We start from the raw sequence: 63,286 nt of genomic DNA, 5'->3' as shown, positions 1-63,286 counted from the left end.
CCGAAGTAGTGGTGTCGCTTGATTGAGGTTGTTTCTCTTGCTCCTTCTTCTTCCTTTCTACATTTGGCTTGCTTCACCCGAGCCATTTCGGAAGTACCGAGTGGTTTCTGACAGATTAATCGGTTGAAAACGGCGATTTTGAGCTGGGTGAAGGTTGGAATGTAGCAGAGATGGATTCGAGTGGAAGAAAGGTTAAAGATTTAAAAGTGGTGATTCCTGACCGTTGCGCGAAACAGGGGACCGGTATTTTTCGAGTTAGGGTTCGAAACTGACAATGGGGTTTCAGAACAGTACCGTTATAGTCTTCAAATTATCGATCAAGTTATCGATCAACACTTGATCGATCACGTGTTCGATAATTATGAAGAAAACACACTGACATAGAGCAGATTTATCGATTACGTTATCGATCATGCATTTATCGGACATATTATCGATAAAGTCAGTAAAAAGATGCGTACCTGATCTAGTTTATCGATCATCTGTTCGATAATTAAGCTTATCGGTCAGCTTATATCGATTAATGCTTACCAATTTTGAAGGATGGGTCTCGAATCCTTGAGGCTCTTGATCGATGTTCTGATCGATAGGGAGTTTATCGATCACGTTATCGATAATTGTTGTGTTGGAGCGGTTCCCTTTCTTTACAAAGTGAATTTATCGATCAGGTGATCGATAAATTATCTTCTCTTGCCTTCAGGATTATCGATCATTGATCGATAATCTTATACTCTGTTTACCTCTGTTTTTCTTCATCGAAACAGCTTCCTGCAAAACAAATTTCTACATGCTCCGATGCTTAAGTTAGTTATTTTATCATCAAAACAATAAATTTAAACAATTAATCTTGAGAGATAGCATGAGATTTCTTACAGTTCATTGGGATTTACCATTCCCAATTCTCTTCTGAAGAAGTTGAACTTCTGTTGATCTAGAGGTTTCGTGAAGATGTCGGCTATCTGATATTCAGTGGGGATGAACTCAACCTTTACATCTTTCTTTTGAACATGGTCCCGAATGAAGTGATGTCGGACATCGATGTGTTTGGTTCGAGCATGATGGACTGGATTCTTGGACAGACTTATCGTGCTCGTATTATCACATAAGATTGGAATCTCGCGTAAGTTGATTCCTAGATCTTGTATTTGTTGCTTTTAGCCATAAGATCTGAGCACAACAGCAGGCAGTGGCTACATATTCTGATTCTGTTGAGGAGATTGCCACAGTGTTTTGCTTTTTACTTGACCATGAGACAAGACATCCTCCGAAGAATTGACATTGTCCACTGGTGCTTTTTCTGTCTGTTTTATATCCACCGTGATCTGCGTCTGAGTATCCCATTAGATATTCGGTTCCTCTTTTTGGATACCAGATTCCTAAATTTTGAGTTCCTACAAGATATCTGAGTATCCTCTTGACGGCTTCTTCATGTGACTCTTTTGGAGCTGACTGATATCTTGCACACATTCCCACACTGAATTGAATATCTGGTCTACTTGCAGTGAGGTATAGTAAGAACCGATCATCCCTCTATATCTTGTTAGATTTATGTCTTTCCCGTCTTCGTCCACATCAAGCGAACAGGTTGAGCTCATAGGAGTCTTTACACTTTTGGCATTCTCCATTCCAAATTTCTTCAGTAACTCCTTTACATATTTCGTCTGGGATATAAATATACCGTTTTTCTTTTGTTTGATTTGTAATCCCAGAAAGAAGTTTAGTTCTCCCATCATGGACATCTCGAATTCTCCCTGCATAAGCTTAGCAAATTCTTGACAGAGATCTTCGTTAGTAGCACCGAAAATAATATCATCTACATATATTTGAACAATCAAAAGATCTTTCTTACTTCTTTTAATGAAAAGTGTGGCATCCACTTTACCTCTTTCAAAACCTTTTTCTATCAGGAAGTTGCTAAGTCGTTCATACCAAGCTCTAGGAGCTTGTTTCAAACCGTACAAAGCCTTTTTAAGTTTGTAAACATGATTAGGAAATTTGAATTTTCAAAACCGGGAGGTTGTTCGATAAACACTTCTTCTGATATGTAACCGTTCAGAAATGCACTTTTAACATCCATTTGAAATAGTTTGAAATCTTTGATGCAAGCAAATGCCAAAAGAACTCGTATGGCTTCTAATCTAGCTACAGGAGCATACGTTTCTTCATAATCGATTCCCTCTTCTTGATTATAGCCTTTTGCTACCAATCTGGCTTTGTTCCTGACGATCTGTGCGGATTCATCGAGCTTGTTTTTGAATACCCATTTGGTGCCAATGACCGGATGGTCTTCTGGTCTGGGTACCAATTCCCAAACTTGATTTCTCTCAAATTGGTTAAGCTCTTCCTGCATTGCAACTATCCAGAATTCATCTGATAGTGCTTCGTCAATACTAGAGGGTTCAATGTGAGATATGAATGCAGAAAAAAGAACTTCATTGACTATTTGTCTCCGGGTTTTGACCCCTTCATTGACTTTACCAATGACTTGTTCCAGAGGATGATCTCGGTTATGTCTCCATGCCTTTGGCTGCTCTAGATTTTCTTGTAAAGAGGGATCGTTTAAATCATCCCTGTTTTCTGAAACGGTTTCTGAAAATATTTTGTTCGAATTTTTGTTCAAATCCATTTTTTGAAAATTTTGAACGATTTCAGCATCATCATCTACAGGTTTCGAAATTGCTTCAGTTTCAGCAAACACTACATGAATTGATTCTTCTATTGTAAAAGTTCGTTTATTGAAAATTCTGTATGCTTTACTACGATTAGAGTAGCCAAGAAAACAACCCTCATCAGCTTTAGGATCGAATTTACCCAAGTTTTCTTTGTTGTTGTTGTGGATATAGCATCTGCTCCCAAAGATCCTTAGATGTGTCAGATTGGGTTTTCTCCCCTTGTACAATTCATATGGCGTCTTTCCGAGCAGTGTTCTGATGTAGGCTCTATTAGATATATAGCAAGCTGTGCTCATTGCTTCTGCCCAGAATACTTGTGAGACCCCTTTCTCATTTAGCATTGCTCTAGCCATCTCCTCCGTGAGTACTCTATTCTTTCGTTCAACTACTCCGTTCTGTTGGAGTCCTTGGTGCAGAAAAGTTGTGGTCAATTCCATGTTCCTCACAATAGTCTGCAAATTCGTTGTTTTCAAATTCTCCTCCGTGATCAGACCTGATTGACACAATAGATATACCTTTCTCATTTTGAACCTTTTTGGCAAAAACAATGAAAGCATTAAATGTTTCATCTTTAGAGGAAAGAAACAAAGTCCAGGTAAACCTCGAATAGTCATCAACTATTACAAGAGTATAAAGATTTCCTCCAAGCTTTTTACTCTTGATGGACCGACCAAGTCCATGTGAATCATTTGGAGTGGTCTTTCAGTTGAAACTGTCTTCTTTGATTTAAACGAAGACTTTGTTTGTTTTCCTTTTTGACATGCATCACAGATATCATTACGTTCATACTGGATTTTTGGTAAACCAACAACTAGATCCCTTTTTATTAATTTTGAAAGTTGATTCATGTTGACATGTGCAAGTCGTTTGTGCCAAATCCAACTTTCCTCCTTTTTACTAATAAAACAGTTTTCAGATGTTTTAGAATCAATTTGAAGTGTATAACAGTTACCGTCCCTCGGAGCTCTCAGCTTTGTATTCAATTCTTCTTTCTTCAAGGGTAGGTCATCTTTGCTTATGATTAAGCATTCTTCAGAATCAAAGATCACCCAGTTGTTTTTGTCCGCACTCTGACTGACACTGAGGAGATTATGACATAGACCTTCCACGTAGTACAACGTTTCGACCTTCATGCCTATGCTACTTTTACGACTCTCCGATTTTCTCCAATTCCATCAATTTTTCCTCGATTGGTTTCCTCCGAAGCTTACTTTTCCTCCGTCTTTTGGTTTGAGTGATGTAAACTTCTCAGTGTCACCCGTCATGTGTCGGACATCCGCTTTCTATATACCATTTATTTGTTCTGGATCCTTGAGACATACCTCGTCTGTTTCTCTGATTCTCGTTTTCTTGGGCCACTAGACAAGATGTTCTGGAGCGGTTTTCTCTTATCCTCCTTCCTTCTTTCTTCACCTAATGGCACTGTCTCCCCCCTCCCTCCCCAGATTGATGTGACGAAGGCTTTCCTTCTTTCTGAATCTATCTATCCTATCTTTCTTTCTCTTTCTTCTTTTTCTTTGTCCTTCGTTCTGGAGAGTTGGGGACATTCCGCCTTGATATGTCCTGGCTTCTTACATTCGAAGCAAATGATTGGATCCTTGGTTCGTTCAGATATGAAGAAATTCTGCGTTTCGGCTGGTGGAACTTCTTTCCGGTTCTGTTTTGTAGAATTTCTTGAACCTTCTGACTATAAGGCCCATTTCATCATCCTCAAGATCATCTTCATTATCATCTTCGCTCTCTTGAGTTTAAGAGCGATGCTTTTCCGGTTCTTCTCATTCATCTCCTTTTTGTATTTTTGCTTGCTCTCATATTTAGCGAGGCTCCCGAACAGCGCTGCAACAGAACCAATGGATTCTCCTTTGGTTTCTTCAATAGCTGTTACTTTCGGTTCCCATTCTTTTGTGAGACCGCTCAGTATTTTCCTCACTTGATCTTCTTGACTATATTTCTTCCCAAGTGCAGTGAGGTGGTTTATGAGATGTGAGAATCTGACTTTCATGTCTCGGATACTCTCTCCTTCCTTCATTCTGAACAATTCGAATTCGGTGGTGAGAGTGTTGATTCTGCTCTGTTTTACACCGGTGGTTCCTTCATGAGCTATCTCCAGAGCCTCCCACATTTCCTTCGCGGTTTCCAGACTTGAGACTCTGAAGTATTCCCTCTGACTAAGTGCACACGTGAGTATGTTGATAGCTTTGTCATTTAGGTCACCAGCTTCTTATCTTCCTCATCAAACTTCCTGGAACTCTTGCGTACTTGCTGCCCATCTATTGTGTTCATTGGGACATAGTTGCCGTGTTCTATTACGTCCCACAAACCATACTCTGTGGCCTTGATGAAGATTTTCATCCTCATTTTCCAGAAGGTATAATTTTCTCCACTAAGCCTGGCGGTTTAGATGTTGAACATCCTTCGGGTAGCACGCTATCTCCAAATCCTGCCATTAGATCTCTCTTCAGACTGTTAAATCCTTAGTGAAGACCTGCTCTGATACCAAATGTTAGAAACAATCTCACCCAAGAGGGGGGTGAATTGGGTGAGTTACAAAAATTTTAAATTAAATGCGTGACAGTATTGAATAAAAACAGAGAGTCAGAGTCAGGAGAAATTTCACCACAGAGGGAAGACACAAGATTTATACTGGTTCGGTCTTAACCACTTGACCTACTTCCAGTCCCCAGAACACCTCTGAGTATTTCACTATCTTCCAAGATCGACAGGGCTCTTGGTGCCTCGGTACAGTAATTGAATCGCTCAATCACTCCCCCTTACTCCCGTAAGGATACAAGCCCTCTCAAGAGTCCACACTCTTGAGTATCACTCAAGTATTTAATAAGAGTAGTAATTGGCTCTCTTACAGAGTGAATTTAATGATGAACACTGATGCTCGGTAGTAACGTGAAAAAACAGAGTATTGAATGCTAGACTTAATAATCGCAGGTGGTAGTTCCGGTATTCAATCTTCATTATGCTTGCTTCTTCGCGCCTTTTATAGTTGATATCGTTAAGTAGCCGTTAGACGGAAGAGCTTCTAGCCGTTGTGACTCCGTTTGCGTGTTTCGCTGGTTTCAACGGTTCCGCCATTAATGCGTCTGAGCTTCTGACACTGTAGGTTGCAGTCTACGTAATCCCGTTGAAGAGCCGTTGTATTCTTTTTCATTAATCTGCATATTTTAAGCTTTAAACAAATAAGAGTCTTGCGGTGAATACTTTATTCATGAACTAAGAAGAGAAAACAAATTTATTACTCAAAGATTTGGGACGAAATGATTTATCTGTAAGAAGAGCAGAAAGACATTCTGGATATGTTTGATCGAAGACATGATCGATTACTTGTTGATAGATCATGTTATCGATAAACAGAATGAAGACTTTTCGAATTAGTTCAACAATATTATCGATCAAGTGTTGGATCATTGACTTTAAGAATTATCATAGTGAACGGAAATCGTTCCATGATCGAACAAGTGATCGAACACTTGTTTGATTGAACAGATTATCAATAATTCAAATGTTATTGAAATGAAACTTCAGTCATTGATGATCGAACAACTTATCGATAAATGTATGATGGATAATGTTATCGATAAACCATGAGTATGAATATATTCAGTGAAAGACACAGACTATCTGAAGTGATCGAACAGGTGATCGATCAATGAATATTCGAGCAAGTGATCGAATAAAGTGAGAAAAGAAATTTAATCCTGTAAGGTAAAGAAACTGATTATCGATCACGTTTTGTGAAAACATGAGTTTCAGGGAATTGAATGATCGATCATATTATCGAAAAGCCACTGATCGATTAGGTGATCGAAAATAGTTCAACATAAGTTAATGCGAATATAGTAATCCTTAGACTCTTTATCGATCATGTTATGTGAAAAGATATTTATGCAAACAAGTTAAATTATCGATAATGTTATCGATAATTTGGTTGCAGGAAAACTAAATAAGAGTAGATAAAGACATTGATTATCGATCACATTATCGATAATTTTATGATCAATAAGGTTATCGATCCATCAGTAAAGATGATTACCTGCATTCAAAAAGTTAGAGCATAATGTTCGAACATGTGATCGAAAAGCAAATGATCGAGAATATGATCGATAAATTGGTAACAGAATTAATGTGCAGAATAAGTAGATTGTGTTACCTTTTATCGAAGTCGTTATTGATAACTGATTTATCGATCATGTGATCGATAAATACACTTCAGATTTGGTTCTCTTTATCAGTAACTCGATTGTTTAACTGATATTATCGATCAGTTGATCGATAATTAACCATAATCTTGTGTGAATTCCACGTTAGCGATAATCGATCATTTTATCGATTAACTACTTATCGAATAGTTCTTTGATTAAAATACCTACTATAAACCTGATTTACACTTGAACAATTATCTGTAATCTTAGCGATAAACGATTGATCGATCAAAATACTTAACCCAAATTATCTGACTTTGTTATCATCAAAACTATAATCCTAACACCTAGTTCATGAAGAAGCACCAGATCATCCTCTACTAACATGGTATCTAAAGAAGAGCTTGACCAACGATTATAAGAAGAAAAGAGAAAGTTCAAGCTCAACTTAGCAAGAACACAAGATAGAGATGCAAAAGATACGTGAGAAGTTTGATGCCAAGTTTGCATAGGCTATGATAATGATGGGAATGACCAGATTCCATATACCCCAAGTGTCTAAACCTTTACAAGTAAGAATTGCACATCTTTTCAAACCTTCTAAAGGTTCATTTCATCCATTTGAACTTATGTAATATGCCTTAAGTAATTTCTTTCTATGTTTCAGGATTCACCTATGATGAAAAGTGGGAAGTGCAGTAATAATCAAGCACAACAACTGACAATGTCTGACCCTAACCCTACCCTTAACCTTGCCCAAGGGACTTTGAAGATTCAGCTTTTCATGTCATTAATGGTCAAGCATTCTTGGGCACAACGATCCACAGCAAGAGAGTTCTCAAGGATTAGGTGAGGGTGACAGTGGATAGGATCCGTAGTAGTCAAGGTGGTACACCAATGGCCAACCCTACTGATAAGGTTTGACTATTAACTCAGGCTAAAGGAAATTTCACTTTGTGGCTAAAGAGACTTGTTGGAAAGCTAGCACCAACGAAGAAGGCGACATAAAGTGCAGATCCTGTCCTCTAGCCTCTTCCAAATCATATTGGGATTATATATGGAAGTTGGTGCTTCTTCATTCCATGGTGGAAGACATAGAGAAGCCCCTACTTTTAACATACCGTTGGGGATTGTCGGTTCAGATGTAACATACGACTTAACCATTGATAAGAAGGACCTCGTTTAGTTCCTCAACTTTGAGGAGTTAGATATAGTCTTCATGCAGCTGGCTATTTTGTAAGTTACAATATCATTTTTTCATTTCATGTTATACTTATATATGTTTCAATTTTTTTTAACAGGTGCTTTACTCAAGTCTATCGGCAGGGAGGACTTAAGGGCATATATGGCTTTATGTGTCCTCAAAAGGTGTAGAAAGTAGTCAATACTGTGAAAGCGAGATCGATCTACATGATGACTATAATGACTCAGATAAAAAAGAAAATATATTTTACACCTTACATGAAAGGGTAAGTGTATTATTGTATTTAAGATACACAAGTTACATATATAGGATTATAATTAACATGGTTTGTATTTTGTAGTTATCATTAGATCCTAATTGTTTGTGTCCCTTTTCATAACAAAGTCTACTGGTTTGATTCCCTCCATGGAGGTCTACAAGAAGAAACCAAAGATGCCATTGACACATTAGTTTATGTTTATATATTTATTACATGTAAAGTTTATAAAAGTGTGCTCTAATATCATTTTTTTTTAATGCTAATAGAGCTTTTTATAGTTTCAATATTGTGGCCAAGCAGCAAAATAGGCAACCATCAACATGGATTCTCCTACAAGTATATTATTTTCAGCTAAATATATGCTTATAAACCTTTTTAGATAATCAAAGTCAGATATTCAATTTTATATTTCATTTTGTTAGTACTGTTGTCAACTTGGGAGTATTAAATATGGATATTATGTCATCCGCTAAATGAATGATATCATTGAGAAAAGGGTGACTGAGAAATTAAATAAGGTAAATATAGGTTACATTACATGCAATTCTTCAATTCTTTTCACATTTTTGATCAAGTTGACTAATGACTATGTTATTTTTAATTTACAAGTATTCCAAGATAGTATGCCATATGACATGGAGGAAATCAACTTGATGAGGGATACTTTATCAACAACATTGCTAGAGAATTTTGAAAATGTGAAATAGTTAAGTCATTCATCACATTTTAGTTCATTGTTTGATTATTAACTAGTTGAGTATTTGTTGATGTATTAGATGAATGAATAAGAATTGGATGTTCATGTTAGGATAAACATCTTGAAATGGTTCTGCATATTCTTTTGCTCTGCTGGTTGGTTTGGGTATATAAATTGTAGAGAGGTTGTAAAGGAAATTCATGCAGTTATAAACATTTTTAATAGTGATTATTTTAATAACCTCTGTTATCTTAGTGGCAGCTTTACCCAAGAAGGGGTGAATTTGATGATGCATAAAAATTTAACTAAATAAAATAATTGAACATATAAAACAGAGGAGATGAGTTTGGAAGGTTTCACTGAAGAATGAAGACACAGTGTTTATAGTGGTTCAGTCTTAACCACTTGACTTACATCCAGTCCTTAGAGCGTCTCTGAGATTTCCACTATATCCCCAGGATTAAATGAGCTCTTGGTGCCTTAGTATAGTAATCGAATCTGTCAATTACCCCCTTACTACTCGTAAGGTTGCAATCCCCTTAAGAGTCCACACTCTTACTTAGAATTAAGTAAAGAAAGATATATCAAACTCTCTCGTAGAGTATATGAATGATAAACACTGAAGTTTGGTAAAACAGAGTATTGAATACAACAGTAGATTTTCAGCAGATGGTAGCTTATGTATTCAATACTTTATTTAATGCTCTTCGTGCCTTTTATAGTTGGAGTATTTCAATTATCTATCAGACTGAAGAGCTTCTAGCCATTGGAAAATCTCTTGTGTGTGTTCGGCAGTTACAACAGTAGTTCGCCATTAATGCTTCTAACACAGTAGGTTAAATGCTATAAAATAACCATTGCACTTCGTAATCTGCAGAAGTCTCTTGGCCACAAGTAAGTTTTCTTCTTCAAGGAAATAGGAATGAGTAACAGACAAAGTGATGATTCTTGACATTGATACAATAGTTGGAAAAAACATGGAATCAATCATCAGATACTAAAAAGTAAACTGAACTTACTTTATCAATGTCTTGATCAATAATCCTTTGATCAATCATATCAATTAATGACAAGAGAAATAGACTTAACAGATGTATACATATATTGAGTAATTTATGGATCAAACAATGATAGGATAAGTGATCAATAAATAATGAAATACAGACATAGTGTTCTTAGCAAGTGAAATACTTCTGTATTTTGTGCAAGGCTAATTTCTTCCAAATTTGCATGCCTTTGTATCTTTAACAAGAGAATTGTATGTTAAAAAGGCTGAGAAAAGCTTAAAGATATAATGAACATATGGTTCATGAAGAATCATCATGAGAACTATTTGAGTGATGGAATAATGCATTGATCGAATAGAAGATCGAAAATCATTTGATTAATCATATTATCGATTAAGCTAACCTAGAGTGAATACCATTTTCAAACTATGATGATCAAACACTTCTTTGAAAAAGGGTTGATCGAATAAGTGATTGAAAAGTGGTTCAAAGAATACGTTGACAGTGATGCACAAAGATGAGTTGATGATCGATTAAATAATCGATTAATAATTGATTGATTAAGTAATCGATAAATGACTGTGAAAAGTTCGTTTTTACAAAAATACTAGAGTAAGGCTTTGATCGAACACGTGATATGAAAAGATGATGCAGAGACCATGATGATTGATCATATTATCAATAAAAGGATGATTGATCAATTAATCGATTATGGACTGTGAAAAATCTTGTTTTGCAAAATAATGCAGAATACTTTAATGGAACACATTATCAATTAACCAGAAATGTTTTGACACATAAAGTTTGAATAAGTTATTGACAAAATAATGATCGATAAAGTTGATGGATATTACAAGAGCTATTCAACACAGTAAATAAATTAAGGAAACTTTACTAGTTATTTGAGTTTTCATCGATTACCTCTTGATCGATCAAGTGATCGATAAACGTTATGTTATATTCGTAGTAGTTTATAACTTTTCTTGACAGTTTATCAATTAATAAATTATCGATTAAATGATTGATAATTTGCTGCAACATCTTATACTCAACCAATGTTATCAATGATCAATCACATGATCGATCAACCCATAAGTTTGAATTATCTAACACATTATCAATCAAAATTAATAGTCATTGATTCAAAAAAAACTAACGGTGTTACACCTTGCTTCTAGAATGACTTAGAGTTCACTTAGAACTATTTTAGACCACATTAGATGGTCTTGAGCTCAAAAATCTCATTTAGGACATTACTATTCAGAAATTTACTGTTTATGCCATAAGTTTGAAATTTCTGTTCCAACTTCAAAAATTTGTCACTAATTCTTAAAAAAAAAAATCAAAATGGAGTGGTTCAACATTCCGTGGAAAACTCTTTTAAGAAAATATAATCTTGTGAACTAATTCCTTTTGAGAAAGTGCCAGAGTTTTAAGGAAGTTACCACTATTACTTTGGTAAAAGTCTGTTTTCCAGATTTGAAATCTTAACTTTGAAAATTCACCAAAAATCATACAGTTATCCATTTTTATTGAAGCTCAAGACATGATCTTTAAGCATGCCAAATTTTGTGAAACAACTCATCCGAGAACTTAATCAAAATGCAGCTCTAAGTTGACAATCTACTTAGAGTTACAACATCACAACATTCGTAAATATACATAACCAAAAGTCAAATGATTTTTATGGTTTAACACCATGATCACCCTTGAATATGTAGCTTCCTTTGGATGATTCAAGCCTTAAAATGTTGGATTATTTTGGGAGGGTCAGATTTTAATGAAATTCCAGTAGCAAGAATAATCAACTATAACATCAACATGCATTATCATTAAAGCATTTCAACACTAGCTACCATAGAAGAACTAATCTTCTTATAAATAGGCAACCTCAACATGCAAGGCCATGACAACAAATGCAAGGAGCAATCATATCACTATCATCATAGTTTAACCACATGCTAGCAAGCATTCATGCCATTCCAATGAGTGTTGATAACAATGGTGCATTCTTAACTTACGAAGGAGGTGGTTTAAGTCATAAAAGTATGTGTAGTGATTTAAAGAGAACATTAAGTGAACAAACCATTAAGTGAATACCTAACTATAACGGAGGTAGTTTTTAAGTAATATCTTTGGTGACAAAAGAATATTAAGTTGACATATCATTTTAATGTGCACTTGTCACTGAATATTACAAAAAATGATTGATGTCGAAGCAATACTAATTTTTGTTTATTTGCCATACCATTGTTATAATTTCCCATGGTAATGTTATATCTTCAGACTCCTTACTATGATGGTAGCAACATTACATGATGTAGAAGAAGATAGAGAAGGAAAGAGTTGAAACACTCATTATAGATATGAGAAGGTGGCTTTGGGTTCTGCAGACATAGAAGAAGATATGAGAAGCATAAGGTCATTTTCATCTTTTAACTAACATTTCATAATTCTCATTTAGAACTGGGTCTCTAATAAGAATTATATAAATTTAAGGATTTTATATATTTGAGAGTTTTTATCTTTGATTTTCCCAATAACATTGTTGCTTATCAATTTCAAGGTCCAGAATAGAGCAGTTCTCTATAAATTAAAAAGGGTGTTTGCCAATAGAATTGTTTACTCATCAAACAAAAGCTTCTTTTGTTATATATATATATATATATATATATATATATTTATATATACATATATAACTTATGAATTTTAAAAGGATAGTTGTAAATTTGTTAGAGTATGAATTCTAATAGTAGTAGTTAAGAATTCATAATTTTATCGACAGCTACTTGGCAAATTCACAGCTACCCTTCTAAAAATTTATTGATAATTTATATTAGAAAAATTAATCCTGCCAACTAAACAACTTACCGACAATTTCCTAATGAACTTTACATTTATAATTGTCACACTCTACTTTAGGATCATAAACTAGTCATGATTAGAGATAAGCACTTCAGAATATTGTGCAAGTAGTTTTCAATCCATAAGAGTTGGTTTAGTTAGTAAGATCATAAGTTAGAATCCTGCTGTTGATATGAGAATCTTATTGATAGATGATCTCCAAATATCTTTGTAAATGCGTTTTTAGCCTAGAGGCATGTTTTGATCCTAATGAGCCTCTTGGACTCAATTCACCTAAACTTTAACTGTATAAAAAAAAATCCAAAGACAGAATTTTTCAATCTCAAGGTTTCACTTGATGTTTCATATAATCATATCTCAATGGGAGAATTACTGTTTGGTTTTAAAGAAGAAATTTAATTATCCGAAAATAAGTTTTAAGTATTATGTTTCATATAATACTGAAGAGAATACTTCGGCCTATACACTTATCTGGTTGCACACCACCAGCAATTAATTGGATAAAAAATTAATTTTGATGGAGCTAAGATAACTACTAACCGCAAGGTTGGTTGTGGAGGAGTTTTGAGAGATCACTGTGAATATTGAATTGCTGGTTTCAATAAAATTATAGGAACTTGCTGAAGCACAGAAACGGGCTATTTACAACGGTCTAAAATTTGGCCAGGGATCTAGGTTTTAGGAGGTCATTCTTAAATCTAACACAAAAGAATTGATGCATTTGTTGACAGCAGTTATGCCTCAACAATACTGGCAACTTTTTAAATATAAAAGTTGATTGAGAGTTAGATTTGATTCTAAATATAAAACCTTAATTAATTTTTCTTTCCAAATTTATATATATTTTTTCAAAATATCTTTATTAATTGTAAAGGGTTTTCATCAACAGGTAATTTCAATATACATAATTAAGTATGATAATTTATAAAAATCAATATACATTTGTTGTTACAAGTAACCAATCTAATTAATTTTTTCAGTCTCTCTAAATTAGTTTTCTAATTTCTATATTAAGAACCCGAGGTAGTATTTATCAAAACTCAACACATGATGCAATTTGACTAGGAGATGCATTTGCATCATACTCCTTTTGGTTCTTATTATAAGTTGTTTCTAACTAATTCATGCAAACTAATAAAAATAGTTAACAGCATTAAATTTGTCATAAAATTTAAATGATCTTCAATATTGCCCTTATTAATTATGCTAAACTCTAACATCATATTAATTTTTATTCTCACACTACCCTTATTAAATATGGGCATATATGGCAAAAAATATCTAATACTCTTTAAAACCAAGCAAATGCCTTATAAAAAAGACACAGAATACTTGTTAGTTTTTTTTTTTTGACCGGAAATACTTGTTAGTTGATACCTTATAATAAAGACAAGAGAAAGTATTACACATCCAAATATATAATAGTGTTGCTCATGCTCAAGCCGAAGAAGGATTAAGAAACTGAAAATCTTGCTTGTTAGACATGTGTCCAAATCATTTCTCGTCCTCAGTGAACCATAATTTTATGGGAATCAGTTCCTCAATATTTAATCTTTAAGGGTATTATAGGGCCTTAGCTCTCCTTTTCTACCAAAAAAAAAACTCAATTGGTGAAAAATGTTGTGAGAATGTATACGTGGGTTGAGGAATTGGACATGTGGTATATTTGCTGGGTTAACTCCCTCTTTCCTTCTTGTAGTCTCTCGTCCTCTAGAGTATATTAGTTGTTGTCATAGGCAGGGTCCAACTTTGTGATTTGACGCGTGTGGCCTGCTAGTTACTCCTCAAGTCCTATTTATAAAGTAGAGAGACAAGGTTTTTTTTTCCCTATTTATAAGTTATTTTATTAAATTTTCAGTATGAATGTACTATTTTGTCCTTCTTTTATTATGGTGTAGGTAGTTTTTTTTTTAAAAAGTGTATATATTAAATATAGGTAAAATTAAAAAATTGTTATATTGTAATAGAGAGTTAATGTATTTTAAAGTTTTTTTTATCTATATAAAATATATTAGAAGTGCTTTAAAAATAAAACCGAAGAAACACTTCATAAGACTTTCAAGTATGCCCTCGGAAACTTTTGCACATGCGTGCACAAAATCCGAGACAAATCATTTATTTAGAGTTGAAAAAGAAGCTTAAAAATACTTATGAGCACATTACACATAAAATCGAGATAAAATTTTTCTCGTATAATTATCTTGTATTTTGTAAATTACAACTAAAAAGCTATTTATAAATTATTCTAAATAGACTTTTAGTTTTGTGAACATTGTAGCTGTGTATGTTTATATTGACCAAAACCTATCATTAGCATTACGCAAATTCCACATTCATCTTTGTAGCAATTAAAATTTTTTGGTGTGTTGTACCGGAGTTTTTTTTCAACGCCGTTAAGAGTACAGGCATTGTGAAACATTGGGGTGCCTCAATGCCTTGCAGTGGCGTGATCTCATAGAAGCAAGTGTGCGAGTTCCCTCGTACGACAGAGTTTCAAAGAATTGGTTGGTTTAATAAGAGTCTTAAGCTTTGGGTTGACTCAGATTTGTCAGCAAGAATTGGGAACTATAATTCAGTTAGTTATAATTGTTGGTTTAATAAGAATTGGGAACTATAATTCAGTTGGTTTAATACGAGTTTCGTACTATAATTGTTGTTATTTTTTTTTTTAATGTTGTCGTTAGTTAATGTTTTCGATTATTTTTGCTAATAATGTGTTCTATTTTTTTGTTTTTGGAAGTTTGGTCGACCTTATCCTTTGGTTTATTTGAACTCAATTCAAATTAACTAAATGTGACGATCAGTCTTTTAATATGATTTTTTTATCTCGTATTTGAATAAATTTGACTTTTTATAAAAAATATTGATACTTATATTTATCTTGATAATTGGTAGACATGAAAAAGTAAATGATCATGCATATTAAACTTAAAAGGGAAGAACCAAATAACAATTTGTTTGATGCGTAGGATGAATTAAACTGAAATAGTGACTATAATTTATTTATTTATTTGTTGTTGGCCAAAAAAAATTCTTTATTCAAAGAATCCTAAACTAAAGCGCTTAATATGTCATTTCCAAGGAGAGGCGAAGTCCTGCGTTATTATCGACAAAGAATTTAAAAAAAGTAATGGTCGGTTGATTGCCTGCTCACCTTGTGGGCCGCACATTCACAGCTGATTTGACTTGCCACTGTGAATCTTTAAAACCTCTCACCAATTGAGACATGCCACGTGGTGCAATGTTAGGATTACAAATCTTAATGCATACTTCTTGCCTGCCTTGCTTGTCTTATGAAGCGTGATTCCCTCCTTTTGGTACCACAAGCCTAAATGATCCTACCTTCACGACATGGGGCACATTCATATCATCCACTTTTTCTTTTTAATATTATAAGCTTTTGATTAAAATTTTCTATTAAACATACTATTTATTGTTAATAGCTAGTTGTCCCAAGGATTGTCGATGGAGTTTCAAATTCAAATCTGACAATAATATATTTGTGTGTGCCCGTGCTTGCCTTTAATGTATTATATTAAAAAAAACATGGGATTTAATGCCAAATATAATTCGAATTACGCCATCCGATTCTATATATAAGAGAATTCTTTTAGAGATGATAATTCTTGATTAAAAGATAAATTAATAATTTATTTAAATTTTTTAGTATTATTTTTTTATTTTTACCCCTATCATCTATTTGCCAGTTTCCTTACATATAGTTTATCCACTCACTTGATTTTGATAAACAAAGATAAAAATAACCAAATTATATGAATAAAAAATTAGTTAAAAACAATAAATATGTAAATGCAATTTATTTTGCAAGAGAGCGAATGAAGAATGGAGTATTTAAAATGTAAGTGATACTTCGCAAAAGGGTTATAGAGTCCGTTTAGAATGACTTATAAGTAATTTTTTAATCTAAATTTATGAAATACGAGACATGTCAAAAGAGTTTTGTCTCGACTTATATAAAATATATTAATAAATAATTTCAATCGTGATCCCAAATAGGCTTATAATTATACGTTTAGGACCAAATAATCTTTAAATGTGGCCTAAACATATTAGATGCTATTTCTTAATCAAATTTATTGAAATCTTTTAAGCATGCGAGGCGTCTAGTTTAAAAAGATTCTTCCAAGCGATCTCTGTCTCTTCCTCTCTCTTCCCTCCTAGAAATTAAAGCATTACAGTGGCTCATCACACTTCTATATATATTACTCTTATCTCAGTCATCTTCCTCACCCCACTCATCACTCTTTTCTGCCTCCTTCTTTGCTTTCCCATATTCACTACAATTCTCCTTTTGCTTCTTCCCAAAATGGCCAGTGTTCAGGTACCCATATCTATCTGTCTGTCTGTCTATATCAAATTAAATCAAAGACATATACGTAGCTTTCTGCTGATTTAGTACATTTCTCAAAAATAGATGTAGTTTAGTCTTTTAACGTTCCTTCCATTTCATTCCATTAACTTATTCTTCTTCTTTGATCTGATCTGAGAGATCGGTGGCTCCATTAATGGCGGTGGTAGCCCTCCAAAACTAGAGCAGATCACTGACACATATGAACAGCTTATGCTGCTTGACGATGAATATATATATATATATATATATAAATAATTAGTCTCATTCCCCCTTCTTTTCAAAACTGTTAAAACAATGATCAATAAATCTTGCAGGTAGCACAAGCAGTGAAAGACAACGAAAAGGAAACAGCCTCGGAACAACCAGCGGTCATAACCGAGGTTGCTGCAAAAGTTGAAGAAGAAAAAGAGACAAAGGAAGAAGCAAAACCTGCTGAGGAGGCTAAAGCCGATAAGGATGTTGAAGAAGAAGCTATGAAGAAGGAAGAGAATAAAGAAACTGCCGAAGGAAAGAAAGCCACTGAAACTGAATCATCAGTTGCAGAAGAAGAAGAAGAAGAGAAGAAGCCAGTGATGGAAACAGACATGGAAGCCGCCAAGGAAGTTCCTGTTGAGGGAACTGATTAAGCTTATTACTAAGAGAGGCCTTTCAATGAGAGAGGAAAAAAAAGTGGGTTTCACTAGTATTCCCTTTAATTTCTCTCTCTCTCTCTCTCTCTCTCCCTCTCCCTATTTATATTTGGCTTTCTTCAGGCTTTCGTTCTGGTTCTGCATGCTTGAATTCTCAGCTCGCTATATATAATTTTGTGTTTGATAATGGTGAAAAGGTGCTGAGCTCCTCACGAGTTTATGATATGAAAGATATGGCTATACACGTTTGATCATCTTCGTATGCTTGCATGTATGCAATTTACTCCTTTTTTTTTAATTATTATATAAGGTATCTTTTTGAGTTTTTAATGCATGAGAGTGGGTATAAATATACGTGATTTATATATCTTCAACTCTTTTTTCTTTGTCCCCTACTTACTTTAATAGCGAGTAATGAATTTTTATTTTGAAAAGATTCAAATAATTAATGCAAGAGATCTAAGCTTAATTCTGCTCTACAAAATTGGTTTAGCTCCTCAGCACCCACTCTGGATAGTTCATATTTATTTTTCGTTTTTTTAAAATACTACAATGTGTATAGATTCCAAAATAAAAATAAACCATTAACTTTTTATTTAAGAACTAGAAAATTTTTTCTAATACGATGTGTAGACTAAAATATTTGATTAAATTTTAAATTATAACAAATTGTATTATCTAAGGTAGCTCAAGATTCACTTCTTATAAATGTATGTTTTTTTTATTCATTCAAATAAGATTTGTATTAGAGATTCAAAAATGAAGAAGAACATATAAAAAAATTAAAATTATTTATTTATTTCTACATTTAAGCCCCAAATTGACATACGATTTAATTATGATACTTCTCGTTAAATTTAATATATTCAAATTCTGATAAGATATTATTCAAATTCAAAATTGATTATTCAATTCTTCATTAGAGCCTCCAATTAAAATTCCATTTAATAATGATACTTCTCATTTAATTCAATATACCCAAATCCCAATCAAAGTATTAGTCAAATTTCATTAAATGAATATATTAGGATGTCATAATGGCATACCCTACCTATTTTTAAACATTCAAGGTATTACAAGTTTTTAAAAATATAGTTCATTGTCAATTGAAAATTTTAAATTTAGATAGTTGAAACTGTATTTAAATAGTACAGATCTCACCTGATGAGCAATGGAACTGATTTTGGTAGCATGATATGAGTTAAACGGTTGATTTCTCAAGCATTGAACAATAACCTTTTTCCCCCCACTTTTATGATTACTCCCACTTTTTCTTTTCTCTTTTATCTCCTTTATATCTTTTGTAATGCCAGATAATTTCGTCTATCCTTATTATAACTATGGAAAATTTTAATTGAAGCAGATCACGGGCTTGGAGCCGTTCTTTTATTTTATTTCGCAGGCACTTTTTAACTTCCATTTTAAGCCTTGTGTTTGGATTTATTTTTTAGTTTGGATTTTTTTTTTTAACTTCTTGACTAAGCTTTAAAGTGGCAAATATAAAATTTAAGAAAAAAAGAGGGGAAAAAAGAAAAAGAAAGAAAACTCGGCTTGCTTGTCATTTTCACACAAACTTTAGGACCCAATTAGGTTGCTTGAAGGTTGCTCGTAATTTTGCGATTTGTGAAGGAAACAACTTCTTTTTTAAATGATATTTATCATTTGTCATTTGACCATTTTCCTTTAAATTGCAGCGTCTAGAAGTTACCTCACACAGAGGAACATTAAGAGTTAAAATATACAAGAGTAATTTGCTTTTATGTTGGTTATTTCTTTCTGACCTTCAAATCGCATCATAAACTTTTATCTAGAGAATATTCAAAACAAACAATACTTCTTCTTCTTTTTTTTAATAGAAAGATTTACATAAACTTTTTTAATTCAAATGCAGAAACAAAATCTCAAATCAAAATTTATGTGGCTTAGCTTTAAGCCACTACTCTTACCCAAAAAATAAAAAAAAGTTTATATGGATTAAACAAACGTTAAGGTTTATCCAACGCTCCAAATATTTTCCTAATACATCCATCACCGTAAAATATTTTATAATATATCCAACACTCTAAATTGTTTTTTTTTTCAAGTATCCAATACTATAAAGTTTTTTTTTTTTATACATCGAGCATCTTAAAATATGTTTTTAAGGTGCATTCAGCATTCAAAAAATACTTGAGGGTATTAGACGCACCAATACATTTAAAAAAGTATTTTAAAATGTTAAATACCCCTTAACCCATTAAACAACCTTCTCTTCACTCGAGACTTTCGGTTTGGCCAGTACATTACTTGAACGCTTCACTGATCCATCACACTAAAATGACCCGAGTAGTCCTTTATAATGCTCACAAAGAAATTGAATAGAGATACTATCTCTTCTAAACCTTACTTTTATTTCAATACAAAAGCAAGATGAGTTATATTAAGTCGCAAGCACATACAATAAAGGGGGAAAAAATGGCAAACCACATCCTCACTGTTTCTGGAAAATAATGGCAAACCATATCCTCACTGTTTCTGATAATTTTACCTCAAATTTGAATCATCTGAAGCAATTTATATGTGAAGCGCAGAGAGAGAGAGAGAGAGATAGGAAGAAAATAGTACGCTCCACTTCTAGATGGTACACGGTTCGTGCACGTAGAAGTAGGACGTACCATTGTCTCGCCATCAATCTACCTAACCAAAATGAAGTACTTCAGAGGATCCAAATCTTAACTTGCTCTAGTTCCCATGAATGTACAAAGACTATTCAATGCTTGGTAAACTTGCCAAGGACATCGAAGTAGTCGGGGAATGTTTTCCTTGTGCAACCGGGATCGTTGATGGTCACCGGAACATCGGCGCAAGCAGAAAGAGAGAATGCCATGGCCATTCTGTGGTCGTCGTATGTGTCAATAGATGTGACGTTCAATTTCTCTGGCGGGGTTATCACACAGTAATCCGGGCCTTCTTCGACCGTTGCTCCGAGCTGAAAGAAGTACAAAGTAAATCACTGAGAATCTCATTCCTAAATATCTATACATATCTTCTTTCATTTACTAAAATCACATTGACATTCAGTCTATTTTCAAAAGGTTATCAACACGCATCTTGTTTTTATTTACACAAAGACCTCTAAAACAAATATTATGCAACACAAGTCTATGTTGTGTTGAAATTATATAGACATTCCTTTGTTTTTCAAAACGTCCACAAACCTCCCTAAAAAATGGAAGGACAATCTGTAATTTAAGAGAAGCTTAGAATAAGTCTGGGAATAAATTCTTTATTTCCAAGGGAGAATTGTACACGCTTCAAATATAGAAGTCTGTATCATTTTAATAAAAATCAAGGGAGGTCGTTTGTAGAATAAGCCCGTGAGTTTTGCAAATACATTAGAAGTCCATGTAGTTTTTTTTTTTAAAAAAAAAAAACAAACAAACAAAGGAAGATTTCTAGTCATCTACTGAAGATTGACTTAACAATTTCTCTTTAATTTAGGTGTAGCAAGGTACTGACCTTCCTGAGTTCAGTGCAAATAGCAATCATTCTTTCTGTTTCTTTGACTCTCCAACTTGCCACTACAATTAGAGGAAAAAAATCAATACCATGTCAGCAGAGAGCGACTTTGATAAATGACATTGAAGGTCACTAAATGCATCACAAGACGAGATTACAGGAAACAATAACTTCCCCAATTCAATGATTACATGGAAGAATGATAAAGCATTCGATAATTACAGGAATGTTGTCACTTATTTTTTTAACTTTATTTGTTTTGTACATGACCTCAGCTACACAATATGCTCTGCATAGCAGAGGATTTGTTTTTTTATATACCACCATGCAACACACATACTCGATCTTCTGCTTCTACAAGTAATGATATCACTATAAAAAGCTTTTGAGTACATGCAATGTTTAAGATTGTGGAAAAAAGTATTCCAATTCCAAATATTCATGCGTTATACCCACAGTAATTAAATACGTTGGAAGTTTTTTTATAAGCAGTTTATAGGGTGCGTATGAGAGGAAAAATCATACCGTCTCTTATAATGGTGGTACCATTGGCAAATAGTGCAACTACTGCAAGTGTCATGGCAACATCGGGCATCTTGTTCATGTTGACATCAATGCCTTGCAAGAATCTATAACCTGAAGAATCTCGTGGGGGTCCAGTGACAGTAACACTATGCTCTGTCCAAGAAACTTTAGCCCCCATCTTCTCAAGAACTTCAGCAAACTTTACATCTCCCTTTTGAAAAAGAAATATCAAGTTACAAAAAAGCATGACTTCACATGTACAAAAATGCAAAAGTAAATACAACATATTTTATCGCTTGACAATGGATGCAACAAAGCAGGTCGGTCAAACATACTTCTGATCATTATCCCCCCATTCAAGCCTTCTTTGCTTACCCTTGTCAATATTTGGAATAGGATGTGATACAATCAGTCATTTATGCAATGTTTTCTACTTACAGACACCAAATTTCTGTTTAATATATGATAACTTGTTCTTTGCGATAAAAGGCAAGTTCAAGGATCAAGCTCCTTCATTTCACATATCTCTCAAGCAAAAACAAAAGAAAAGGACATTTAGGAACAAAAGAAAGCAACGTGATAAGTAATACAAATATAATTACATAGATACATTAATACAAGGGCAAGTGTATGTAAGGGGGGAAGTAACTAGAGCAAGCCCCAGTTCACAGTGACAGGTGCAAATTCTAAGCATTGGATCTTGTCATTTACATAAATGGCCAAAATTTTTCTGTATTAGGAGCCCATCTAGTTAGATTACTAGTTTTATGTGATAAAAAGTCCAACAAATCCTGATAACAGGATCTAGAATGGTCAAGATTAAATCTCTTCATTTTACAATTTCTTTTGAATCCTCTGGTTTGGGATCAAAGGGCAATCATACAGAACACAACAGACAGAAGCTGAAAATGAAATCACTCAAGTACATTAAAACAAATGAGAAAGAACTTTTAATATGTCATCAAGACAGGTTTTCTGCTCATAAAATCTCTTAAATCCTTTTCTGATGCAGTAAATGGCATCCTCAATGAGCAATGTATATTAAGAATTAAGAATAAATGATGCAAGTGCAAGGCATGGAAGGTAAATACACGCTTAAAAAGAAAGAGTCAGGTATGGCTTAGAAGGTCACACAATGACCATGATTCTGAAAGATCAAAATGATAAAGGAATCTGCTGAAATGATAAATGATAAAAGGCAAGATTCGCGAGTTTTTGTCAATAAAAGCAGGTGGGAAGAATGAAAAGGCTCAATTATGTAAGCAAGCATTTAAATAGAAGACATACCAAAAAGGCTGATGGAAAATAAGTCATTACAATAAATAATTCCAAGTAGAGATACCTGTAAACTGCTTGTTCCACAGCCCTTAACAGTGATAGTGCCACCAGTTACAGCTGCACCTGCAAGGAAGTAACTGGCACTAGAGGCATCACCTTCAACAAAAGCATTGCCTGGAGACCTGATTAGGAAACAAAATGGTTAATCTCACTTCAACTAGATGGTACAAAGCAATATGGCTCAGAATTCAAAGAAACCTACTTGTACTTTTGACCTCCTCGGATCAAGAATCTATCCCAGCTATCATTGTGTTCCACCGAAACTCCAAATCGCTCCATCAATTTTATTGTCATTTCAACATATGGAACAGAAATCAGTTTATCAATAATTTCAATTTCCACATCACCAAGGGCCAATGGAGATGCCATCAGCAACGCAGTTAAGTATTGGCTGCTAATTGATCCAGACAGCTTCACCTGCAAGAGAAAACAACATTCATATTAAGTTAAACAACACTCATTACAGCATACTGGTAGAATATGGAGTGAAGGTTTTTAATTGTGTAGATGTAGATTAATAACAAATAGGACTTTTTATGCTGCCATGAACTGATTTTCGATATCAGCTTAATCATTTGGAATTCATAAACTGGAAAGAAGTCGTTCTATATCCTCATAATTCTGATTCCTGAACAGATATCCATTCTTTCTTTAAATAGTAATGCATTTTGCAGTCCCTTCAACCACTCAGAAAAAGGAGAAAGATGAAAAATGGAAAAAATAAAAGGAGAATCGACCAAGTATCCAACCATAAGAAAAAATGAGATCTTGCTCAGGAAAGGAAATTTAAATAAAACTAAATACATTACAATATAAACTCCTCTACATCCTACTCTGACATATTCAATTAGTACCTATTACTAATACCAATATATCTAAATAAACCAAAATAAACCTATCAGCCAAAACTAAAAATTTAAATTTTTAAAATTTTTTAGACAAGGGAAGTAGGTCAGGACCACAAACCACTCCAAAAAACAATGAAACACTGTATAGTGCAAGCCTCACCTTTCCTCCAGGAAGTCCTCCTTTCCCAGTCACACGAACAGGTGGACAGTTTGTGCCCAGAATACAATCGACATCAGCACCAAGCTGTTTGAGACCTGCCACCAAATCTCCAATTGGCCTCTCTCTCATTCGTGGCACTCCGTCAAGAATATAGCTGAAATTAATTGAACATTCTACAAGTCAATTCATTGTGTCAGACAACCAAGGAAGAAGAGACAGATAAAATTAAAGAAGTGCGAAACCCTCTGTTTTAGTTCTCTTAAAGAATGCATTCATGTGCTACGAACATAAGGTACTTTTCTAGTTAATATATAGCAAAAACACAGCTTAAAAAAAAAAAAAAAAGATCAAAGTCTGACTATCTAGCTTAGATATTTAGACCACAAAAAATAAGCCAATCAGTAAAATAAGAGTCCATTACGGTAATTACCTCAGACGAGGTTCTAACCTATAAGAAAATATGCTTTCTCAATTAAATTAGTGGGTGGAAAAATACCGAAAATTATAACTACTCCATAGCATGGAAAATTTACAGAACATGATTTGATAGGAGTAATTTCAAAAATTTTATAATTAACAAATGACAGACCTTGCATTTCCACCTGCTGCAACCACAGCTGCTGTCAACGGGCGCATTGCTGTACCAGCATTTCCAAGGAATAATTTAACTTCATTATTTGATTCACTGCTAGCGGGGAATCTCCCACCACAGCCTTCAACAACTGCTTGTTTGATTTGCTTGTTATCTTGCACATTTAGCCCAAGGGTACTTAGTGCACCAATCATATAATGAATATCCTCACTATCTAACAAGTTGTCCACAACAGTTGTTCCCTAAACAAAAACAAAAATAGATACTTCATAGCCGAACTCAAAAATAGATCTGTTGATAACTAAAAAATGTATCAATGAGTCATAAAAACAGTGCTTTTAAGATTATTATAGCCATTAATGTTTTATTTTTACAATCAGAGCTAGCTCTCTCCATTTCATCAGTTCTTAATCCTGCAGTTGGATTTACTTAATTCAATCAAGTACAAGAGAGATACCAATAGGCTTTACCAGCTAGAGCCCCTATCTTTAATAAAAGACAAGCATTGATTGAAAAATAAAATCAAAGCTTACAAAAATTCACATTTTAAAATCCAACTCATCATATCTGATGTGCATGCCAAATGTATTTAGATTAGATGGGACACCACAAATTGCATATCAAAAACTATATATATGCATATATATATATATATATATATATATATCAGTGTCCTTATTCATGAAAGTATAATTACTTCCTCCAACCCAAAACCATATCAGCAAGTTTTATTTTATTTTATTTTTTTTAAAAGGAAAACACTAAAAACTATCATGGAAGATAGGATATGTTGAAGGGGGCATCTTTGTTGATTAACATTAGTTTGTGTCTTGCTTTGTCCATGGATGGTTTAACAGCATATTTCGTAGTTATAGAAGAAAATTTAGATATTCTAGACTCAAGGAGTTTCTTCATTTTCTTGCAAAAGCGTTCTTACTTGCAATTGCTGTGATCTTATGGATTTTCTGAATCAACATAATAACAATGGTGCTTTCATTTTGTTCTCCCCATCCCATCGTTGATGGGACATGATTTACTATTTACTAAGCTTGATGATCCCAACAGCTCCTTGGAAAATTGGAAAATAGCCATGCCAAAATAAATCATAATGGATAATCTTCACAAAGCACCTTTGTGGCACCAACAATTGCATGGACTCCTATGATATATATGTATGCTTGAAATGGGCAAAAATACAATGCTCTTATCAGGTGCATATTAATATAGGGTTTTTTCTGAGGGTAGTTGGAATTTTAGAAACAGCAGTAATAGATATAATATGAGAAGGATTTGCATTTGCATCTGAGGCAGCTTTCAAAATAGAGGACTAGTGTGCTGAACACACATACACACAAGTGGAGACAAGCCATCTTCATTCTCCACTTCACATAATTGTTTCATCCATGATGCGATCTATGACACTGTCTACTACTAGTCTTGAGAATCTCATTTTAATTTAAGACTCTCTCATAAATGCTATAATTTGCCTATGAATCACGGAAAGACTACTAATCCTGAAATGAGTGATCATATACAAAATGAGGATCAGTTTCCAATCATTTTATTGGAATATGATTCTTGCTTGCAATTTCTAAGATTAGACTCGTCACAGTTAGACTCAGGAAAGCTGTAAAAGTGAAGCTAATTAGGCACAGGTGCACAATGCACATCTATTTCTCAATATAGCCCGTTTTATCCATCTAGAAAAGGCATTTATTGGCCTGAAAAGGGCATCACTGTTTTATCATGCATGGAATAAAATTGAATTGAAATTGAAAATCAATATCGTGCATATGAACATCAAAATTCCAAAAACAAACGACTAAAAACAAGAAGTCACCTCCGAGAGAGCAGCAAGAAGCAGAATTCGATTGGATAGAGACTTCGACCCAGGCAAAGTAATGGTACCGGAGATTTCTTTAATGGGTTGCAACACAATCTCCGGCACGGTTGCCGCGGCAACTGACGCAGAAACCCTAAACCTACCCACCTTGCGATTTCCAGCTGCGCATCCATTACCACGCTTCAAGTTCCAACATTTTGAGGAGCCCCACAGCTGAGACCTCAATGAAATGGAACTGGAATATCTGGGCTTGTGGGAATCGAAAGCATTAGGAAGAACTTGAGCACTCTGAGCTAAATTATGGATTCTACTAACTTGAGCCATTGCAAAGGCTCACACTTTTTTGGTGCTCAAAGATCAATCCTCTTTGTTTCTCTCTGGCTATATCGTCCCAGAAGTGTTTGGTTACAACTAATTTCGGGGTTGGGGACTGGGGTGGTTGGTAGGTGATGGAGTCTGTCACAGCCCAGGTTTCACCAACCAACTGAGAATTTGAGATGCAAAGAAGAACGAGAAAATGGAGTCCGCCTAACATGAACCAGAGCTCCACCTACCCCCAATGAAGATGGGTTTGGTGGCTGTGAAACGTGGGGCTTTTGAGAGGGCCAATACGAGAGAAAAAGTAGAAACTATGAAGTAGTGAGAAAAATGACAAATAAAATAGGGAAAATGACAGATAAAGCCACTCTAATATATACAATTCCAGTTTGGGTCCTAGAATTGTAGAAATGACAGATTGGGTCATTGACCCAATCTGTCATTTACATAATGAGGGCAAATGGACAAATTCGCCCTTATTTCAATTTTAAACAAGGACAAATTTGCGACGGCTGAGTGAAAATAGAAACAGAGCAAGAGGCGGGAAGCAACGAGACCGTGGAGGAAGCGATTTTTCTCTGTGAAGAAGGCAGATTTCAGGAAGGGAGAAAAGGGCTGCCAGTCGCATGTGGTAGAAGAAGCAAATCCGGTGGTAGAAGAAGAAGGGAAATTAGGGCATTGGCGCTCATTTCTTTCCTTCATTCAGTGGCTGTGAAAGAATTTATTCAGGTTCTCTCCGTTCATTTCTTTCTCGGCTCGAATAACATTGTTTCATTTCATTTGTAGTTAATCTGTTTTTCTGCGTATACTGTTATCGCGAGCGTTTGTTGATTCGGTTGGAAAAAATTTTGTTCCTGAAAAAATCCGAGAAAATGACACTAAGTTCTTTTAGCGGCAAGGTGGCGAGGTTGTTACAGAGGAAGTAATTTGAATATAGAGATTACAGAACTGATGTTGTGGGGATTCCGAACTTTTTCTGGCTATTGTTGATGAACTCACTCTTAAAGTGTTTTGATCATTACGAATGAGTTCTAATTTGCATTGTCTTGTGGGTATAATTTTTTCTGTTAAAGGTTGAACTATTTCGTTTGACATGAATATATATAATTGTTCAATTGCATCATTTTGCTTGGGCATCACTATTTTGGAAGTAGACAGACCCGTAGAACAGAGTATCTAAGGTCGTTCTTCTATGTCAAGCATGGCTGCTGAGTGAGGGTGGAGGGAAATAATGTATCCTTGATTATTAGAGTCCACTATTTCTATGCATGTTGCAAAAACAATCAGTTCAAGCAAAAAGATTGCTAATTGGGTCTGCTCCTTATTAAGTCATCGTAGATCATGTATTTGAATTGTTGAGGATTTATTTTTGTATCTGGAGCAAACGTCATTGAAATTGAACTGGTTTCCTGCATGTCTACAACTGGAGACGTTCGGTTTGTTCTCTTGTTATAGAAATGTTTGAAGGGATTAGGTGATGATGGTTGTTGATGAAAATTGATGGCTATTGCAGGATAACAAATATGTCAGCTGATGAACAAGGTCCATCTAAACCTGTGAGGAGCGGGTTGCTTCTGTTTAGAACTGAGTTTATGAATAAGTGTAAGAAGAAGTTCAAGAATGTGACCCAATGCACTAAAGCAGTGACAAAGGCATGGAAAGAACTGCCTGAATCAGAGAGACAAAGATATAAAGATGAGGCAAAGAAAACAAGGCCACCAAAGGCAACAACGAGCAACTACCAGCTTCCTTTTCATTGTCGTAGTGCACTAGGACAGTTCATTTCCTTGGCAGCGTATGTTAAGGACAACAAGGATCTGAAAGACGAGGTTCAAGCAATGGGGTTGTCAAGGTTGCTAGAGTTGAGACTTCGTAGACTCCCTCGAGACATTTGTGCTGCTATGATGCGTTCATATGATCCACCAACGCAGCAATTTCTCATTAGGGGAATGTCTAGAAAACTGGATGCAGTAGATGTGCAAATGCTCCTAGGCATACCCCATGTTGGGAGAAGGGAGGTGACATCTGAAGTTACTGAGGACGACCCTGCATTTATAAGCCTTAGGCTTAATTATTTCCAGAAGTCTTATACAGATATTTTGAAGGTGATAACATCTGGACAAAAGAAGGGTGATGAATTTAAAATGTTGTTTATGCTCCACACACTTGGAACTCTGTTATGCCCCACTTCTAGTGGAAGAGTAAGTGAGCGACTAATAAAGGTGGTGGCTGCAACAAAGGATTCATTTGTGGAATATGATTGGGCTACGTTTGTGGTGCAAGAGCTGTCGAAGGAGATGGAAGATTATTTGAGGGTTGTGAGGAAGCAGGATGGCAGCTGCAATGTTGGTGGATGCATATACCTGTTACTGGTATGCATTTTTTTTATTAGTTATTGTTTTGCCACTGTAACAGTGTTAATGTCATTTAATTGGTGATACAGCTATATTTGCTTGAGTATTTTCCTATAACTGAAAGTGCAAAGCATGACCACACTGAGGCCATATCATTCTGGACGGATAAGAGGGTCAACGAAATGAGTAATAAAGAAAGAAAGAGCCGTATTGGACTTCTCTATTCAGAAGGGCGTGCTAGAGTGCCTGATAATAAGGGAGGAAGCGAATCTGTACCTTATCTAGACCCGGTAAAGGCAACCTTGTTAAATAGTGATTTTGTTTATATTATTTAGTAATATGTCATGTTTACAAACTTCTGTAACCTTCTCAAATATTTTTGAAATAACAATACATACTGAAAATTTTTTTGGTTTCCTATAGGAGTTGAAGGATTTGCGTGAGAGGTTGGTGGGGATGATTAGAGAAAATAGCAACAAACTTGTGGCTATTGTTGACAATGAGCTGATGAAGGTACAGCTGGGAAGGGAGTACAGGCCGAAATCTAACAATAAAAGGCATGTACGGCCCCATGAGGAAGAACAACTTGAAGGTGAAGCTGATGGAGAAGATGATGGCGAGAAGGACAAGGATGGTGATGCAGAAGATGATGGCGAGAAGGACAAGGATGGTGATGCAGAAGATGATGGTGAGAAGGACAGGGATGGTGATGCAGAAGATGATGGTGCGAAGGACAGGGATGGTGATGGAGAAAATGAAGATTCTGAGCATGATATTGAGGAGGAAGAAGGTGAAGAGGAAGATATTGAACAAGTAGCATTGCAATTATCTCCTATCACCATCATTCACCCAGATGCTGAAGGAGGAGCATCGGATGAAGAGGAAGTACCGGACAAGGCAGAACAAGTAAGAAGATCGAAAAGGCCGATGAAGCCCGCCCCAAAACTACAGTCTCCCTGGGTTGTGCCAAAGGTTGTGAAGAGAACAAACCGGAAGATGGATGACAAGGAAAAATTTTTCATCACTGTCTCCAAAATGTGCAGTTCAGCTGATGGTGACAAGTAAGCCTTTTATTGCTATTAAATAAATGTGAATGAAACTTTTTGTGGCCTGTGTAAGCAAAATGACTACTTGATCTGCAGGAGGTTGGTTGAGTTGTATGACTTCCATGTAACTCGTGATGATCTAAGGTCATTGGGTGGAATGCATAGAGTTAGTAACCATGTAATGAAATCTCCACCTGATTAGCTATTGTGTATAACAGATGTTGTGCAAGCTGAAACTTAAAAATTTTCTCATGTGTCAAACAGGTCATGTCAATGGTGTGCCACATGCTGATGGGAGAAATAAAAGAGGGGGGTGGACAAGTTAGACGACACATATTTGATGCCTACTTGATGGTAAGATTGCTGTAATATTACTTAATTTCAGCAATAGTTTACGTCAATATGCTTATAGTGTCATATTTTGCAGTCCAAACTTTGTAGTCCAGGGTGGAGTGTTGCAGTGAGCAAGAAGGAACTACAAGAGGAACATGTTGGTTACAACATTGGGGATTGTGACTTGATTTTGGGACCAGCACTTGTAGACCAACACTGGTTCTGCTTTGTGCTGGAGCCGAAGGTCATGAACTTCTACGTGCTGGATTCACTGAACGTATATGTTAGTGGGCAGCCAAAGAAAAAGAACAAGCAGAAGGGAACAATTGTTGACGATATGGAAAAGTTCCACAACATTTGTGTATGTACCAATTATTGTTTATAATTAATCTGTTCCATTTTTATTTCATTGATTGCTATTGTTTTATCCAGCGGGACCGGTTTCACGATATTATAGAATTGGTTCAGCCAAAGTTGATTGGGAAGAAGCCAAAGCCTGATATAATTTATCCTGATGTTGCAAAACAAAACAACATGTGAGTGTGATTAACTTTTTTGTTCTTTAAATTGATTGGTTGGCTGGATGTTATTGGGCAAAATTGTTAACACGTCATGACATGCTGTGTGCAGCAAGGACTGTGGAGTCTATGTTATGCTATGGTTAAAATCGTGGCATCCACAGGCAGCGCTTAATTATACTCCTGTACGTTTTATGTAATTAATTATTGTTTGTTGTGATTGATTATTGCCTTATGTGACGAGGAACTCAATGTCTGTGCAGGATCAAGTGGCTCAATTCAGGCGTGATCTAATGTGGTGGATGGTTAATCATCCTAACAATGCATGTCGTGATGCTGCCTTAACACTATTGGAGGAACAAGAAGATACTAGAAAAAGCAAACGACAGCGATCAACTCAATAAGAGTGTCAAGAATTAGTATTTACATGTGTATAGGACAATTTGGAAAGGTTTCTTCAATAGTAACCATGTAATTTCATAGGGGATGATGCTGTACCGGTAATGTACATAGTAAAATTCTGGGTGATTACCAAGTTACGACTTGTTATTAAGTTCAGTACTTAGATCTATTTAAAGGATGACTATAACATTTTTATCGTTACCTATATTCGTTTAAGCAAATAACTAGTCACTGATTTGTAGTTAGTGGTGCGCAATGAATAATTATATTCATTCACTAGTTCGATTTGAGAAAGCACTAGAAGTGTGTAATCATTACCTACATCTGTGTAGAAAATAACTACTTACTATATGAACGTACGCAGAAATGGCCCATGAGGAGTTTCATTGAGAGTCAGTACAAGTGATGAGGTTATTACCCACAGCTGATCAACAATTCACTATAAGTGTGTATGCATTACCTACATCGGTGTAGAAAATAACTACTTACTATGTCAACATACGCAGAAATGGCCCATGAGGAGTTTCATTGAGAGTCAGTACAAGTGATGACCTTATTAACAACATCTAATCACCAGTTCACTAGAAGTGTGTAGGCATTACCTACATCTGTGTAGAAAATAACTACTTACTATATGAACGTACGCAGAAATGGCCCATGAGGAGTTTCATTGAGAGCCAGTACAAGTGATGAGGTTATTACCCACATCTGATCAACAATTCACTAGAAGTGTGTAGGCATTACCTACATCAGTGTAGAAAATAACTACTTACTATATCCACGTATGCAGAAATGGCCCATGAGGAGTTTCATTGAGAGTCAGTACAAGTGATGAGGTTATTACCCACAGCTGATCAACAATTCACTAGAAGTGTGTAGGCATTACCTACATCTGTGTAGCAAATAACTACTTACTATGTCAACGTACGCAGAAATGGCCCATGAGGAGTTTCATTGAGTCAGTACAAGTGATGACCTTATTAACAACATCTAATCACCAGTTCACTAGAAGTGTGTAGGCATTACCTACATCTGTGTAGAAAATAACTACTTACTATATGAACGTACGCAGAAATGGCCCATGAGGAGTTTCATTGAGAGCCAGTACAAGTGATGAGGTTATTACCCACAGCTGATCAACAATTCACTAGAAGTGTGTAGGCATTACCTACATCTGTGTAGAAAATAACTACTTACTATGTCAACGTACGCAGAAATGGCCCATGAGGAGTTTCATTGAGAGTCAGTACAAGTGATGACCTTATTAACAACATCTAATCACCAGTTCACTAGAAGTGTGTAGGCATTACCTACATCTGTGTAGAAAATAACTACTTACTATGTCAACGTACGCAGAAATGGCCCATGAGGAGTTTCATTGAGTCAGTACAAGTGATGACCTTATTAACAACATCTAATCACCAGTTCACTAGAAGTGTGTAGGCATTACCTACATCTGTGTAGAAAATAACTACTTACTATATGAACGTACGCAGAAATGGCCCATGAGGAGTTTCATTGACAGCCAGTACAAGTGATGAGGTTATTACCCACAGCTGATCAACAATTCACTATAAGTGTGTATGCATTACCTACATCTGTGTAGAAAATAACTACTTACTATGTCAACGTACGCAGAAATGGCCCATGAGGAGTTTCATTGAGAGTCAGTACAAGTGATGACCTTATTAACAACATCTAATCACCAGTTCACTAGAAGTGTGTAGGCATTACCTACATCGGTGTAGAAAATAACTACTTACTATATCAACGTACGCAGAAATGGCCCGTGAGGAGTTTCATTGAGAGCCAGTACAAGTGATGAGGTTATTACCCACATCTGATCAACAATTCACTAGAAGTGTTTAAGCATTACCTACATGCACGTTTGTCATGCACCAATAACTACTCACAGTAGCATAATTGTAGATAGGAAATATAACATGACAGCAAATGCATCACAACTTCAACAATAGAATAGAGAATAACAACATCACTTTAGTCATTAACCAATAATCATCAAATACATCACAATAACTGATTTACATATGTTTCATGACAAGTGGACATTAAGATAATGCTTCCACTTAATGTTTCATTGTCAAGGACATCACCCACCCAACCGTCCACAGTAATTACAATGATATAACAATAACAGTTAAAGCATTGACCAACAAAAAACATACCTAACAACATAATGCCAACATGGCCATTAACCAAAAACCAACATGGCCAATACATTAAACTATTTACATTTTTTCAATCAAAAAAATGGCCCTACAGTGCTAACAAAAAAATGACGCATCACATGGTGTACATCCCAAATCAACTTGGATTTGGGTTTTTGCACGTCCTTCTAGTATGTCCAACTTGATGACATTGAGTACAGCGGTATATCTTTTTGTCTTGGTATTGTGACTCATGCCTTGTAATCTTAGGCCTTCCAGGAGCCCGACTTGTGATTGGGGGTTGCAGCAAAATTTGATTAGATATATTCTCCATCCTATAGTCATTTAAATTTGGCATGTCAATTGTGACCACCGGAATCATGCACCTCCCATAAATCTTCTGCTGACATGAAAATTTGTACCATCCCTCAATGTAATCATAAATATCACCATGGACAGTTTTCACCGCTGCACAAGCATGCCTACATGGAATCCCCGTCATCTGCCACTCTGCACAACTACAATGGTGCAAGCTGAGACTCACTCGGTGGTGTCCACGTGAGGTTTGGACATTGACATTTCCCCTACCATAATCTGTTGTAATGAACTGCTTACTAACCTCCACATTTTCCTTTACTTTGGTCTCTATCTTTGGCCCTATACAACTCTTCCATTTTGTCATTGCCACACTTGATGCTTGCATCTTTTTCGCAACTTTCTCACGATGCTCATGAATCATTTGGGCTACATTGTGCTTTCTTTCCTTGACCATCCAAGCATTGAATGATTCAGCAATATTGGTGGTTATATTATCCCATCGTTTATATGGGAACTTGCTCACAGCCCACTTATCTACATCCCCATGATTGTTAAGCCAGTCAAATAACTCTGGAGAGAACTCCCTCATTTCTGCCATTGCCTTGTCAAATTCATCGTCAACCCTAGCCCATGCAATTTTATTAAGAAGCATTAATGCATCCTCTTTGGAGCGTGTTCTGCTCCTTTTACCTCTGTTCAATTTCAGCCACTCTGCACAAAAGTTTTCCTTAACGTGCCTATAACAATAAGCATGCCTGTCAGAACCGAACACTGATTGTACAGCTCCTATTATGGCATTATGACGGTCTGACACAATAGTTAATGGCTTTGAGCCAACTATCTTTTTAATCATAGACATAAACCAAGTCCAGTCATCAATTGTCTCTCCCTTTACAATAGCCATTGCAAAAGGCAACAGCTCATTATTTGCATCATATGCTGAACCTGCGAGGAGTGTTCCCTTATATGGTCCAGATAAATGAGTTCCGTCAACATACAGAACGGGTCTAGCACCAGCCAAGAAACCCTCTATACAACACCCGTATGCGATGAACACACGCTCAAATCTGTAGTTAGGACCAGCTACCCATTCAGCTACTGTTTTCTCATCGGTTTCCTTCAGCCTTTGGCATATCCATGGTATTAACATATATGAATGTTCAGGTCTACCATGTATGTCTTCTATTGCCTTCTCCTTCGCCCTATATGCCTGTTTATATGTAACATTCAGACCATATTCTGTTTGCAATTTTGTCCTTATTTCACTTGCCCGCTTGTCAACATGGTTCCTCACCTCATCGATAATTATACAGGATGTCATATTAGATCTTGCACACTGTCTAACTTGCAAATTATCTTGGGCACTATGGACATGCTCATTAATGAATGTGGTGACACGAAGATATGGAACATTCTTCCCCAATGCACTTGCACATATTTTCCATGGACAACCTTCCACTTTGCAAATGACAGACATTCTCTCTTTGCTGTTCCTCAAAAATTTAAGCTTAAAGTTATGTGCGATGCTAAACTTGTACAAATACTCCCTAAACAAACCAGCATGTGCAATTTTCTGCCCCACGCCTGTAAAAAGTTCCAACCATTTACTATAGTTCATCTCAGTAATTTGTGCCACTGCATTCCCTCCACTGGAGCTTGGGCCTTCATGCGGGCCATCACTGCCTACATGTGAGCCACTTGAGACTTGATAAGGAATGCATTCAGCAGTACTTTCATGACTCACATGCTCATAATCGTTTCCCAAACTGATATAAGATACAGCCATTTCCTGGCGTGACAATCCCAACCATCTTTCAATTTCGGATCTGCATACATAATAACTACAATTGTTAGCATATTGACAACATCTGTTCCTACATTCACTACATTATCACAGCAAATAGCAACTTACACCAGCAAAGATTTTTTTACTTACATTTGTGTATCAGTCATCTCATGTGGTTCTGTCTCAATTCTGCATGCACGATAACTACATTTGTTAGCATATTCACAACATCTGTTCTTACATTCACTACATTAGCACAGCAAATAGCAACTTACACCAGTAAAGATTTTTTTACTTACATTTGTGCATCAGTCATCTCATGTGGTTCTGTCTCAATTCTGCATGCACGATAACTACATTTGTTAGCATATTGACAACATTTGTTCTTACATTCACTACATTAGCACAGCAAATAGCAACTTACACCAGCAAAAAATTTTTTACTTACATTTGCGCATCAGTCATCTCATGTGGTTCTGTCTCAATTCTGCATACACGATAACTACAATTGTTAGCATATTAACAATATCTGTTCCCACATTAACTACATTAGCACAACAAATAACAACTTCAACCAGAAGAAATTTATAACTTACATTTCTTGATCATTGATTTTATGTCTTTCAGTCTCATTGCCTTTCAATGATACATACACATGCGCAATGATGTCATTATGCACAAAAAGATTTCTAACTCCGCTATCATCAACAAGATTAATTAATGTCCTCTCATCATACTTGACAGTATACTTCATGTCCCAACTGCTACCATCATAACCACTGCATTCTGATATAGTTGCCCTTAAATCTTCAAGTGTCATTCCATCTTTTATCGTTTCTGCATGTACTCTGCCTCCATGATATCTAACTTGACCTTCAGGACTAATAACAAATTCTCCATCTACATGAAAGTAACAAAATAATTCCTTCCCAGGAGTGGAGCCAATATTACAATTCATTGTGCAAGCCAAGCTGAAACAATTGAATAATCATTACGTTAGTTCACCGATAATGATATTTTCTCACTTCTTTAAATAAAGATAAATGACAGTACCTCTTCACTCATTAACAACTTTAGTTTATGCTTTCACACTTTAACATTAGCTATTAACTATAATATCTACCCTATCATAACTGTCATGCCTCAAACTTCAATGTCATGCAATCAGCTTCGACTTTCTCCCAAAAACAATCCTCCATTCCCCAACACTAATCACTGTAAACCCTACCAAAAAGCAACAAACCCCTATGGATAAATGCTTCAGCTCAGGCAAATAAAAATACGAACTTCACTATACCAACGAAACGCTATAAGTACGCATGCTTCGACCTTTGTACGTAACCCCATTTACTGTATCAGCTTCGTCGGAGAAAACGTTGATAGACCCATATTGATAAATGATCATGGTAGGGGATGAAAAGACGAAGATTGTGGTGCACAAAATTACTTCACTTGCTTTTTTCAACCTCATTTAGATTTCAAGACCAAGAACGTCTACCCAACCATACCCACAATCACAATACTTCAAAATGAAGAACAAAACCACCGTGATTAGACCCCAGGATGAATAGACGATAACTGTGGTGTGAGAAATTACTAACCTTGCTTGCTTCAACCACCTTCCAAGGTCCCACCGTCCAACGTTCTCCACCTTTCTGCAGTATAATTCTACAGAGCCATAAGTGTCATCGACATTTCCTTGCTTCAGTATAATTCTTTTTGCTTTTACATCAGAAGGGCGAATTTGTCCATTTGCCCTCATTATACAAATGACAGATTGGGTCAATGACCCAATCTGTCATTTCTACAATTCCAGGACCCAAACTGGAATTGTATATATTGGAGTGGCTTTATCTGTCATTTTCCCAATAAAATACTTCTAACTATTTTAGAATTTTTATTGCTGTTTAAAATTAAATTATCAAGACTTTCAATGTCTTTTTTTAACAAATTAAATATGAAACTTTCGTGTCATTTCGATCTCAGTCTGACGCTCAATTTCTGTTATTTATAAAAAGCAATTTAAAAAAATAAAAAATCTTAAAAAATAACTGTTAAATTTTAAAATTTCAAATCAACATTGGATACTATATTCGTAAAGAAAATAACTCTACTCAAAAAACAAATGACAATACATTTTTATAGTAATTTCTGATTTAGAATTTTAAAATTCAATAGTTACTTTTTAGAGATTCTTTTTAAAAACAATTGTCCCAAAATATATATTTCACTGCAACAATTTGGAATTGAAGTATTGAACATATAAAGAATGAGCTAAATATCAAAAATAAAATGTTGGTTAAAAAATTAAAATATAAAAAAGATTGCAATCACACTAAATCACTTTAAAATTTTATATCTTTCAGTTTTAAATAAGTTTAATATCCATTTATTAAAATCACCTTAATTAACTTTTCAGAGTAATTTAATAATTTTTAAAAGTCTTTTTAATATTTAAAATGATTTTCCAAACAAATCGACAATAAAAAGGGTTGGTGGTGGCAGGGACCAAAGAAGGTTGTTGTAGTGGGACCCATGAAGGAGAAAAAGCCGAAATTAAGGGTCACATGTGAATTTCAAAATGTTGATCGTCTGTTGTCGTATCACGAGTCGAATGGGTGGTGTCACAAATAATAATAGTACTTCACCCAAAAAAATTATAATAATAATAGTTTATTAATTATCATTTATTGGCCTTAGTTCAATTGATTTTAAGGGAAAGGGATTCGCTATTGTAATTTAAAAGTTTATGACTCTGTTTTAAGTAAATTGTATTTTTCACTGATATTGATGTTAGATTACCGAAAACACAATTTAGAAATAATTAGAATTATGATTTTAAAAATATTCTTAAATTTAAAGTATATAATTTGAATTTGTAATAATAAATAACGTATCTTGTTATAGATTCAATATTTTAATATTAAATAATTAATATTATTAGTTTATTAAAAATTCAAAGAATGATATTGGGAAAATACCACTTAAAATTTGAAAATCTAAAAAAAAAATACAAAATTTCACTTTGATGATACAGTATCCAATTGCAATTTTAGTATTCAGGCAAAAGAAAAATTTAAAAAAAAAACGGGGGGAAGGGAGGCATGGATTTCTTCAATCTAAGCAACTCTTCCCATCGTCATACTCGAACTACCCCACTCCCATTATCTTTGTCAAAGAGAGTCATGACGAGGAATGAACATGGTCGCCACTAGGGGTGGAAACAGGCCAGCAGCCTATGGTCTGGCTTGCATTTGGCCTGGTCAGTCCAAGCCTGTTAAAAATAAGTATAGGCTTAGGTCTTTTTGAAGGCCTATTCACCTAACAGGCTAGGCCCAAGCTCTATGAGAAGCCTATGAGGCCTATCAGGCAGCCTAAGCTTATTATGTTTTTTTTTAATATTATGTATTGTCATTATGTCAAAAATAAGTATCGAACTCAAGACCTGTGGGTGTGTGAGAAGATAACAACTTTAACACTACACTGATGCGTTTTGTTAATTTTAAACGTAGTTAAGTAAATTGGCAAAAAAATTATTTACTCCACGTCTCCATGGCTCCACGCCTCTAGCCCTCCACCCTTAGGTTTTCCCTCTCTTTATTTCACGTTTCAACTCCTCTTTTACTCCACAGCCGCTGCAGCTCTTAATCTCCAGTCTCCAGCTCTTTATTTGCTCTACTCTCAATATCTCAATCTCCAGTCTCCTCCCTCTATTTTCACTTCTCAATTTGTGCTCACTGGCTCCGCTCACTCTCCACATCTGAGCTCACACGGTTGAACCTCATAAGTCAGAAGCCACAGCATCAGCAGTGTTGACTCCTCTTGTGGTCACTCTCCAGCTCTGAGCTTGAATGGTCCGACCTCACAAGCCACACCATTGCCAGTGTCGACTCTGGCCTCCTCCTCCTTAGTCCTCATCTAGCTCATGGTTCATCAATAGGTAAGCTTCCTAGTTCCTTCATAATTAATTGGCTTTAATCTTTGTTTCGAATCAAACAAACCTTTCCTCAGAATTTAATTTCTACAGGTTTCATTCGAATTAAATGCTCTGCTGGTTTTTATAATGATCTATGAAATTTTCATTGTTGGTTAGTTGGCTTAGAAGGCTCAGAAATGTGTTGAAACAAAATGCTATTTAGTGATCTCTCTCTTTAACTATTCAAAATATTATTAGATCAATTCTCTCTATCAAGGACAGTAAAAAAAAATTTGTTTGTCTGGCCTCAAAAAGTGTCTTGCTTGAAATATGTTAAAACAGAAGCTTTTAATTGGCTTTAATCTTTGTCTCACCTGTTTATGAGGAAGCTTTTAACGCTTATATGCTATGTACTTGAGGATAGAAGCTATGTGTTGACTGTTGATAGATGATTCGTCCTTGCTATGTGTTGATACATGATTCTTTTTTGCTTTCAATTACTTTTTCAAATTATTCGACTAATATTGTGCATCAACAATGAAATGCTAATATATGCTTTATGATTCATTTCTAGTTAATGTCATCTCTATTTAAGAGTGAAACAATTTCATCTAATTCAGTTCCTCCTAATGCTATTGAGGTTAGTGAATCAACAGAATTTAGTCAACAAACTAATGAAGAAAATGGTGTTAATGATAGTATTATTCAAAAGAAAAGGCAAAAAACCTCAGCCATTTGGGAGGAGTTTGATCAAGTTGAAACTGATAATAGGGTCAAAGGGAAATGCAAGGAGTGCAAACAACTATTTGCATACTCAAAGAAGGGAGTTAGCACTACCCGTCTTTGGAGACATGTTAGAGTCTGTTTGCAAAGGAAGTTGCTTGTTTCTTTGCAAAACAAGCAACGCACAATTCCATTTCAACCTTCCAATCTAAGCGTTAATCCATTTTTGGCATCAGCTGCTAGATATTCTAATGAAAATATGAGGGAAATAATGGCTATTGCAATCATAGTGGATGAACATCTTCTTAACATTGTTGAGGATAAAGTTTGGATGTGGGGCTTCCAACATGCAAATTCTGAATTTTAAAAAATATCTCGCAAGATAGCAAGAAATGATTGTTTGGCCATATATAAGGCAGAGAAAAGACAATTGAAGGCTTATTAGAAAGTATAAATAAGATTAGTTTGACTACTGATATATGAAAATTAACTCACCAAGTAGCTAAATACATGGTTATCACCGAGTATTTCATTGACACGGGGTAGAATCTTCAAAAGCAAGTTTTGAGTGGTAGATGGTATTTTCAAATGTTTGAAGGCTTGGGGTATTGAAAACAAAGTGTTCTCTATGTCAATTGTCAATGCCTCTTATAATGATTATTGTTTAAGAGCTCTTAGGGACACTTTATCACCTCGTAGTTTATTACCTCTAAGCAGTAATTTGTTTCACGTTAGATGTTGTGCATACATATTAAACTTAATGGTCCAAGATGACTGTAACATCCTGAGTTTTATCAAGTTTTAATAGCCTCTTTTGGTTGATTTTGAGAATAGATTAGCGATTTAATCTTGATCTTGGTGTTTGGGTTGGATTTGAGGTATGTTGGAGGAATAGGTGAACGTACCCCTCTCAGGGTATGTTCGTCGCGGTGAAGTTTTACTTCGCAGCGGTGCACCGAGAGTTTCCGAGGAGAGTATCCTTCCAGGAATGTTTCGCCGCGGCGAAGTTTTTCTAGGCGAGCGAGAGTTTCCTTTCAAGAAGCTTTCGCCGCGACGAAGATTGGAGTTTGCCATGACGGAGTCAGGTTTTCAGGCGAGTAATCCCTCTCGGGATTAGTTCGCCGCGGCGAAGATATGGGTTCGCCGCAGCGAAAGGTCCCGAATCTATATAGTCGCGGGAGGGGTTCAGTGTGCGAAAATTAGAAAATCTGAAGGAGGAGAGAGGAGCTCTGCTAGGGTTTCGAATTTCTGGCTTGGAGGGGGCATTTCTAAGGATCCATTACCTCAAGTAAGTGATTTTAACCTCTAATCTACTTTCTTTCTTAGAATTTCTGAGGATTTTTGGTGGAACCCTAGGATTTTCTAAGTTGTGATGGAATTGAGGTTTTTGACCGATTGTTTTGAGTTTAATTGATTGCTTTGGGTTAGTCTAAGTATTTAATCGGTGTAGTTTTCTTAGACTTAAAGGATCTTGAGTTTTTGAAGCAAGGGTTTATGGAAATGGAAGATTTGGGATTGAGGTTGATAATGTAGAGGTTGATTCTGAGTTTTGCGAATTGGGTTATGTTAAGGAGGGTTAAATTGGATGTTTAATCGGTTTAGATTGTTGTTAGAACTTCAATTGTTCAAAATAGATGTTTGGGTGTAGAATTCCTATAGTGGGTCCTTGAGGTTATGAATTTTAATTGATGTTTGGAAAGGAATTAAGGTTTTAATGGATTGGTATGACCATGGAGTGTTGCCTTGATAGTTATACCCTTTGAGTTGGGTAGAGTTTTGATGGGAGATAGGAATTTTGTGTCCCCAAATGTTGTTTTGGCCACATTATTAGTTTGAAAGCTAATACATGATGGTTGTGTGTTTGTGTGCTTGTGTAGACCGATTGTGAGTCTTGTTGGTGCACGGGGCCACATTGTTGGTTGTTATTCCTTGTTCAGGCAAGAGGTAACCACTTTCCAATCCTTAGTACTTGCTTCTGTGGTATTCTGAGTAGATTTATGTTTTGTGCTCCAAGTAACAATTATATTCAAAGTATATGTTGTATATATAAAAAGGAAAACCGTCTTGTGGGGTTTCGACTGATGATGAATGAATCTTGGAATTGTGAAAGATATGCCACTGAAAGAAGTTAATTATGAAATGATTATTACTCTTTGATTATGGTTTGAGCATGATGCATTAATTGGGAATTGGTGAGAGTTTTGTTTGTTACTACCACGTGGTAAGGCCTCCATTAATGCATGATGGTTGGCTCAGTACGTCCCCCAGAGTGAGGGATAGGCCTTTTATGGCTCCCTACGTCCCCTAGAGTGAGGGATAGGCCTTTTATGGCTCCTTACGTCCCCCATAGTGAGGGATAGGCCGGGTTCGGCTTCTGAAAATCCCCCAAAGTGAGGGATATGGTTGATGGGAATTGCATCATTGTACTTGCATGACTTGTAGTGGCTATCAATATATATATATATCACTTGTGAACTGCCCCACTTGACACCTCACGAACACCTATTTAGTAGTACTTTGAATTGGAGTGGTTGGTTACTGGGACTTTGTCTCACCCCGTGGTTTACAATGTTTTCAAGTGAAGGTGCTAGGCGTGCGCCTTCGGGAAGAGACGCAGAGGCTTGAGCTTGGTTAGCTTTAGGCCTCTAGCCTTTGTTTATGTATGACCAGTTGTATATTGCCACAGTAGGGTCTTTTGAAATATTTTGATTGCCCGGCTTTATTGTAAACCGGAGGAAGTGTATCTTCTCACTTTTAATTGGCCGGAGGCCCTTTCTATTGTTTGTGGAACTTTGATTTACGTTGTTGGAAACCATTTATATGGGCTGATTTTGATGAATGTTGATACCCGGGCCGGAGGCTCGGAGGCCCAATGGTTGTTAATGTTTGATGTTAGTTGCATGCAACTGAGTTTGGGTTTGACCCGAGTTTGAAAGTCAATTTCAATTTCTAAAATTATGCAAATTTCTTTTTACTATGGTAGTTCATTTTATCAGCGTTCCTTTTCTACCATAGTAGTGGTGTTATGACCAGATTATAAAGTTTTGAGGTTAAGGGTTTTACAATGGCCGTGGTAGAATTAGGTATATTATATGTAATGTTCATGAGGGTGTGAAATATTTTGTTTATAATGACTCAAGGCTGAAAGCATTTTATGATATCGTTGAGCAAAAATGTTTGAAGGAAAGAAAGCTTATTATTAACTGTCAACAAGGTGGAATTTGACATCTAAAATGCTATCTACTGCTTGGATGTTCAAGTTTGTCTTTCCTAATCATAAGGAAAGAGAGCCACATTACAACTATGCACCACCAGAAGAGGATTGGATTAAGGTTAAGAAGATTTGTCAACTTTTAGAAGTGTTCAATCTAGACACCCATATCATCTCAGGTAGTAAGGATCCTAGAGTTAGTAATATGTGGGCTCAACCGGCTAACTGGCCAAGAAGTAGGGGTTGGATCGATAAAAATCAAACTTGTTTTAAAACGGGTCTTTTGAGCCCGTAACAACCAAGACCGAGCTCGCGGCGGGCTAACCCGCAGGGTTGGTGGGCTAGCCCGTTTTATTTTATTTTAAAATTTTCCCTCCCTTCAAATACAATTATATTTACTCCTTTGATCCTTTATCTCATTCTTATTATTTAAAATTATCATAATGTAATATATCTTTCAATTTGTATTATGAATTTTATTTGTGGCAAAGTTAGTTGAGCAAAAGAACTACTTATCAAGCTCAACCAAATAATTTCACATCTTCATACCATTCTTCGAACTATATCAACATTGAATAATGGCTCATGGTTGAGCACTTGATAGTGATTTGTAACATTATGTTTGTGTTATTGTTGATTTAGATTTGTTATGTTTTAATTTGGGATGTATGTTTAATCATTTAGGATGATGTATCATGTATGCTTAATATTTTGGAATGTTTGAAATTTTGGATTTCATATTTTGTTTATGATAATTTCTATTTATATATTTTATTTTAGGTATTTAAAAATTGGAATAAATTTTATGAAAAGAAAATAAAAGGGAAAAAAAAGGTGTTGGGTTGGCGAGCCTAACCCACCTCTGGCAGGCTGGGTTGGTAAAATATCAGCCTGCCATAAATCGGTCCTTTTAGGAACATCCCGTCTGTCCTTGAGCCCGCTATTGGCCAACCCATAACTGGTGGGTTGGCTCGCATTATCGGCTCTAAATTATCCTACTACAAATTTGTACCTTTCTAAAGTTTAGAGAGTGAAACAAGTAATTGACAATGCCACAGAAGATGGTGATTTCTTCATAAAAGAAATGGCAGCCTCAATTAAAGAAAAGTTTGGCAAATATTAGGGAGAATGTAATATGCTAATAGCCATTGCAAGTGTTTTGGATCCCAAGTGCAAATTATATGTTGTTAATTATTGCTTTCCTTTGATTTATAAGCCTGATTATGTGGCTTTTGAGAATACAGATAAAGTGGTGAGTGCTTTCAAATCAATGTGTGTTGAGTATTCATATATAAAGAAGGGACAACTGCTAATAATGAAGTTGATTAATGCTAGGCATAACCCTTGTGCCAATGCACCTGGTTCTTCTATAGTTACTAGATTTGACCAAATTATGAGTATTGTTCATGAAAAGCAAGCAGCTCTCCCACTGAAATCAAAATTGGAAGCTTACCTTAAGGACAATGTTTAAATTCCTTAGGGTAGTTCTAACTCCTTCAATACCTTGGAATAGTGGAAAAATAATAGTATAAAGTATAAGATTTTATCTAAGATGGCTGCTGACGTATTAGCTGTTCTAATCTCAACAATGGCATTAGAGTCCACATTTAGTATTGGAGGGAGAGTTATTGATGAATATCGTTTCAAATTGAATGAAGAATCAATTGAAACACTTATTTGTGGTGGAGATTGACTTCGCAATAAGTATGGTTTGAGGAAGAAATCAAAGATACAAATTTTGAGTGGTAAAAATGATACCATTTCTTATTCTTCTTACTTCTTAAATTGTGTTATGATCTAATATTATACATTTGATTTTTTTTTTTTGGAGGTGTTTGAACAAGAGGAAGAAATCATGTGAAAATTTTGATGATTTGCAACTGGTAGCTACACTTTTATTTGGTCTAAATTATTGTAATTATAATCAAACTTGTTCTGTTGTTGCATTTGGTATTTTCTTATTGCATAATTAGATTATATCAGTGTGTGTGTTGTATTTAGGTACTTTTGGATTTTGTTTTTATTATTTTGAGTTTATTTACGTAATTATGGCTTGTTTTGGCTTGTTTAAAGGCCTAGGCCTGTTTTCTGCCTATTTAAAGGCTTAGGCTTGTTAGTTTATTTCTAGTTTTTAAAAAAATATAGGCCTTTTAACAAGCTTCAACCCAGGCCTTCACAGGCCAGGCTTAGTTTGAAAAAAAATTTTTAACAGGCCACAGGCCAGGTTCAGGCCTATTTATTACAAGACAGGTCTAACCTGTCAAAGGGATTACCTGGCTTATTTCCACCCTTAGTCACCACGAGAAATGAGCATCACATGGTGTGAAATATGGATTGTCGCTGTGAGGAGCATTCAACACGTGGGCTGTAACCCCCTTTTTCTAGAATACATATAAATTTATTATTTGTTTTCATTGCTATTAATTAAATTTTTTTGTTATTATCCATAACTATATTTTTGTCCTCTTCTCTCTTTTTTCTAAATAAAATACTAATGTAAATTGTAGAAGACACATTGTTCATATATAAATAAAATAAACTTAGAATAAAATACACACCAGAAAATCAGAACATCATATTATTATAAAACTTTAATATACTACATAGCAATCATCCATATAAGGAATGCAACAAAAACTGCATAGTCTAATCTTATTATTCAAGTAATTATTAGGTAGTCTTGGGGCAAGTTGCTGCCACTACTAGCTAGATTCATGGTCACTAGGTTCATCAGGTAGGCTTAGAGGGTCAAAGTCAGGGATGATAAAGTCTCCAAGAGGTGGAACATAAAAGAAGTCTCCAGGGGTGAAGAAGTCCTAGAATGGGGGCGGACTAGGTGGTAGTGGTAGCAATGGCATCGGTTTTTGTGGTGACGGGGGCAGTAGGTCGATTGGAGTATTAGTTAATATGTTAATGTAGCAGATCATTCGAGTATCCATAACCCTATCCCATTGAATGCTAATCACTATCTCGATGACTAGCATATGGAACATTACACAAAGATCTTAGTGATACAAGTCAAGAGTTTATAGCAAATAATGTTCAACCACGGTGAAGCAAAAAAATAATTTATATATTTTTCCTTTTAAATCCCTGTAGCGAAAATTACATGAAAAATATGATAACCATTCTTCCAAAACCCATTCAAATTAAATCAAATAATTTTGACTATGATAGAAAAGAAGAAATCTTAAAAGCATAAAATCCTATCATGATTTAAAAAATAAACCTATATCACAAACAGCCCGTATTAGAAAAAGGCTTTGTACATCTAACATGATTTAAAGATATAGCACTATCTTATGAGAATAGATAGAATCAATTCATATCAACCCTTAACTTGGGCATTGGACTTCCAAAGTCTAAAAATACAATTCAACAATTACCTCAAACAAAATTCATATTTTCAAATATACAAACTGATAAATCATTTTAAAATAAGTTATAGAGTCCATTAATCAAAAGTCAATACTTTTAAAAGAGTTTCACATGCAAATTCTTAGAGGTCTTTGGCCTTCTAATGGCCTTCCCATTAAATAGCAGTAATTAAAAGTATTACTCCTCCAGTCCTTAATATAATACTTATTTAACTAATTTGATTATATTAAAGAAGTTAGGTAAGTTAGTTAACTATAATAAATATGACATGTTTTTCCTAAAATATCTTAATCATCTTCATTATATCCTCCCTCCCTCTCATACTTAATTATAGTTGAGGAAGTATCAATAGGGGTGATTTGGGTAAAATTAATAGATGTAAGAAATAGGTCTTATATTTAGGACCAAAATCAACTCCACAATTAGGTCCTATATTAAGGACCGAAGGAGTAGTTTGCAACATCAGAGTAGATGAGCCCTATATGGTAATATATAATAAATCAGCACATAAAATAAAAGAAGAGAGGCTATACAAACTATAACATCACATTAAGCTTCCGAAACCTTCCCTGATGGACCACCGCCTAAACTATCACTTGAAAATAGTAGAAACCACGAGGTGAGACAAAAGTCTTAGTAACTAACTTTCCAACTCATCATACATTCTAACATGTGCTCATGGAGTGTCAAGTGGGACAGTTATTAATCCTTAAGAAATATAGATATATCAATAGAAATATAAAACATGTATACTAAGATAATTTCAATAATCTAAACCCTCGTTACGGGGGGCTAACACACAAGTCACATAATTCTATCCCTCACTATGGGGAATCAATCAAACATATAGTCCTATCCCTCACTCTAGGGGATGAATAAGGAGCTACAAGTGCTTATCCCTCACTATGGGGACGAAGGAAGCAATCCAATATGCACTAATAGCGACCTTACCATGTGGTAGAACAGGACTCAACTCAAAAACTAAACAACATCAAATCAATCACAAAATATCTGGAAATATGTCACAACATAATCTATAAGATATAAATCATATATAATACATTTTTTTTCTAAACTTCTCTATCATAATTCCAAAGATATTGCAAAACAATTTTCATAGCTCAAAAGGTATAACATATCTACTCAAGTTCCAAATAGCACATCATTATTCTAAAATAGTAAAATACTTACAAATAACATATTAGCACATAACAAGTGAAAAGTGGTTACACCTCACGAAACCAATAAAAAGGATTACTACAAGATCAATCTTTTACTCAACCAATAATTAGTCTACACAATTAATATGACCACATATTAATATAAGCTAATTAATTAATTAAGCTTATATATTTTCATTAAATTTATTATTTTATTTTATTTTATTTTATTTAATTGCATAAAATTCTTAATTTATAGGTTAAGCTTCAAACTTCAAAAATTTTCTAATAATACATCCTCAGTTTCAACATTCTAAACCAATTAAAATCTTAATAATAAGTCAAACAATCCAAATAAATTATGTAACTTAATTTTAATCAACATATATATGATATATATCATGAATAACAAATTTTTCAACTAAAAATAAATTTTTAAATACTAAAAATCAACAAGTGGACAAATTTAAACTAATTAAAATTAATTACTTGTTTACCTCTAAATTTCTATGGTCATCTGTTATCAAAACTCAATACTTATTCTAAACCTAGATCTCAAAATTTCCTATAATCATTATGGTAATACTGTCATTAGAAAGCTTAAAATATATAGAAAATTCATGAAGAAATTTTGATGAAAAAAAGTAATTTTATGTACATAAATTATCCCCAAAACTTACTCTCTCCTTCACAATAACTGAAGATATGCTCTTTGCTCTCTCTCACACTCTTTCTCTCTTTCTCTCTTATGCCAGATAACGAGAAAATAAGGTGTGGGGTATTAATACCCCTCACACATTTATTAGGGGGAGCTCCCCTTTAATAAATTCACTTCTAACTTTTCACCTAACTTTTGGTAGAAAGTTACTCTTTTTTTAAACAATAAAGAAAAAAATTGCAATAAGGTCCCACCTAAAAGAATTAAATATAAAATTTTTTTTTGAAATCAACAAATTATTCTGAAATCTTGAAGGATCTCATTGCAAGAGATTTTATTTGTTTAAATACCAAACTGCCCTTATTCTTTTTTAAGTATGAATTGACAACTAAAAAAATAGTCGTTAATAACCTAACATGTAATGATTAACAACTATCACGATAAGTATTAACAATACATTTTCTCAACGCATCACAAAAATGTAATGCATGAGTTGTCAATATCTGCCACGATAGTTGTTAATTATTACACCTTAAATTATTAACGAATGCACTTTTATTTGTCAATGCATACTTTTTTTTTAAAAAAAAAAAAAGATAAGGGCAATTTGATAACTAAACAAATAGAATTTTTTGCAATAAGGTACCTTGGGACTTTCCAGATTAATTTAATGATTTCAAGGGATTTTTTATATTTAATTTTCTTAGCTGGGACCTTATTACAATTTTCCCAATAATAAAATATTATTATTTTACAATAATATAGTATTATTTATTATTGTTTATTGTTATTTTATTTTTTTCATAAATCCTAAAATAAAATTTAGGACATTACAAAAAATACACACAAATATCAATATATAAAATTTTATGTGCACCCACTAGTGATCATATAGACAAGTCACCGAGACCAGCTAGGACGTCCCCTAGAGTGGATCCACTACAATCCAAAAGTCACACAAACTGCAGTAAAGTTAGACAGACTATATATTGGGTAAACACAAAATTAGCGCATAGCAGTAAATATGACAAGATTTCTCATATAATTTAATTAGATAAAAATCAGTTATTAGAAAATAATAAGCAGATATGTAAAGAATATTTTATAGATCAAAATAATATTTTAAGCATGGAGTACCAGTAAGAAAGACTCTTATCTTGTGACAAGTTAGTGTCCTTATCCCTTAACTTGAAAGTACACCTCTTTCTTGGTGAAAATCTCTTCTTTTTCTTTTTCCTGTCAAATAAGGAAAAGTTCTATTTATATCAAGGTAAAAAAAACCAGACTGAACCGGCTGGTTCAACTAGAAAACTAGTAAATCGGTCTTCAGTCCGGTTTGGTTTGCTTGTTAAACCGAATACGAAACGAATCGGTAACAAATCAGTTTTAAATCAGGTAACCGCCAGCTAAAGTGGGTTGCTCAGTTTTTTCTTTTTTTTCATGTCCCAAGGAGGAAGAAGAGGGAACGAAGGAGAGTCACAATAAAACACATCAGATTTGAGAAGAACGAACGAAAGCAAGGGGAAGGAAGAGCATGACCAGAGGAAGAGACAAAGAAAAAGAAAGTAGCTTGCCAATTGTTTTCGTAGAGAGCCACATTTGTGTTGCGTTTTGCTTGTTGAAATCCATCGAAGAAGTGAGTTTTTCAGAGAGAGGTGGAAGCAGAAGAGAAAAATGTAGGAGAAAAATTCAAAAAAAAGAGGAGAGAGGAGAACGAAAGCTACTATGTCTTGGTCTTGGATAATAACAAAGTGAAAAGCTTGGTGTAGAGTGTTAATGACCTTACGTATGTATAGGCTCTATTTTGCAGGCCTAGAGTAACTTTTTCTCTCCCTTTTTTTGTTTTCCAAAGCCTCATATTTGATTTAATTTTTCCTCTCTCATGACATGTAAATATAATAATAATAATAATAATAATAATAACAACAACAACAACAACAACACACAACAACAACAACAACAACAACAACAACAACAACAACGTATGGCAAAGAAAAAAGAGATGAATGGAGTTTTTAGTATATTACACATGCAATACTTTTGCTATCTAGGCATATTTTTAAGTATTATGTTGATTAAAAAAATTCTATAGCCAAATATAAAAAATTTTATAATCAAATATTTTTATATCAAATATAATATTTTCAATTATTTTGTTATTTGTTGTAACCAAATTATTGTTATATTTTTTTATATTTTGTTACAAATGATTATTAATGTTGTTATGTTTTATTATTGTCAATTAAATTATATTATTTTAATACGATCGATTTGACCCTAGTCTGACATCGGTCTAACCCATTAACCCTTAACCTACTTCCTTAGCCGGTTCAATACCCGGTCCGATTTTTTGTTCCTTGATTTATATAGATTGACTTACCCTTTTCTCTCTCTTCCATTTATTACTCCTCTTATCCCTTTTGTTCTTTTTATCCAAAAAATCTACGCATCTCCTTATCACTATTTCTATCCCTTACATTTGTTACTTCCCTATCTTTTTAGTTCTTTTACTTTTTACCAAGTCCTCCGTCCTTGTCCTACTCTTTTCTTTTTCTTCAAGTCAAAGGTGACATCATCATCTCCATTCTTCATGGCCTTTACATGTTGGCTTTTACCCATTCATATTCCTTCTTTTCACTCATACTATTTGTTGCATATATCTTAAATCATGGTCATAAATATTTCCTAATTACTCTAAAGTGTCTTATAATTTAAGAGCATTAATAACACTATCCATAAAATGTTATAAGATGCTAAATTAACATATATAATTTATATAGATATATATTTTAGGATGTTACAAGGGCCATCGCACATTACTATACCATTGCAGAATAGATTTTTTTACAGTGGCTATAAAGGCTTTTTAAGGACAGTTTTAGGGGTGGCATGTATCCAAAATGTGTTTTATGGAAAACTTTCCACGGAGGTCATTTATTCACCTAATTACTGAATAGATTAATAATAAAAATTGACAACAAATTTGACACAAATACCTGAAAATTTAGAAAAAAATAACAAACATGAAAAATAATTAACTATAAAAGCTTTAACATGCATCTCATGATGTGGAGAGCAAGTAGTTAACATATTACATGCATTTTACAATCAAAGCATTCTAATCTTGAAGCCAACATGCTCCACATTTAGACAAAAAGAACACAAATGTGATTAATCACCAAAACTACATAATACAATGTTAAAATCATGTTTTTAACCAAAGAAAACACTAACCACAACATTTAAATCAACCAAAACACCAAAAATATGAAACCCATGAAAAGAACAGAGGAGAAAGAGCCAAAAACTCACAAATGAGGATGAAGAAAGGGAGCCGACGATGGCAGCGATAGAGGACCATGGTGGAAACGATGAAAACAAGGGGGAAATTCGAGTGGGGATGACAATAGGGGACCACGAACTGTTGCTGTAGAAAGTAAGAGTCTATTGTGAGCGATTTAAAATTCTTTGTAACCACTTTTAACTACAGTTTTTGCAAAAACCACTATTAAAAATACTTTTAATAGCTATTACATTAGTAACCATTGTTAAAAGTATTTACCACAATACTTTTGCAACTCGTGGTAAGTTCAAGCGTCAGCCTCACTTTTTCATTGCAAGGTCACACTTTTCATGGTTGTTATTTAGATAACGACCATGAAAAATAATTTTTACCAACACATAATTACAAAAATGCTACCTTCTTTTTTTTCATGGTGATTTTTGTGGTAACCTTCATAAAATGGCACTGTTAAAGTTTTTTTTTTTTTGTGGTAATGCTATAGCTTATTTGTGTTTGCCTTGGTGTGTAGCATTGTCACCATTGATGTGCTTTGCTGATCGACTATAGTAAGTTGATTTCTTGTAATTATTGTTATTTGTTAATCATGTTAGGTTGATTGATTATGGGGAAATTAACAAGTTGAGTATAAGAAATGACAAGAATTGATAAGGTAATGACTATATGAAACAAATTAACTATATTCATTTGTGGGATTAAGTACAACTTTAATGGAAAGAGAAAGAATTTGCCATTTTAAAGGAGGAAAAAGATGGTATTGGAAGCAAAGTTATGAAAAATGATATATAATGGGTAGCTGTTGTGAAAGGATTGTCTTAGTATGGGGAAAAAGTTTAAGAATATGGGACAACAAAGTAAGGAGGCAATAAAGGTGTGGAATAAGTTGCTTGTGGAGAAAAAGAAGAGATACATTGAAAAGGAAAACCAATTAAGGCCCAAGAAGAAGTCAAGGATGAATAAAGTTGCTTTTCACTCTTGTTGCATACTCTGGCTACTCAAGTCATTTATTGGAATTTACTAAAAGTTTAAGAGTGAAAGTAGACTATAGGATTCTTAAAGCTACTTCATGTATAATGTGAGCAAATCCCCCTATGGTCTCATTGTCTAGTTGATTTGATCATATGACCCACCAACCAATCAATTTAGAATTAAGGGAAAAACATAGGAAATAATGCAAAAGATGTCGAAAATTTGCTATATGTACCCTCTATTTGGGGGGAGGAAAGAGTAGATGTGGATGATGATGATGATAATAAGACATATCGAAGGTTAAGGAGGGAGTATGGTAAAGTATTGCATAACAAGACACTCAATGACGTAAAATTTGAGGAGGAGGAAGACAAATTTGAGTTCTTATTTGTATTGTACTAATCTGGAATTTTTCTAGCCTTATCTTTATGCATAGCAATGAGTGATAGGATAGTAAAGGTGATGTGTTACATTATGAACATATTTAAGTACTTTGATTAGGCCACATACATTATCAATGACCTATGGAAGGAAACGAAAGATTATGTAAAAAGCTTAGGAAGAAGGAAGGGAGTTGCAATGTAGGTAGATGCCTCTACTTGCTGTTGGTATGTATTTTTAGTTATGTTTGTTACTCTTTCATTGAAATGGATAATTTTGAATCTTTTATTGCTATAATGTTAGAGCTATATTTCAATGAGATATTTCCTATTGTCAAAAGCTGTTCAACATGACTCAAGCAATGCTATTGAGTTCTAAATTGAGTAGAAAATAAAGTAATTAGTGTAACACTTTATGTTTATACCAAATAACTTATCTTGCGGAAGCATTTGGAATCACTTTTGAAGACTACAAGTTATGAAAAATCAAATTTGAAAATTTTCATTTACGGATTACTATTCATTGTCACCCTAAAATATGACAACTTTGAAAATTCATAACTAATTGTAAAAAAATCAAAATGGAGTGATTCCAAGTTCTATGGAAAGCTCTTTGGATAAAATTTTGAGGAAAAATAGTTTCTGGACTGATTGCCTTGAAATTAGAGCCCAATTTTCTTTGAAAAAGTTACTGTTCATTTAGTCATTTTCGGATTTTTACTTTATTTTTGCCTAACTTTGGAGAAGCATAACTTTCTGCTCGGTTATCAGAATCAGGCAAAATACCCCTCATTTTAAAGAGAAAAATAAGGTCTCTTTGCTTGCCAAATTTCAAAACCTAACTCACTCGTTTACTCAAATGATCATTGGTCAAAGTTTAATCCCTTTTAGTTGACTTTTTACCCCTTTTGGAAGGGTAACTTAACTTAATTGACCACTTAACATCATAGCATAATCTCCTTAGCTATATTAGCTATTTCTAATCATGCTTGGACTATTCTACTCATGCTTGTATACCTCTAGCCTTAATCATACTATTGAAAACTTAAAGCATGCTTCATATTACATTCCTCCAAATAGAAAGGTTCAAAGCCATATAAAGTTACTATGGCTTACTACCTCTTCAAGTAAGAGCTAACTCCTTTCCATTGCCCTTGGATGTTGAAGGCCCTAGGTTTTGTTTAAATATTGGGGTAAGATTCTTGGGGAATCTTAGTAGCAATTGCATACATTATCAAGGTCACACAATACATTGTAAATCAAGCTACATGCATGCATACTTTAACTTTATGTTCATGCTATGGCAAGGACATATCATCATAAACATTCATGGCACTCAACATAACATAAGCCAAGGCATAATTTGCATGGAGGTAACATCATATAATATAACATTCTCATCCACCTCATAGCATAACAGGTTAGCAAAACACATAGCCATAATCATACAGAGTAAGGTGACACTCTAACATAATGAATTGCAAAAGCTACCTTGAATGCTTTCCTTCCTTTTGAACTCTTTCCTCTTGACTAGATCTTTGCCCCTTTGTTGTGTATAGCCTATTAGGCAACCAATGACACAACATTAAGTATCATTGCAACTTCACAACTTAACATAACCCCTTAAACCCATTTTTCTTGGTTTTTAGGGTTTATTTTTCTAGCTTTGATTCTTGAACTTTCTTGGGCTTTTCCTACATAATTTTTCATGTAGAATCCATTTATCATATTAGTTTTATGAAAATCCAATCCCTTCCCATTGAACTTGACTTGGCCAAACTATGTATATAATTATAGGGAAAAGGATTTTCAACAAAACTAACATGTAATCACCTAATCCTTAACCTTTAACCATTCTTAATCCTAATCATACTTCATCTAAACCATTCCTTATCATTTTGATAAAATTTGGGTAGCACTTTTCCTTAGAAAAATGACTTCCCATCATCATTAAAATAGCCTAAAACTAACATACCATCATTATAACTTGAAATAGAAGAGTTTTAGAAGCTTACCTTGCTTCCAAATGACTTTCTCTCACTAGAATTCTTCTCTTTCTCTCTTTACATGAAAATTTGCAAGAGGTTTTCTACTTGAAAGGTCTTGCATGAAATGAACATGTGGGGGTATTTATAGGCTTCATATTTCACTAATTCCACATATGCCCTTCTCGCATAAGACTTAATCTTAGCCCTCCAATTTTTACCTCTTTCCACATGTACAAATCTTAGGCTATGTAGCTTAGTATGTTAACACTTGGATGATGAGTCATTAGGGCTTATGTCATCTCTTCTTATCCATTAAAGGGGTGTTTGGATGCCCTTAAAATCACTTTTCAGAAGCACTTTTCCGCAAATCAAGGCAATCTCCTCCACATATCTGCTTCGTATACCGTAAAGCACTCTGAAACCATGGTTTTGATCTTATCCAAACACCCCCTAAGATTAATTAGGCCTTAATCAAGGTTAACTCTCTTAATTCCTTGATTAACTTAGCTAATTGCCCTTCTAGAAACTTTTGACTTTTCAAAGTTAGATGATTAAATCCTAGCCATCCAATGAACTATGTTTGCCATGTGTCAAGATCTTATGGAAGATGGCTTAAACCTTAATCATCTTACTTATCCCTAATTAGATTTTAATCTAATTTCATTTATTATTTTCTTTTTCCTTTTCTTTTTATTTTATTTTTCCCTTTCTTGGCCAATTTGGGCGTGACATGTGTCCTTGACAATCTGTAGGAAATTTTATCGCCCCTGTTGTCCTAACAGTCCATTGAGTCTTAATACAGTACTGGTTTATTTTATCTGATAGCTGAAAAATTCTAGTATCTCAAAATTCTTATATCAGTTCACCATTAATTATATCTCAGTAAAGAGAACTTCTCTGATTAATTTCATAATTTTTCTCCCTGTATAACTCCTTAAATTGCCGTTTCTGTAAAAACAGACAATCTACTAATATTAATTTAGCTCTAAATTCAATTAAAGCTAACCTCCTCATCATTTAGGGTTGGAATTAATTTCATAAATTTCCATAATTCCTAAATGAATTCCCTTTAAATTTTCATAATTTTCTGAGATCTCTAGATATTTTTAATAATTAATATTGTCTAATTTTTCTTAATTTAGCCAGAATATTAATAATTAAAATAAATTTTTTCATAAATTATTTTCAACCCATATTTACTTTCTAGACCTCAAATACTGTTCTATGGCATTAATTCTATTTTCCATGATTTACTGAAAATTTTTAGGATTTCTAGACACTAATTATGATAATGCCCTTTGTAGACCAATCATTTTAAAAATGACAATTTGGTCCTTTTTCAGTTCTCACTTCAATTGTTGTGCTGTTTATCTATCTTTTATCTCACCTGGCCTTGGTCAGCCCTAAATCTTTCATTAATCATACTAAAGATATCAGGGTATGACATATTTCCCTATTTCTAGGTTAGAAATTTTGGGATGTTACAATTAGTAAATAAGGAGAGAAAAATTTACATTGGGATATTGTGTGGAAGAAGGGCTACTAAAGTAGGGGATGCTAAGAAGGACAGGAAAAATGTGACTTATTTGGACCTAGTATATGTTTTGTTTAGTAAATTTAATGTGAATTAGTAAGTGTTGTGTTTGACCATTTGTTAATATGTTATGCAAGAATTGAACGAGTTGCATAGACAGTTGATGGTTGTCATTAAAGAAAACCATAAAAGACTTATCAATGCAGTTTAAGGAATAATTGATGAAAATGTAACTCAGTATAGAGGGGAAGCAAAATGCAAAGGACAATGCCCCTGTTGACACTATTAAGACACTAGAAAATGAGGAACATGTTGATGATAATAAAGTCAATGGTGAATTTGATAGTAAAAAAGAAAGAGGAGGTATTGAGGGAATGGCGATGACAGAAAGGAAGGAGGTATTAAGGGATCCTTATTATTGTGGATGTGCATGAAAGACAAGAAAAGTAGGGACAGAAATGAAGAAGTTAACAAGGGAGAAGAGTGAAGGAGATCAAATAAGACAAAGGAACCAGCAATAACTTTCTCTGTGGATTTCAACAAAGACAGTTGAGGGGGGAAAGAGGCCTATAAACAAGAAGGACAACTTTTTTAGTGTTATTTATTGCTTGTTCACGCAATAATTATGGCAAGTAAGTCTATTTGTGTTGTGATCAGCTGTAATTGTATGAACTGACTACACTTCACCAAGTAATACCCATATGCATTTGGTTATTGACTATATCTTGTGTCTAACTAAGTTTTATCTGCACATAGCAGGGTTGTGGTTACAATCTGAGATGAAGAAATCACTCTTGATGGCTGATATGAAGCAAGGAGTACAAGTAAGGTGATTTAGGTATTCACTGAATAGTGAATATTTGATAAGATCATAAATAAATAGATGATGACTTACAAGAAAATAATATATTGTAGATGAAAATGGCTATTGATTTATTTGAGTTGTAAGCAATAAAAGCAAAATCAAATATTGCTTGAGCATATAGGTTATAGCAAAACATAGTGTGATTTGATATTGGCACATATACTTATCAATGTACACTGGTTTTGCTATGTCCTTGAGCCAGAAATTATGAACTTCGATGTGCTTGATTTGTTGAAGCTAAGTGTTGATATAAGAAGGAACATAGCAGGAAAAATGGTGCAATCTCATGACAGTAGTGGCTAACACATGTGTAAGGACATTGTTGACCTACTTATATATGCAAAGTTTTATTTACCAGTAGAGTATCCTCTAAAACTCTTAACTCTCAAACCCTTATAAATCTCCTTACTCAAACCTACCCCATAATCTTACTTGCCACCTACATTCCTTTAAGGATTTTCGAGTATATAGCTGACGTCCACAACAATCAAGAAAGGAAGCTTGAACCTAGAGCACCTAAATGCATATTTGTGAAATAATCCTCTTCTTAAAAGGGCTATAAAAGTTATTCTCCAACCCTTTAGAAATTATTTGTTACCATGGATGTTGAATTTATTGAAGATAAAGGCTATCAACTCTCCTATTTAAGAAAAGAGTATAAGGGAATAGGAGTTTCTCACACCTAAACTAATTATAAATGCATTTGAAAACATCATAAACAAACCTAAACTAGTCACAAATAGACTTGAAATGGTGACAAATAGACCTGAAACAATGTCAAATAGATCTAAACCTAATCTCTTAAATAGATCTAAACTTAATCTCTCAACTTCACTAGACTGTGAACTTAACCTTCTTGCCTTCGAAATTGAGCTTAAACTTACCTTTTATCAACCTAAAATTGTCCTAAATGAACCTAAACCTAGCACAGTGCCTAATGATAAAATGTAATAACCAAAAGTGGAGGATTTAAAGAAGGAAACAAGTGAATTAGAAATAATAATTGTTCCAAAATGTGAGGATCCTTCTAGTTCAAGGCAAGATTAAGTCAACCTAAAACAATTCATTCAATATTTGATGAGGCAATTAGTCACCTAAGATGGAGAGCAGCTACTAATGGGAAAATGAAAGCCCTTGATAAAAATCTAACAAAACAAATAGTAAAACTCTTAAAAGGAAAGAAAGTTATATGTTGCAAATGGGTGTTTACAATCAAATATAACTAAGATGATCTATAAATAACTTCAAGGCTCAATTGGTAGCAAAAAGATATTCATAGACTCAAGGTATTTATTACCAGGAAAATTTTACACCGATTGCAAAATTAAATATAATAATAAAATAATTTGATTGGCCACTCTGTCAATTGGATATGAGAAATGCCTTCATGAATGGAGATCTAAACGAAGTTTACATTAGAGTTCTAGAAGGACTTGCTAAATATGGGAATTCAAGTATAGCATGCTTGTTGCATAAGTCTCCATATGGCTTAAAACAATCACCAAAGGCTTGGTTTGGGAGTGTTACAAGTATATCCCAAATAGAGGTAAAGTTCAATGGAGAGTCACAATCCAATTCAAAAAGTATTAGACCCAATAGCTTAGAATATACTAGAAACACTTGTAAATGCTATCAAGATACTTTTCTGATATATTTTAGCATATATAGATATTATACTTGTGTGCTGGTGAGCCATAATGTTCTGTATATATTTGTGTTGTTTGAATAATTGAATAATGATTCTTACTATTCATAGACCAATTCTTCATTTCCTGTTCTTTTCTGATTTGGTATGAGAGCCCATGACTCACTCCATCACAAATCCTGACATCACCCTCACTCCATCATCAACCTCTCCTATCACCCAACTTGCAACCAATGTTAACAACATATCCATCTTTATTGTTAACACCACTCTTACCTCACCTCTTTTGAAAACACCTACACTCACAAAACCAGGCTCTTAAGTGGTCTCGGTCAAGCTGGACTAAGATAACCATATATTATGATAGACCATTGTTCTGCCAATTATCTAGGGGTATTGCCTTGAGCAACCAAAGTTATATCCATCTAAGTATGTGTTCGAGGAAGCTAAGCTGAAGATCAACCTTGAGTTTTCAAGAATAGAAAGCCAGTGATCAGATGTTGTTGTGATGGCTCTATAATACCATGACACCAAATATTACTACTAAACTTACTAATTGCAAGACACTCATGATCTTTAGAATGCAGTCAAAGATTTTATACTGTGAGTGCTGATACGTGAATATTACTCCTCAAGACGAAGTTACAATAGACTTGTAAAGGGCCACTTAAGATGCATGAGTACTTAGCCAAAATGAAAATGTTAGAATCAAATCCCTTAGTTCTAGCTGTTAAGGACAAATCTCTAATATGGTATTAGAGCGGCAGAGATAAGAAAACCTGAAGTATGAACAATGACAACTTCCCTCTCCTATTTGGGATTCTATGACTGAACCGGACAACCAGGGGCTTTATTTTGACAAGCCTAATAATCAATTCATCACCACTAAACAAGATAACATGGTTTTTCTTGTTAAAAGAAAAATCTGAAGTTTTTGAAATTTTCAAAAGATTCTTTACCTATGTGAAAAATCAATTTTAAACTATCATCAAAGTTTTATGAAGTGATAATGCAAAAGAATAACTAAGCAGAGTTTTCAAAGATTTTCTTCAAGAACAAGGAGTTCACCATCAAACTTCTTGTGTTTACACCCCACAACAAAAAGGGGATGGCTAAAAGAAAAAACAGACATTTATTAGAAGTAACTTGAGCTATTATGTTGGGAAAAAATATTCCAAATCTTTTTTAGGGAGATGTTACTTCTTCTATTTTATAAACAGAGTTCCTTCTAAAATATTAAATTTTAAATCACCAGTTTAGAAATTACTCGAACATTATCTAAACTACCCATAAATTAATAATTTGCCCCTAAAAGTCTTCTGTTGTATAGTACTTGTCTATAAAAATGAATGGAAACTTGAATGAAGAGCAGAAAAGTGCATATTTTCCATGTATGCTCCAACACAAAAAGGATATAAATGTTATTCACTAAACACTAAAACAATTCACATCACAAAAAATACCGCATTCTATGAAGATGAGGTCTATTACCCTAAATTACCCATTCAAGGAGAGAACCATAAAGCAGAAAAATGGCTAATTTAAGAAACAAGCATCCCTCGCACACCTAAAACTATACCTAGACCTAAAACTATAACAACCTTGCTAGAAATTGGACCTATACCCTAGAACATACTTGAAACTACAACTACTCTACTCGAAACCCTCAACACAGAATATAAAACTTACATAGGAATGAGAACCCTTTGGACAGACCTGAAACCCCACAACACAGAATAGAATCTAAGCCAAACTCAACTCCCAAAAACAATGATATCAATAAAAATGAATCTAAAGACACTGAAGAAAGCCCAAAAACCAATAACCCAAATAACAAGATCAACTATGAAAAAAATAAAAGGAATAAGACTCCCACTCTAAGGCATGGCCAGGACTTCAGTACAGAATTAGATTATGATGAATTAGGATGGGTCATAGTACTTAGAAAAGGGTAAGATCTTATACCTAAAATCCTATACAAAGCTTTGTCTCTTATGGTAACTTATCTACTAGAGTGCAAAGTTTTGTTGCTAACAATGCATAGGTAAAGATATCAAAGACCTTCTAACAAGTCATGACCAATCCTAATTAGAGGAAAGTAGTGGAAGAGGAACTAAAAGTTTTGAGGGAGAATAGAACATGGGACATTACTTCATTACCTCCAGGAAAGAAAGTGGTAGGATGCAAGTAGGTGTTTACTCTGAAGTTCAACTCAAATAGTAGTCTCAACAAATACATAGCTGTTTTTGTTGCAAAGGTATACACCCAGACCTATGGGATCGACTATGAGGAGACCTTCGCTCCAGTGGCTAAATTCAACACTATTAACATCTTGTTATCTATAGCTGCTAACTCAAATTAGCCTTTACACTAACTAGACATGAATGATGCTTTCCTAAGTAGAGATTTAGAGGAGGAAGTCTACGTGAAGTAAGGAATAAAAACATCATCAAGATCTAGAAACTCAAAAAATCTCTATATAGGCTAAAGTAGTCGCCTAAAGTGTGGCTTAATAGGTTTGCCAAGGCTCTTAAAAGATTTGGTTGCTCTCAAGGGTAAGGTTGTCAAACTCACAAATTTAAGTGAGCTCATGAAGAGAATGTAAACTCAGAATTGTAAATTCGGATCGTAAACTTGTAAGAGTTGACCTTTTATTAAAAAATGACTATTAAAAATATATAACTAAATATTTCAAATACAAAGAATATATAGCAATTTAGTTTAACCATATTTTAAATCTAAACCATTGAAATTAAATCCATCAACATTCATAGTTCATCATACCAAACATAGAAATATATATATGAAATTATATTAATATGAAGTCGCTAAATAAAATCAAATTCAAAAATAATAATTATAAATTCAACAAAGATCATCAAATGTTAAATTGCCATCATCTTCATTGTCTTCAAATTCTTCGCCTTCACCATTGTAATCTCCATTTGCCTTGCCCATAACATCATTGTCATTATAATTTTCCTTAATGTTATCAACATTCAAATTAGCATTTAGGTCAACATCAAATATTGGATTAGCAATGTTTTCATTAATCTCATAATGTTGAGGAACCTCATCTTCTTCTTCCTCCACACCCTTTTCGTCTATTCTTTCTTCAGTAATCTCATCAAAGTCATAATAAGAAGCTCTATTATTTTGCTTCATTGTTAGCTTCAAATTACACATGACAAATGCCAAGTCATTTATCTTCTTTTGATGCAATCAGTTTCTCTTTTTGGTATGAATCTAACAAAATAGAAAATACTCATTATTATGCAAACCTTCAAGAAAAAATTATGTTGAAAATTTTACAAAAAGCTATATGTGTCTTACCATCTCAAAAGCACTCCAATTACGTTCACAGCCAAAAGAGCTGCAATATAAGCTAAGAATGCAAATTGTAATTCTTTTAAGTTTTGGGCATTCATCTCCATAAGAATCCCACCATTCTACTGGAGCCCTTTTTTTTTAATGCTAGTGCAGTTTCACGCCCAAACATACCTTTTTTATGATTATAGTCAGGCAATTGATACTCAATTTTGCTAAGCTTATCTTTTTCCTCTACCATTCCTGAGATGCAATCATATCATCCTTTTCTTAATCATATAATTTGGTTTAAAATTAGTGTCATAATGAAAATGAGGATTAAGAT

The 63,286-nt window shown here is 34.4% G+C and overlaps 2 protein-coding genes across 2 annotated transcripts; one reads left to right on the top strand and one right to left on the bottom strand.

Annotated features, from left to right (window-relative positions):
* Positions 1-17,060: 17,060 nt before the first annotated feature.
* LOC114725978 (major latex allergen Hev b 5-like) lies at positions 17,061-18,157 on the top strand. The gene is made up of 2 exons (XM_028912536.1): positions 17,061-17,200; positions 17,545-18,157. Exons 1-2 carry the CDS (start codon positions 17,186-17,188, stop codon positions 17,854-17,856), a joined length of 327 nt encoding a protein of 108 aa, XP_028768369.1. The 5' UTR covers positions 17,061-17,185; the 3' UTR covers positions 17,857-18,157.
* A 1,909-nt stretch (positions 18,158-20,066) lies between these two features.
* Positions 20,067-26,987, bottom strand: LOC114725976 (3-phosphoshikimate 1-carboxyvinyltransferase 2). Its single transcript, XM_028912534.1, has 8 exons — positions 26,661-26,987; positions 24,818-25,062; positions 24,229-24,382; positions 23,423-23,637; positions 23,225-23,342; positions 21,883-22,093; positions 21,358-21,419; positions 20,067-20,827 (listed from the first exon to the last, which is right to left on the bottom strand). The coding sequence occupies exons 1-8, from the start codon at positions 26,985-26,987 to the stop codon at positions 20,609-20,611; spliced, it is 1,551 nt and encodes a 516-aa protein (XP_028768367.1). The 3' UTR covers positions 20,067-20,608.
* Between the last annotated feature and the right edge of the window lie 36,299 nt (positions 26,988-63,286).

The sequence above is a fragment of the Neltuma alba genome, unplaced genomic scaffold (assembly GCF_004799145.2).
Source record: "Neltuma alba isolate B1F8T4 unplaced genomic scaffold, ASM479914v2 tig00012318_pilon, whole genome shotgun sequence".
NCBI classification, from domain to species: domain Eukaryota; kingdom Viridiplantae; phylum Streptophyta; class Magnoliopsida; order Fabales; family Fabaceae; genus Neltuma; species Neltuma alba.
The sequence above is the reverse complement of the archived record's forward strand: the minus strand, read 5'-3'. Positions and strand labels throughout refer to the sequence as shown.

Coding starts and splice junctions, on each gene's coding strand:
- LOC114725976 (XM_028912534.1), bottom strand. CDS start 26,987: ATGGCTCAAGTTAGTAGAATCCATAATTTAGCTCAGAGTGCTCAAGTT. Junction 24,383..24,817: donor GCAGCAGGTGGAAATGCAAG/GTCTGTCATTTG, acceptor AATTAATTTCAG/CTATATTCTTGACGGAGTGC. Junction 23,343..23,422: donor CGAGGAGGTCAAAAGTACAA/GTAGGTTTCTTT, acceptor TTTCCTAATCAG/GTCTCCAGGCAATGCTTTTG.